General features: G+C 34.7%; 1 protein-coding gene across 4 annotated transcripts; it reads right to left on the bottom strand.

Annotated features, from left to right (window-relative positions):
• Positions 1 to 14189: 14189 nt before the first annotated feature.
• LOC115217823 lies at positions 14190 to 60192 on the bottom strand. 4 transcript variants are annotated; one of them, XM_029787516.2, is made up of 5 exons: positions 59706 to 60192; positions 36809 to 37065; positions 24602 to 24664; positions 19137 to 19249; positions 14190 to 18997 (listed from the first exon to the last, which is right to left on the bottom strand). In XM_029787516.2, the coding sequence occupies exons 2-5, from the start codon at positions 37054 to 37056 to the stop codon at positions 17088 to 17090; spliced, it is 2334 nt and encodes a 777-aa protein (XP_029643376.1). In that variant the 5' UTR covers positions 37057 to 37065; positions 59706 to 60192; the 3' UTR covers positions 14190 to 17087. The 4 variants fall into 4 exon arrangements, with proteins under 4 accessions (XP_029643376.1, XP_029643369.1, XP_029643383.1 ...); XM_029787509.2 differs by lacking the exon at positions 59706 to 60192 and adding an exon at positions 42851 to 42998; XM_029787523.2 differs by lacking the exons at positions 24602 to 24664; positions 59706 to 60192 and adding an exon at positions 42851 to 42998.
• Between the last annotated feature and the right edge of the window lie 5590 nt (positions 60193 to 65782).

Raw genomic sequence — 65782 nt, 5'->3', positions numbered from 1 at the left:
AGTAATGACTTAGTTGTTAATTCAAGAAAGAGCAAGCAAGTGAATTGTTGATTCATGAATGGCACCAAAGAAATGGAATGATATTTGAGAATGCCTTTGGATTTAACCATCTCTTAGAGGTTTTAAACACCTCTAACATATACCTATATATGTGTGTGTGTGTGTGTGTGTGTGTAGGCGCAGGAGTGGCTGTGTGGTAAGTAGCTTGAAACAAGTAAAAGAGTAATAAATATATATATAAGTTCAGTAAAAATTTAGATTCAGTTGAATATGGTACTTAAGTTGGAGGTACCAGAATTTGGTATAGTATTATCCATATAATTCAAAATGGGGTGATTATAATCAAAGTAAGCATTACCTTTGGATATCCTTGTTGCTTATTTTGATTATATATACATATATATGTATGTATATATATATATATATATATATATATATATATATATATATATATATATATATATATGAAAGACTGAACAAACAAACAGAAGTAGGACCTCAACACATAGTTTGAGTTGCATCTATTAACAGATTAACATAGTTCCTCATGTGACTTTAGTTATGTGGGCATGTGTACACATCCTTTTCTTCAGACATTTAGAAATGAAGTCAAGGAAAATTAAAATCTCTTCTATGTCACAGAGAGAGTTTGATCCCCATTCGTCATTTCTGATCATGCTGATATGATGGTAACTCAGCATCAGTAGGCAACAGGTGGGCATACTGTATGTGTTAAAGCAAGTGTGATATTAATATCACTTAGTCATCAAAGCATGATATTAAATACACCACTAGCGACATCAGTGCCTAAGTAACTAAGTAACATGAGGAACTAAGTGAACCTGTTAATCGATATACACACAAACATGATTGCAGCATGAAAGATACATATAGCCATAAGAAAGAACTTTTCACTTTTACACTTAAACAATTTCTGTCACCTCAGAAATATACATATATACGTGTGTGTGTGTGTACGTACATGTGTGTGCACATATATATATATATATATTAGAAAAAATGAGGTAATCAGATCGGATGGTTCATATTTGTAGATATTTATATATTACATTTTTTACATATATATCATATCATTCAGATCATATCATTCGGATTAGCGCTTTCTCCCAATCTAGTGGGGTTTTCAAATCAAATCAATTGTGGGGAATTTGAACATTTTATAGTTTCGTAGTAGTGCGAAATATATATATATATATATATATATATATATATATATATAATACATATATATTTATATATATATATATATATAATATATATTTATATATATATATATATATACATATATATTTATATATATATATATATAACATATATATTTATATATATATATATATATACATATATAATATATATATATATTATTATATACATATATATTTATATATATAATATATATATATAAATATATTTATATATATATATATATATATATATATATAATATATATATATTTTATTATATATAATAATAATATATTTATATATATAATAATAATATATGGGTGTTTTTAAAAAAATGTCCAGTTCCTTTGGTTTGTGTCTATGTTTTCGTTTCTCATTGTGTTCGACGTCCTTTTGGTGTCCTGTACTCATATATGCGTGTATATGTACATGTAGAGGTAGGTACGTACATATATGTTTATATATATGCATATGTTTTATTTTATTTATTAATATATATATATATATATATTATAATAATATAAAATATAGGGAATGAATCCAAAATTACAGGGAAAAATCAGATTTAGGGTTAAATCCAATTTTATAGTAAAATATTATATAATATATTCGAGACAAAACCACTATTTTAAAACCAAACAAGGAAAGACTTAATCAATACATTAAATTTTAATATAAAATTTTAATATAAATTAAATATAAATATATATATATATATATATACATATATATATATATATAATATATATAATCTATATATATATATGTATATATATATATGTATATATATATATATATATATATCTATATATATATATGTATATATATATATATGTATATATATATATATATATAATATATATATATATATATATATATAATATATATATACATACATACATACATGTGGAGGTGCAATGGCCCAGTGGTTAGGGCAGTGGACTCACGGTGTAGGATCGCGGTTTCGATTCCCAGACTGGGCGTCGTGAGTGTTTATTGAGCGAAAACACCTAAAGCTCCACGCGGCTCCGGCAGGGGATGGTGGCAACCCCTGCAGTACTTTTTCGCCACAACTTTCTCTCGCTCTTTCTTCTGTTGGTCTGCTCGCTTAGCCAGCAGAGTGGCATCATTTGAAGGCTAAAGCAATGCAAAGCGATGTGATAGCCTGGTTGGTCACGGTGATATATATACATACATACATATGTGGCTGGATCTACCTCAATGCCATAGCAATCGCTCTGTATAGAGCAGTCTTTACTCATGCACATCACATGTCCAAAAATTGCATTCTCTTCTACATGCCACATTTAACTCCTCTTATGCTCAACTTTCTCTCAATACAGTTGCACTTTGTCATTTGTGCACACTGATGTTGCACATCTAACAGAGCATACTACCTCCATCTTCTCCGGTCTATGCATGTTCTCCAAATTCAGAGCCTGTGTCTCACCACCACAGAGTATAGCCATATGTACACAAGCATCATTCAATCCACCTTTCACTCTGAGAGAGTCCTTTTGTTGCCAATAGAGGTAGTAGCCTCCATCCTATTCTTATTCTAGAAACAATACTTTCAAAGCATCCACCATCATTTGGTCACCTAAGTAGCGGAAACTATCGATTACCTCAAGAGAGCCTCCTGGACATTTGAGAGAGAGAGAGAGTCTAAGTCCGACGTGTTTTTATTGTTTCTGCCACACATGAAAACGACCTTATCTGTTAATCTGCCTGTGATTCCACTGCATTTCTTAAGTGTCTGTAACTTACACTGGAGATAGCAAGTAGAATTACTTCTCACTCTTTTCCTATGTATTGGGCAGGGCCATTTACCTGATGGAAAGAGTCTTATTTGCTTTCTTGTTTACAACTTCAGTCTTGCAAACAACTTGCACATGCAAGTGCTACCAGTTAAAAGCTCCGTATATCGGAAGCTAGCAAGTGTATGGGGTCATCAGGAGAGAATGCGCGCTATTTCGGGGCCTACCTCTCAACGGCATCAATACGCACCGGCCCCCCTCACTGATATGAGGCCCCGCTTGCTAGATCAGCTGGTTATGAAGAACTCAATATACTTCTAGCCATCGCTCATATTTGTTAGATTAACTTTAAGACCCTTTCATTCCAGGTTTTGCTTCCATATCTGGAACTTCTCCAGTTCTGTTTCAGAATCTGCAATAATAGTGAGGTCATCAGCATAAAGCAGTTCCCATGTACATCAGGTTTTGAATTCCATTGGTCTGGTTGGAACCTTGCATCAACCATAGATTTGGTCTGTAGCTCTCAGCTGGTTGTCCTATATAAACTTGCGGTTGTCCTCTAAGCTATGGGTTTTTACTAATTCTGCCTTTTCATTGAATATTTCAACTAGAACTTCTCTAAATTTCTGATTGTATAGTGGATCTTTAAATATCTATATCTTCCTTTCCAAACTGATTTGTTCCAATCTGTCTAACCCTAAATTTGAAGTTACTAACTACTAGGCTATGTTGGATTTTACATCCTTTACTGGGAAAGACAGCATTTACAACCATTAGTCTATCTTATTTCCTGGAGAGAATAAAGTCTATCTCGTTCATGTGTCCTCCAGATTTATAGGTTGTCGTCAGGTACCTATTTCCTGAAGATACTGTTGCAAATTATGAGGTGTGTTCATTAAAAATTTCCTCTCATCAACTTCTGGTTATTGCAGGAAATGGATCTTGTATAAGTATAATCATACTTGTTTCTACATGTCACATTGTAAATTGCAGCTTTTCACTAGCATTCGCTTGTATTTTATGGCTGCTGAAGTGGACTAAGATGCTATAATGGAGGTAGTTGAATGCAGATCAGTGATCAGGTTCTTTTACTTGAAAGGTCATACACCAAAAGAGACTTTCAATGAGATGAATGAAGTTTATTGTGACGATGCACCATCATACAACATAGTCAAGCACTGGCATCGCTAATTCAAATGTGGTCAGACATTGGTGGAATCTGCTCCTATTCCTGGACAATCACGTTCTGCCATTGATGACACCATCCATAAAGTAGAAACTGCCATTTGGAGTATTGCTACATAACTATTCAGCAACTAACCCAAGAAGTGAAGATACATGTAGGGTCTGTGGAAAAAAAATCATTCATGACACTTGCACTTGTGGAAGTTGTCTACACAATAGATTCCCTGGATGCTCATACCTTTTCAGAAGTAGGAATGAGTTAATTGCTCCCAGGCTCTTTTGGCAATGTGCCAAGAAAATGAGGACATTTTCGGCAGGCTTATCCCACAGGGGATGAAACATGGGTCCATCTCTATGATCCTGAGACTAGAGTCAAATCAAAACAATGAAAGTATAACTCATCACCTCTAAAGAAAGCTTATGTCCAACACTCTGCAGGCAAGGTGATGGTCACAGTTTTTTGGGGACCAGCATGGAGTAGTGATAATGGATTTTCTGGCAAAGGGCACCACAATTAATGGGGCATATTATGCTTCTCTGCTGCAGAAATTGCAGAACACCATCAAAGCAGAGAGGCATGGCATGTTGACCTAAGAAATTCGCCTCCTCCAAGACAACGCCCCAGTTCACAATGTACATGTCTTTTTGAAGGGTAAGCACTTTTTAGATGATGAACTTATTTCAAGCTAAAATCTTGGCTCCAGATGCAACCTACCGGCTTCTACAGACAAGATCTTCACAGCTGCATAAAGCAATGGGAGAAGTGTGTCGCCATTGGTGTTGGCAATGTAGAGGAGGACTAATAATAATGCCAAGTTTCATTTATTCCAGTCCTTGGGAAGTTGGTCTGGGGAAACCTTTAATGAACACTCTTTGTATTGAGTCAATTAACATCACAAAACTGGAGTAGTCTTGTTCCTTGAACCAAAGCCATAACCACCAAGCACATCATGGAATTCATCAGAATGCTGGCCAATATCAATATTTCTGAGTGTGCATATGTATGTGATTATCAATTAATATTATGACTGGTAGCAAAGCAGCAAGCCAACAGAGCTGTTAGCATGCCAAGCAAAAATGCTAAGCAGTACTTCACTGTCTTCATGTTCTGAGTTGAAATTCAACCAAGGTCAATTTTACCTTTCGTCCTTTGGGTCGATAAGTACCAGTTGAGGACTGGGGTCAATGTAATCAACCTACCCACTCGCCTGAAATTACTGGGCTTGTGCCAGGTCATTGCCAGTGCTGCTGGACTGGCTCCTGTGCAGATGCCACATAAAAAACACCACTTGGGTGTGGCCATTGCTAGTACCGCCTGACTGGCCCTCGTGCCAGTGGCATATAAAAGCACCCACTACACTTTCAGGGTGGTTGGCGTTAGGAAGGGCATCCAGCTGTAGAAACTCTGCTAGATCAGATTGGAGCCTGGTGCAGCCATCTAGTTCCCCAGTCCTCAGTCAAATCATCCAACCCATGCTAGCATGAAAAGCGGATGTTAAATGATGATTAAAACAATTTGAAAACAAGTGATGCTACCCCTGCTTTCACAATTGAATGTTTAACACTGGAAATTTGTTCAAATCTGGTCAAAGTCATTTATCCTTTCTGGGATAAAATACTAGGACATTCTAGATATGAATGGAATAATAAAAGTAGTAGAAAGGATATCCTAATGCAAAATTTTTTGATTCAATGTACATAGAAAATTACTTTGAAACCACCTTATTCATGCAAGCAAGGAAAAATAGATGCAAAGCAATGTGCAAGCACTTACATTCACTATATATGACACTTTTAAGTGCAAAACTTAAACACTGAGCAGTAGTAATTTATAATATCTATTTATAACTAGGTGGACTAACTTAATTTTGCTTATGAACTTACTGCAAGTTATCAATCTTTCAGCAGTCAACCTATCGTCTCAGGGCCAGCTGTTACTCTACATGTACACACACACTAAAAGATAGTAATTTATCTCATGAACTGAAGTGAAAGTCAATTGTATGACTGTACTCAAAACTGTTAAAAGGCAACCAATTGGTAGAGATAGACTGCACTGTAGTGATCATTTCAGCTCTTTGTCCTATGAGTTTAAATTCTGCTAAGGTCAGCTTTGCCTTTAACCTATTTTGAGTGGGGTCAATAAAGAAACAGTTAAATACTGAAGTTGATTCCTCTCTTTCTTTCCGCAAAGAAATTGGCTATGGTCAGACCTGGAGACAGATAGGCGGCGAGCTGGCAGAATTGTTAGCATGCCAGGCGAAATGCTTAGCAGTATTTCATCTGTCTTTACGTTCTGAGTTCAAATTCCGCCGGGGTCGACTTTGCCGTTCATCCTTTCAGGGTCGATTAAGTAAGTACCAGTTACGCACTGGGGTCGATATAATCGACTTAATCCCTTTGTCTGTCCCCTCTATGTTTAGCCCCTTATGGGCAATAAAGAAATAAGATAGGCTCTGCCAAGTGTAAAAGTGGCTCAAACATGGTTGTTTCATATATCAGTACCACTGAGACTTCATTGAGAATTTGAGGCCTAAGGCAAAGCAGAATTATGTATCAACATTTATTCAATCTTACAGAAAAGAGAAAGAGAAAAAAGTTATTTATTCCTAGCTGAAGAAAATGTAAAATGTTTCCAGCTAAGAAACAATGGCAAATCTGCAGAAGATTGTGTATCAAAGTTCAGTTATGTCACCACTGTTCTTTGTTCTCTAATAATGATTTCAAATTTTAGCACAAGGCCAACAATTTTGGGTGATGGGTGAGTCGATTACATTGACTCCAGTACTCAAATGGTACTTATTTTATCAACCCCCGGAAAGATGAAAGGTTGTTCCTTGATGGAATTTGAACTCAACATAAGGATGAACGGATGAAATGCTGCTAAACATTTCACTCAGTGTGTTAACAATTCTGCCAAATTTACTTATTTAAAAAATTTTTTTACTTGTTTCAGTCATTTGACTGCAGCCATACTGGAGCACCGCCTTTAGTTGAGCAAACCGACCCCAGGACTTATTCTATCGGTCTCTTTTGCCAAACCGCTAAGTTACAGGGAAGTAAACACACCACCATCAGTTGTTAACCGATGGGGGGGGGGGGACAAACACAGACACACAAGCATATATATATATTCATATATATGACAGGCTTCTTTCAGTTTCTGACTTAACTCACAAAGCTTTAGTAGAAGACATTGCCCAAGGTTCCACGCAGTGAGACTGAACCTGGAACCATGTGCTTGGTAAGCAAGCTACTTACCACACAGCCACTCCTGTGCCTCTTTTTGGCTAATAAGAACACATTTGATGTTTACCTCTAACAAAACACACAGGTATCATCTACATGAATTAAAGACATCCAACATTAGACTCATTAATTCTATGCACAAACACCTGGAAAACACCTTAAAATGACTACATTATATCTTAATTTGTGTCCCTTTAGGCTTTGTAACTTACCAGTTTTAGTAAAAGTGGCACTAAAATTAAAATATGAACCAGAGACAATATGATTGAATGAATCCTCAAAAGGGGATACCCCAGTATGGTAGCAGAGCAATAAGTGAAACCTGTTATAACAATACATGTCATCATCTAATAGCAACTTTTCCATGTTTGCATGGGTTACATGGAATCTGTTGAAGTGGATTTTCTATGGCTAGATGTCTTTCCCGTTGCCAGCTCTGACCTGTTTCCAGGAAAGGTAATATTTCTTATTTCTTTACTACCCACAAGGGGCTAAACACAGAGGAAAAACAAGGACAGACAAATGGATTAAGTTGATTATATTGACCCCAGTGCGTAACTGGTACTTATTTAATCGACCCCGAAAGGGTGAAAGGGCAAAGTCGACCTCAGCAGAATTTGAACTCAGAACGTAGTGGCAGATGAAATACTGCTAAGCATTTCACCCGGTGTGATAACGTTTCTGCCAGCTCACCGCCTCAGGTAGTATTTCTACCTGACCAATGTCTTGGAAAATTGTAAACGAAGAACACCACTGACTTGCTTACCAAGCATGCAATGTCAAGGCAAGGAGACAGTAATGCACACATGCATATATGCAACAGGTTTCTCTCAGTTTCCATCTACCAAATCCACTTATAAGGCTTTGGCCGGCCTGAGGCTACAGTAGAAGACATTTGGTCAATGTGTCACATATTGGAACTAAACCTGGTAACATGTGGTTGGGAAGCCACAACTGTGCATATATAATTAACGTTATGTTTCTGGAGCGTAACATAAATCATTGATTTTTCATCAGCATGAAAAGTTAATAATTTTTCAACAAGAATTCAAATCACAAATGGCATTGGTTTTCATTAGGCATGAAGCTGAGTTCCAAACAGAATTGATTATCTACCCTCCCAATGTCAAGTGCTCACTCATCCAGTTCATTATTAAATATGAGAGAAATAGAGACACATACACACATAAAATAGAAAAGTAGAAGGTAATTAAATCTGCATTTATTAATAGGAATAATAAATAGTCTGTTAGGGAAGAAAAAAAAACAAAGAAAATGAGGAATGTTTCAATATTCTAAAAATATTAAAAATTTCTTTTTATACATTTTGTGGTTGTTTTGCAACTAATATGAATTTTTTTTTCCTCTAAAAATATATGAAATATATTGAATTTACTGCTGAAAAAAATGTTGAGACTATCACTGAAAATATAATTCTGATAAAAATAACAGGAAACCAGAGTTTCAAGTAAATATTCTCTATATTATATCACCGATTAAGAGGAAGGAAAAAAAAAACAATATAAGTTTTATTGATGTCTACCACAATTGAACAGTGGAATTTTGGAAAGAATCAAGCACTTATATTTACATTTCATTTCTAACCATTTATTTATTTTAATATTTTCCCCTCCAGCAAAATTTCTAATAAAATATATCAACTTGATCAGCCGGCAATGTCAACAAACCATTGCTCTAAATCCATCTTTAATCCAACCATACCATATGAGTTTGCTCCATCAACAATTGTGACATTCATGGGAGTCGGGTTCGAGAGAGAATGAAGAAAAAGAACTGATTAAATAATAATGTTAGATCTCTCTGAAGAACAAATATGTAGCACTCCGGTATCAAAACAAGAGAGTTTTGGCACTTTATTCAAGTTCACACAGCAAAATAAAAAATAAATAAAAGCAAAAATGCTGTGCAATCGGTTCAATTTAGCTGAAAGATCTTATGAAAGAATGTGACTGCCTTTAAGGAAATGATAATAGACAAACAAGAACATTACTGTATAACAGGCTAGTCTTATTTATGTACATCAAACATCTTGCTTTCTTAAGATAAAGCATCATGATAAAGATATAAAACTAAGAGGGAAATTTTGTTTGTCACTAAATCTAAAGTAATTTTTTCTTTTACAGTGAAAAAAATGCAATTCTAAAAGTAATAATAGCAATACAATCATCCAGTGATCTCAGCAATCATTGAATTAAATATTTCTTTAATCCCACCATACCACATCTGTCTGCACTATCAACATATTTAATCTCCGTATTTCATTGATAAAAACAGTTGTATTTTAAACAAAGAAAAAAACATGCCATTAGGTTCTTTACTAAATGAAATCTGCAAAAGAAAACATGAGGAGAAACTGGCGCATCAGATATTCAAATAGATAGTACATCAAAAAGATGATCCCCATGTTATGTTCCTACAAGATTAATCTTTCTATGTCTAATCAGAACATAGTAAAATGTAACCAATACATGATAAATATTTTATAAATATTGTTATAAATTTCTTCAACTATAAACAATCTAAGCCAAGAATTAAATATAAATTGCAAAATTGGATAAATTTTACAAATTCAGTAAAGCTAAATTTCATTATAAGCATTGATCAAATGTTTGGTCATGTTATCAATCTTTACAATTTCAATTGAGGGTCTATAAATTGTCAACTGAAAGTTACAATGTGATTAGTTGGTCAAATAAAAAAATATAAACATGAAACAATATGAAAAAAAAATAAAATGATCAGCACATGTCTCCCTTTCGTTACCAACCCGGCCAAAACCGGCTCTGGCTCTGATTACAAATGTCTTGTTTTCATAAGTTCTGAATTAAAATCTTCCATCTTAGTCACAATTTATGTTCCTAACACTAGCTGAATGATAATTAAGTTATTTTACTAAATTCTTTGTTATATTTAAAGTAATTCAAAGAAACACAGAGCATCTCAAAATAAATACGGTAACGAAAGGGTTAATTAAATTAAAAATAAGTAATTGGAAAATTGAGGTTTCTTTTTATGTATAGTTATATATGGAAAAAAAAAACCCCTGAAAAAGCGGATGTACATTAATTGAAGACTCATTCAACCCCTTTTAGTAGAGGAAAAGGCTGACATGTACTTTCAAGTTTCAGCTCTGTTGCCTTTACCAGAGTCTAAAGAAGGTGAAACTTGAAAGTAAGTGTTATTTTATCCTTGTAAAAATCATACACACATATTTAATTTATGTGGTTTTAGACAGAGAAAGAAAAGGTAATTAAGCTGCTTCAGGTGAATGTATTGTCAATCAAATTACATTAATTACAAAGCAGGGATTCCTTCAAATTTTGTTTCCTTCTGAAATATGAAAAAAAAACATTATCTGCCATAAAATAAAAAGAAAGCAAACCTTCAACCAAATAACATAAATCAACTAACTTAGCTCAGATTTCTCCCTAAATTATTATGATTCTATTCACAGTAAACCTGCAGTTTCCATTTAGCTCTCTAAACCATCATCACCACCAATTCTTACGTGTTCTGCTATCAGACCAAATGTTTAATTCTTCACCACTAAACCGTCATAGTACATATAATAGGATATAATGTCATGGACACTAAGCTCACAGCTCAATACCTTTTTCTTTTCAGCTCTTTTATATAACAATGAAATTTCTTCTCTATTTTATATAACATGGAATTTGTAACTCTTTTATATAACAATGAAATTTCTTCTCTATTTTATATAACATGGAATTTGTAACTCTTTTATATAACAATGAAATTATTTCCCCATTTTCCACATTTCACAATGATGTTGACTCCTTGACATACATTTATTGAAATAAAAAATATAAAATAACACTGAAATAAATATGAATATATAACAGTTAAAATGCACCTTTGGTGACCCCTAGCATGCAAAATCTTGTTTGATTTCTGGTTGAACCTACTTCACATTTCAAGTTAATAATGCCATCAGAAAAGAGCATCATCAACATGACAATTTGCCATTTCTCTTATAAATAAATATTTAAGAAGAGAACCAGAATTCTTAAGGATGAGAAGTGTTCCAAGTGGATCTGTTAAAAGGAGGAATAGAAGTGAATTTCAGAAAACAAAATTTACCCTACAGTCAACTGACATCTAGACTGAACCTGGATGAACTTGACTCTAGGGCACTTTAACTGTTCAAGAGGGTTGCGATGCAGACAGTAATACAAAATATGATAGCAGAGGGGTATACAGGCTTCATAACCTGAACACAGTCCAGCCCCTTTAAAGTGTAATAAATTAAGGGCTGGGAGTGGGTTTCTTCTCTGAAGACTTTCTGCTGTTCAACTCCCCTTTAAGTTTCTTATTACCTAAGAAACAAATCTTTATTTTTAAAAAAATGAAAAATTAGTGAAAACTTATAGTTCTTCAAATTAAATATAACAACTAACCAGAATAGCAGGGAATAACATTTTTATCACCCTTAGTGTCTAAAATGATTGATAGACTCAATTGTATACATTGCCATCACGTTGTTGATCTCGAGTACTTTTAATGGAACCTCTTCTGTTACAAACATTTGAACCTGGTCTCTGGGCTGAAGGTCAATTCATGGTTCATAGTGTTTTTGTCCCTTTCTAATATCTATCAGAGATTGAAGTTAAAGAAATGTCATAGCCATTGCCCTTTCTTCTCTGACAAAGGCATAAAAATCTTTACAGATGATGTGGGTTCAAGTCCCAAAGGAAGCTTTGGTCTTTTAAGTCTAAGGGTTTTTTCAGACCCAATATTTACAAGCTATTATTTATAACTTTATACCATTCCAAAATATACATACATACCAACAAAATCTAAATACATCTGCAAAATTTTAATTATAGTTGAACCAGATTGAATGTTCCATCACTGCAATTGAAATTAAGGAATTTTCAAGAGTTTTGAATTGATATTGACCAGGTTTATTTTTCCTGACTCTGCTTAGAAATTCTGTGTGTATGGAATGGTGAATAGAAAGTACTTAACATGTTTAGATGTGTAATCTACCTATCTGTTTGTATGTGTGGTGGTGGGGGGGAGTAAACAGGTGGTAATAAAAGTACACAGAACATTTAAGAGTTTATTTATTCATTTGAAGCTGTTAATTTAATTCACTGTTATCATCTAGAGTTTAAATCATTAGTTAAGGTTACCTCTATAGATTTTCTACAGAATTCCATATCTGAGCATCCATTTTTGGTCTCACTGATTGTTTGTATCTGACATCTCAGATATGAAGTGCTGTAACAAAAATCAGTGCTGGCTATCATTTCTATAGAATCATCATCATCATCATTTAACGTCCGTTTTCCATGCTAGCATGGGTTGGATGGTTCAACTGGGGTCTGGGAAGTCAGGAAGCTGTACCAGGCTCCAGTCTGATCTGGCAGTGTTTCTACAGCTGGATGCCTTTCCTAATGCCAACCACTCCATGAGTGTAGTGAGGGCTTTTTACATGTCACCAGTACAGAAGCCAGTCAAGGCGGTGTTGGCATCAGCCACGTTCGGATGGTGCTTTTTTATGTGCCACCGGCACAGATATCACAACTACAATTTCCATTTGATTTTCAGTTTGATGTTGATATACTTGGCTCAATAGGTCTCCTCAAGCACAGCAGGTCACCCTACGATCCAAGGTACTTTTGAATGGGCTGGGGCTGGTTATGCGAAACTGGTGTAGGATACAGCCGTGAACTCACTTTATTTGCCGGGTCTTCACAGTCACAGTATATCTCCAGAGGTTTCAGTCTTTCGTCATTGCCTCTTTGAGGTCCAACATTCGAAGGTTATGCCTGACCAACCTCATCCCATGTCTTCCTGGGTCTGCCTCTACTCCAGATTCCTAAGCGCACTAACACAGTAGAATAAAATATTGACTTATAAAAATGTTTAATATACTTTACAGTATATTATGGCAGCACAATGAAATACTGCGTCCCTACAAGAGTTTAAAGTTACATGCAATCAATCCTTCAAGCAACAAAACAATGATTCATCTTACCAAATGAATGATCAACACATAAAGAGAAATTGATGGTTGTAACAAAATGAATCCTGAGCTTCAAACGAACTTGTGTGTGTATGTGTGTTATAAATTCCTGTATCACTTACATCACACACCACCTTTACTTTCCCATATTCATACCGTTTACATATTTCTTAGTTTTGGGGTTCAAATAACTTAAAGTAAAGAGCTGTTGATCCATATACTGAAAGTCAAACACTTGGCACAAATATTTATAGGGTGTGTGTCCATAGGCAAGACACACAACTCACAACTTTACTTGAATATAATGGAAAACAATTGGAATTTAACACTTTAGCATTTATATTGGCCATGTCTGGCCAAAATAAGTTTCCTGTTTTAAGTGCAAATTGATCAGATTCAGCCTCTCACCTACCAATGTCATTTTAAAAACAAACAATTACATCATTGCAATCTTGAAGCTATCACATAATGCATGATCAATTCAAAACAATGACTAAATAAGTATTACATTTGATAGAATAATCTGAATGCCAAGGTGTTAAGATGGGTATCTGGAATGAAACACAAACTAACAATTCTTAAAAGAACCTCTGCATGGTGACCTGACCTGCTAGAAGTAGCAATTAAATATCCTTCAAATCACACCTTACTGTTCTAAAAATATAGGATACATGAGATAATGTAGCCCAGGGGTGGCTACATGGGGAGAGTTTCGTGAAGATTGAAAAGAGTCAGACAAATTGCTACTTTTAATAAAATAGGGTGGGTTTCTGTTTTTTCTTTTTAAACTTTTCAAACTTGATCAAAGCCATGATGACGACAGAAGAATTGTATGGAGGTAAGCTATTTTATAATTTCATTAATAAGGTTTGGGGCAAAAACACCAGTAATAGTTTTGGAAGGAGGGAAGCCTAACATTTGTCAGTTTGAAAACCACTGACCTGATTATGTCTAGAATAAAAATAAACAGAAAGGTCATGTGTGGAACACCTTTGATCAAAAGTCTGCTCAATCAGGGCCAATCTAAGGATAAAACTACAACATTCTTGCAGAATGTCTCAATTTTTAGAATGATCAAATCCCTGCTAAAATGGGAATTAATACAAGAGATAAAATGTTGGAAAGTAGAGAGTATAACTCATTACAGTATAAAAGTCTTTAACGAAAAGTTTGTAGAAATTTAGGAATGGGGTTTATGTATGGAAATATTTTTTTTTAAAGAAACACTTTCTCTTTTTGGTTTCATTTTAAATTCATTTCTATGGATTTTCTAATGCAAACACTATTCTGTTTTTGCTGAAATAAAATTTAGGAAAAAAAAAAAAAAGGAAAAAAAAGTAAAAAGAAGAATGCTGCCAACTCATTTCAGAATTTTTTATGTTAAAAATTTCTGTTGGCAAAAGATAGCATAATTTTTAATGAATTCTTTTGACATCTCACCTGAAACCATCTCCGGTTTCATGATTGAAAAACCTCCTGGTTTAAAGTGTTCACATTTAAATTAAAACCTTCTGTCATAATTACGTCTAGGAATATTTTCAGTTATGTTCCAAACACCAGCTTAATAATGAAAAAAATCAATTATTTTACTTATATCCCTCAAAATTCTTGATTATTTCCAAAATTAAGTGAAATGCATCACCAAACAGTGTATTTCATTAGAAATATGATTGTGAAAGAGTTAAACCTGTAAACATCAACATTAGAAAATAATTTCTGGTTTGTTAATAATAAAAAACAGATTTAAACAAGTCATATTTCAATAAAAATTTGAAACAAAGGCAAAAACACATTGTCAGAAATAATTTTGTCTCTTTCTTTCAAGTTCACTCTGGAATCTGACATTATGTAAACCCAGTGTAAAAATAATTTATCATATAAACTGTAGAGTTATTATCATCAATATAATACAATTATATTGTTTAGTTCGCTTTTTTTTTTTACAAAGATCCAAAAATGCTTAAGGCACTATTTAATGGATATATAGCTATACCTTCCATCCAACAAAAACCAATTTGTTGTTATAATTACAAATATTAATATCAACATTTTGTTTCATTTAACATCTATTTCTCCATGCTAGCATGGTTTAGACAGGGCTGAATTTGACACAAGATTTTTATAGCTGGATGTACTTCCTCTCACCGAACCTCACCTGTTTTTCAAGTAAGGGATTTTTATTCTAGAGGAATCCAAAAGCACAGAGCTGGCAGATGGTTTGTTAACAAGAAACATCAACAACCTACACTAGTTGCAGTCCAAACACAAATGATGACTGCTCTTTGTAGCTAAACCGCAAACAGTACCATCAGCTCAGCATGGTTTTATAAACATTTATACACGCACAAACACATACACAATCACATGTGATGGACTCTTTCAGATTCCATCAACCAAATTCCCTCACAAGGCAATAGTTGGCCCAGGACTATAGAAGACACTTGCTCATGGTGTCATGCAGTGGAACTGAATCCAAAGCTATATTGTGGAGAAGTGAACTGTTTAATCATTCAGCCATACCTTATTATTATTATTATTATTATTATTACTGTTTTTGTTAAATACACAGCATAAACTTTAAAATGATTACAGAAGAGCATGGAAAGGATTAGAAGAAGAAAAAAATTGTTGAGACAATTCTTAAACTAAAAATTGATAACAAAACAGAAGCATATTTTAAAAATATTGGTGTATTGTAACATTTTTTTAAACTGCTATTTTAGATTAAAGCATATGAAATATGAAACAACTTATATTTCAACAGATGTATTATTTTCTTTGGATGGATGGATGGATTGATGGAGGGATGAATATGTATGCATGTTTGGTGTGAGTTGTCCTTAATTGCAATAGTTTACAATATTCAGTAAATTATTGACGTTCTATGATTTTGAAACACAAATTTCCCAAGTTAGACTTGGTTTTCTTTAGCCTGGTTACAAAACAGCTTTGGTCACAGATAATGAAATATAATGTTGTTTTATAATTGCATTTATAAATAAATTACTGGCACAGCGGAATAATTATAAAAAATGACTACAACTGATAAGCATTTTTTGTATATATATATGCATGGGTCTCTGACCCTTGTAAAAAAAAAAAAAATCATACACACATTTTTCTAACATCAAAACCAAAGAAATAATGAAAAAAAAAAAAAAGAAAAAGCAACTGAATATATTTTGGTAAATGATGGGCGAAATGACTCAACATTTCCTTTGGTAAAACACAATATTGAAGATGTCAGTAAAATAAATGGTGAAATTAAAAATATATTCAGGAACAGTAAGAACACTTAGAAGTGTACCGGTTATTTTCAGTTGTCTGAAACAGACTGAGAAATTAACAGCAATGATTGATCAGTCAATTTTGGTACCAAATGATTGGTGTATATGGGAACGGAAGGAAAATATGGAAACTATAGTTTTCCGTTTTGTGTGTTTTTTTTTCTGTTTTGGTTTTTAAAAACTTTTCACCTTAATAAGAAACAATTCATTCAAAATATTTGTAAGCCTAAGGGTTAAAAATTAGACTAAGGTATTTGTAAACGGTTATCAATATTTTGTGGTAGTCTTTTTTTTAAATATTTAAGAAACAAGTGTTTCCATATATTTGAAGGTTTAAAAAGGATAATTCAGTCAAATTGGGTTTTTGTTTGTTTGTAGTTACTTTTAATAATTAAGACATGTCACTGAATCCTGATGTTTGTTTGTCGAGCAGCTCAAGCTGCAATGTAACAAGGAAAAGATCGGCAATACTTTCATGCACAGAACTCGGGAGAGTGTAAGTCTCACCTAATTGTGATCGGATAAGTTTCAAATGTGGCCTCAATTTATCATGCCAGCTAACAGCTGGATCGTCACGACAGCGTTCAGCTAACTTATCTCTGAGAGACCAAAGTTTCGATACCAGAGATTTACTACTAGAATTATTATTTGCGTAAAGAGAATTAGAACCAGCAACAACCAGTCTAGAAGAGTTACTACGATTACTGGTCTTCACTGTAGGAACTTCTACACTACCTGTGTCCATTGCCATTGCTGACTGTGAACTAAAACGGGGTACAACACGAGAATTCCTAGGCTCCATAGGAGAACATTCCAGTTGTTCTGAGTTTCCTTGGTTACGACCGAATGAAGCTAAATCTAAAGAGATACGATTGCTGACTTTACCAAGTGGTGAACCAAAGCGATTGGGTGTTGCCATCGCAGATAAACTGGATGATACAGCAGTAACAGAGTGACCACTTCTTTCAATGGACGAAGTAATACTAACGCTAGAATCAGATAAAAACTGCTGTTGAAGATGGTTTGCAGCCCTTCTGTGATCATTAGAACTACTATTGTTGGTGCTCCAGATATTGTCAATGCTGGGGCCATTAGATGAGACAGGTGGGCTTTTCATTTGAGATTGGTTACCAGCAGCAAAATTATCTTCAGAATTAGTATCATCATCTATAGTAATAGCATCTTCAGTGGTTTCAGGGGCAGAAGGGGATGCTTGGGATACAACTGTTCTGTCGGAAGAATCGGGAGATTTCTTCTGGCTCGTTAATCTTCCATTTAAAATGCCAGAACTAAACAGTGATATTGTTGATTCTTTTAATGAATCCTTACCCAACAGCATGCTAGAACTTGTATTGGTAAAATCAATATTTTCACTGGCCCTTTCAACCAAACCTGATGTACTCGGAAGGTCACTGTCTAAAGATAAAGATGGCATTGTACCATGGGAACCATCAAGCATTGACGGTACTACAGATTCTTGAGAATTACTATTGCCACTTAAATGGTTTTGCAATAGCACATAAAGTTCTTGTTTAACATCAGGCCAAGTTGCAAAACCACCTTCCTCAGGACTTAAATGAAGCATCTTTTTAAAACGGAATGCCCAAGGTTCAGTGAGATCAAAAACTGTGGCAAGAGCAGAAGTTAATTGTCCTTCATCGCTGAAGAGATATTCTTGGTATTCTTTTTCAGTAACTGTGGTCAGTGGACGTTCAAAAGGGCTCAAGTTTCGTAACTGGTCCTCAGTATAACCGAGAAAGAAATCTTTCCGTCTTCTTCGCAGTAAAACATCAACTCTTTCTAAAATGCTGAGTTCCATCTGGTCAACAGATGGAAAAACAGGTGTGTTGTGAGAAGAGCTTACTTTGTTATTGTCAACAGACCAATTTGTCTCATTGCTGATGGTTGTTGAGGAGGATTCAAATTTTTCTTCCCGTTCTACTTTTATAAGAGGACTGATGTTCAGACTGGATGAACTTGGAAACTCGTTTAAGTGATGGTTGTTTGATTCGTCCATTGAAGCAAGGTGGAGGCTGAGTAGTTTGTCATCTTCACGTCTAAATGGAGGGATCAAGGAGTCTGGGCTGCCACTAAGGGGGAGAAGTGAGGCAGCTGAGCTACTGATTGCTGAGCCTGAACTGATATGAATAGCTTTTGTGTCACGAGAAGACCCATCAAGTGAATGATGCTTTTCAAGTGAAGCCCTTGAATTGCTGTTGCCAATGCGTGCACGATGGACATCATACAGCTCACTGTACTGACGCCACAACTGAGTAGCATACAGTTTAGCTTCACCCAAACCTGAAACAAAAACATATTTTGTGTTATTCTATCAATGGAAACAAAACATAAGAAAAACAAATGAACATGTAAAAAGAGGAAAGAAAAAGAATGAGAGTGAGAGAGAAAATGAGAAGAGTGAAAGAAAGGCAATGCTTACTTCGGAAACCTCCCTTTGAACTGTCAGTTCCCAAACGACGCCGGAATTCTTTAGCCCAGTCAGCATCAGATTCCAAACAATATTTAAGCTTCACAATTCGACAATATTCACTCCTGCAAGAGATTAAAAGTTATTTAAAAGGTAACATAATTTATCAAATATAGAGATATAAACTGTTATATGAGGAAGATTTACATTTCCCATATATATCTAAACAATGTTTTTAAAAGTTTTCTAATGAATATCAAATGATTAAAAGTAAAAATAATTTGTAAAGAGCAGAGACTAATGAAAAAGACAGACTGTCTTTTTCATTAACTTTAAAACTAAAATTAAAATGTCATATGTAATTTCTATTTTTAAAGTAAATATAGATAAAATAACTTAAACTCTACAAACTTTGATCACTAAAATATTTATTCTTAACTCACAAATTAAAAAAAAAATTAATTATAATTAAGATTATAATGGGAATTACTATTTAAATCTAAATAATTTCCAAGTACATTTGTTTGGTAGATGTATATAAATTTCAGAGAGCTTATATATCTTAAGTAAAGCCCAATTCTAAACTATAGTCCTAGTAAAATCTTTTGAATTATTACCCCTAGATGTAAGATCAATTAAACAAAATTCCCTACTTCTCAGAAGAAAAAATATCAAGAATTAGTAAACATAGACATTTAGAATGAAAATGTGAATGGGCAAACAATTTTTTTTTCTTTTTCGCATTGGTGGTGAAAAAAAGAACAAATAAATAAACAAGATAGATTTTTTTTTTAAAAATGTCTTGAAATCAATGGACTTTGATTAAGTGATCTAAATTTAACTGGATGCAATACATACTGGATGAGATGGAAGACACTAAAATATTGCTAATGATGGTTATGGTGTAAAGAATTATCTATAAATCCCATGGTAATTTAGGACAAAATGCATCACAAGCTATAAGTATAAACAATGCATTAAACTAGGACTAAACAACAGACTTTTAATGAAATTATTTTTTTCACACAGCAAACTAAATATTCACTACTATTATTTTCTCAAGACTAATCAACTGATAAGCTAAGGGTTATAATCCAACACATATAAGACAAGGGTAAATAAATGGTTAAACAATTCAAATTGAATCATGTTTTTTAACTGCTTCTTTTTTTTGAAGATCTTTGGTGATAGCCAAGATGGGAGTGTCAGACTAAATCATTGCAATATTTATTATCATTCATCTATTTTGCAAACTAAAATTCCAGTGTTCGATTTTACATTTCATCCCAGCAAACATCCAAATAAGCTGAGATATGTCATAAATACTTTTCTTTTTTTTTTTTTTTTGGTTTAAAAATAACAAGTTTTGGAATAAAATTCAAAATAGTAAGAAAAAAATACAATCTTTTGTGTCACAATGTCATGTATAAGGCTTGAATTAGCTGACATAATGAAAGAAAGACAACATGAAAAATGTATAAAACAAGAGTAATTTGAATAAGACAGGTTTTATAGCTTCAACGATAATCAGTTTGGTCATATGTGAACATGTAACATCTTTTAGTAAAAGAAATATCCATACCTTTCCATGCAACATTGAACAGAGAAATGAACTGAAATTTGTTCAGGAAAACAAAAAATTCAAAATATTCAGTATTATACTGTAATTCCTTGTGCATTGCCAAAATATTGCAGTGTTTACGCAAGGAATGAGAAGAACTGTATATTTTCTTGCAGCCAGCTTAAAAAATGTGTGTTCTGAAGAATATCTTTCATTAAATATGGCTTTTTAGGGATTAAGTAAATCCTTGTTTGTTATTTGAAAGCTTTCTTTTCTTTTTCTTTCTTTTTTTTTTTTTGTTGGTCTTCTTCACACATTGTTCTGCTGCTGCAACAACTCACACACATTCACTCAGTCTTAAGAAAGACGTGTAGGAGTTCAAATTCAGTCAATGACGTACAATAAGAGTTTTTGTATATATACAATACAAAATGCATTTTGAAATTCTAAAAACATTTCCACATAATATTTTATAATCAAGTAGAATAAAATTACTTGACTGAAGAGAGAGAGAGAGAGAGAGCCCAAAACATGGAAACTAAACTCTCTAGAGAAAGCATTTAATCACTGGCCGTACTGGGACATCAACAATAAATGAGATATAAACAACAAATGCAAATGATTTTGCTTTTGCATCCTGGAACAATTATTTTGCTTGATGAGAGACTTCAAACAATTTGGAGACAAATTTTCAGAACTCTTTGATGGAGAGAAGACTTCAAACAACTTGGAAACAAATTTTAAAAATTCTTCGATGAGAGATTTCAGATAACTTAGGCACAAATTTTAAGAATTCTTTGATGAGAGAAGATTTCAGACAATTTGGAAATAAGTTTTTAAAAATTTACTGTATATGCTGACAAGATTATACCACTGTGATTTGAGTGACCAAAATCACCAAACAGTGGAATTATTTAGTTTCAAATTGGAACAGTTGTCTCTGATTTAGGCAACCTCAATCAGTTGAATTATTCTTAGTTGAAAATAAAAAAAGAAAGGATTCATCTAAGTATCTTACTCAACACATACATATTACAAAGTAAACTGCTAAATAGGGAGTTTCAACATTGTCACATGAGCTGCTAGAAATAGCAACTAAAGCTCCTTTAAATCATACCCTACAATCTTTCAAAGGGAAAGAACACATTAGATAATGTAATCTTCAATACTTTTAAAGACAAGAAGGTCACAGCTGGAATATTTTTGATCACAGAACTGTTTGGTCAGGTCTGACTGGGGACTAAATAACAATAGTATACTTGTTTGTGCACATGTACATACATACATTACAAACACACATATGTAGGGTTGATTTAGAAGTTCCTTTAACATTTAAATAATATAAGAAATTAATATATGTTTTAAGGATTATCCATCCTTCCTACACTGTTGTGGTTGAGGGCTTGTACAATTCCAAAAACAATGTCAGCAAGAGCTTCACACTTCTGGTAAAGTTTTTTCAAGGTGACTAGATCAGATATAAAGATTCTGATAGACATAAACTTGCTTCATCTACCTGAACAAATAAAACATTAAGGCATTTTCTCAAATATTTATCCAGGTTACCTACAAGGATCTACCATAAGGTCCAATCCTTATGATGTGGTGGCTTGTGTGCCTCAGTGACCCTGAGTGCTATGCCAGCAGAACAGCAGAGTGGAAGCTCTTTGTAGGGCATTCCATGCTAGACGGGTCAAAAGATAGAGGCCAAAGAGTCACTGACCATCTCTTTCCAGAGATAAAAATGGGTTGGCAGAGGGCCAATACCCCTACCTAGAAAAAGGCTAAGTTACAGAAACATCACTGACAATTTATAACTAACAAGATCTGGGAGAGGAAGCCTTCCCTCAGTGAAGAGAGGAGACCCTAAAAACAGCTGAAAGCAGGGATCCATTTGGAGAGAAGCATAAAATACAGCCCAGAGTTAAGAACACAGGAGAAAAGCCATCAATGGCCTATGCTTCATATAAAGAAGAATCTACAAAATACAACTAGCATAACTGCAGATCAGCAGGTTCTCATAGCTTTTGATTTCAGAACCTTTATGTTCCAGAGTGAGTGACAGTCATGAATCTATTGCATTAACCCAGGAGATATAATCCAACTTGATATATTTATTTTTACCAATAACATTTGCTTTTCATGTGGCTTCTTTATGTTAATAAACCCATACATATCTAAAATCAGATGCCAGAGTATGAATTTACTACCGATACTAATGCCAACAATACAAAGACACACACAAACTCTCTTTCTCTCACTAAAATGGATATTTCTGACACTGCTAAAGTGGATCCTGTGCACAAGTCACTGACTGGCAAGCAATCAATAGATGTTTATAGAAACTCAGTGGCTGCTAAGATCTAAGAAAGAACGATTAGAAGCAGTAAACCTAACAATTCTTTAGGCATATTTCACAAATAGTCACATGCAAATATGCTTTAACAATTGAAGTTACTATTATTGAAACAACTTCGGTGGTTGCTAACCTTAACATTTACCCCCAAACAGCAGAGGTTCATAACAATATATGAACTGAGTATTTCTTTAAAAAACACAAACAAACAAACATTGTTTTGGTTGCTGCAAATTGGCAACAAACTTACAATTTTTTTTAAAAAATCAAGCAAGATGAAGCGATTGTGACATGATCAAATGTTCAATGTAGCAATCAGAGAATAATAACTTTTTAAAGAAATTCCTTTCAATAATGTTGCCTGCTATTAACATATTGTATTTTTCCATTCTACTATTTTAACAAAACAAGTGTTATGCAAAATATTTCCTCATAGGGATTGTTCTGCAATAACAACTGAAGCCAATGGTTTAAAAATAGTTTCTTCTTGAAGACTTCACTGCAGAAAATTCTCTCAAAATTCTTTTTGACAGAGAATAAATGCTTACAATGGTGTAAGAAAAATAAGAATTGGTGGATAATAGTTTGCGATGAAAATTAAGTCTTATATTTTATGCTTTACATCCAGCTGACAGTATGGATTCAATTAAGGTTAAGTTTAATCTCTCTGGAGTTTATTAGAAAAGCAGTAATATACTGGGGGGAAATATTTAGAAACTGATCAGGAATGTGACTAATAACCACATCTCCCAACAAAAACTTGATGAAAGAGAACATTTTTAGTTGCCCCCAGGTGCAGTAGTCTGTCTTCGCAATTAAGCTGACTGCCAAATAATGGACATCAAGTAAAACCCTACACAGGCATACTATATAGAATTTTAAAATTAGGTTGATAAAAAAATGTATAAACTATTTTAAAACTAATTTACAATTTAAATCTGCTACAAAATGTAACAATAATGGTTGTTTATTTTTTTCCCTTACATTTTATTTCTATTTAGAATAATTGCTAATTCCTAATTATCTTGTTATTTTATGATAAAAAGTGAGTTCATGTGTTAGTGACTAAAAAAAGCTGACAATAGAAAGTTAATAATGAAAGTGTAAAAAAAAAAAATATAAAAAGCAGGATGATCTGAGGAATAAACAATGATAAACGTATGGAGCAAAATCAAAAATCAACCATTTTTGAAAAAACTTTTTTATCTCAAGGATTATTTTTCTTCTTCAAATGATCTACCTTCCTTCTTGAAAATAATTATCTATGTTCCTTATAATATGAGTAATTTATATTCCTTATTCTTAAACTCAGAAAAATCTAATACCTAAATTTAAGAATTTTACTCTTCAAATCCTAAAATGAACTTGGGGATAAACTAGGCAAAAAATTTAACTTTAAATTATTTTGACAAAGCCAAGCTTTTTTTCCACGCAAAAACTGTACATAGAAGTATTGTTTTCTAAATATGTTAGATAGAGGGGGATAAAAATAAAATAAATTTGTCAGTGATTGGCAGATGATATGTGCAAATAACCTCTTACATAGGTTTTTGCAATTACCTCCATTTGCAATAGCTATGTGCTTGTGGGTTAAACAAAACATAATGGTTACATCTACAGCATCTGAAATGACAGAAATGGTCAATGGATTAACATACATCACAGCATTAACTTAGCCATACCATAACTTGGTTTTCAGAATACTGCATGGGGGGGCAAACTAAGACTGCAGCAACTGACAGAACGAAAATGTTTTGATAAACTAAAAAACATAATTCCAAAAAAAAAAAAAATATATATATATATATAATATCATTTGAAAAAAAATCACCACAAAAATATATCAATATAACAAACAAAAATACAAAGCAAAAGAAAAAAATTTATCACTGATGATCATAATTTAATAAAAAAAACTACAATTACAAATAAATCACTTGTCTCTGTCCTAACAACTACAAAAGTTAGTCAAGAAGTTATTTTGCATCATCATGGATATACCTACAATATAGAAACTTGCTAAGGCCTCTTACCTGCAGCATCTCATCTCTGGTCTAAAATTATTTCATGCTAAGTTTTTCCTTGGTCTACTTCTAACTCAGCTATCTTACATAGTGATATTTTTTCATCAAACATTTGACTTTTATGCTGTTATCAGTCACATATTTCTTTATAACTTACATACAATTCCTTTCTCTAATTGGTTAGTGAAAATGAAACAGTGATTGTTTGTTCATTTTAATTCTTTTTATTTTTATGGCTTAGGACATGACATTTTGCAAGGTCTCTGAGACTGGTAAGAGAGGAAGAAACCACATCTCATGGGCTATTACAATAGAAAGCAGCATGTTTAAACTACTGAGCTAACCTTAGACCAAAAGCTTGGTTTAAATTACTTATAATAGTGTGGACTCTGTTAAAGACAATCTAGAGCTGGGTGATGAATTGAATCTACAACTTTATATTGCTACTGATATAAAATATTTCAAATTAGACTTTAAAACACAGGTTTAAGTTTTCACTAATTTTTGTTTAAAGAATTTAGTTAATTAATACCAAAGAATTGATGCTGCACTAAAACTGTAGAACCAATATTTTGAAAAATGCCTAAAAGAGTCAACAACACAAAAAATTTGTAAATTTAGCAAGAAACAAAACAGAAGACTGCAAGTATTGTCTGTCACTTAAAAAAGCCCAGCTTATTTGTTTCGGTACATCTTGCAATATATTTATATACTAAGGTAGCGAGCTGGCAGAAATGTTAGCACACTGGGCGAAATGCTTAGCAGTATTTTGTCTGTCTTTACACTCTGAGTTCAAATTCCGCCAAGGTCGACTTTGCCTTTCACCCTTTTGGGGTCGATAAATTAAGTACCAGTTGCATACTGGGGATCGATCTAATTGACACTCCAAAAGTTTTGGGCCTTGTGCCTAGAGTAGAAAAGATTATATTTATATACAGCCTACACTGTCTTGCCAAAATTATTTTTATATATATCAAATTCAATTCATTTTTCACTAAAACAACTAACTCCAGATAAGAAAAAAAAAAAAAAAAAAGAAGCCCACTTATTGCAAAAATTCATTTCAAAATCATATTCTAAAGCTTTGCTGGCTTGCAAGATTGCAGTAATAAACTTGAACCTTATTAACTTATGAAATATGAAGTCTGTGCACATACACATGTAAACTTACAAGTATGTGTTTTGAGTAAATATGAATTTAGCTTCATTGTGAAAAGGTAAATGTCATGGTTAAATGATAGGTTTTTCTCTGTGGTTAGGAAAAGAAATCAATCTGACTGGTTTTGATTTAAATTAAAGCCTCATCAGAATTCATTTGTTCATTTTCACATCCATTTTTTGCATGCTAGCATGGGTGAGGCAAATACATGCCAAAGTAATGTTTTTATAACTGGATGTGTTACCTGTCACTAACTCATATCTACTTCACATTTACGATACATCTTATTCCACAGAAGTGAAAGGGTAAGAGATGAACCATTGATAGGGGAAATGACAGGAACATCACTGCCAAGAGCTGAGTGATTTTCAGAGAAAAGTAAATGTAAATGAACGTATAAACACATGCAAGCACAAACATTTATACATGTATTCATATATCTGGTCTTCTTTCAGTTTCTATCAAACCCACTCACAAGGCTTTGGTTGGCCCATGGCTAAAGTAAAAGACACTTATCTTTATTTATTCCTAATTACAGAGAGAATACCTATAAACTACTAGCTACTATTCCCCAGGACATAACTTTAAACAGCATCCAGTAGTGGGGCCCTTGTTCAGAAGTTACAGAGTTTAAGGTGTGTGGAACCACTTCTTACCCCATTGTTGTTCCCAGGTCTACTCTAACCTGGACTAGTAGCACCTGTCAGAGTTCCAGCTACGGATTAATAAGCATGTCACAGAATTGCCTCCTGAAGGTCACTCACAGACATCTCAATGGACCCAGGGTAAGATGAAGCCCTTCCACTCATCCAGGAGAAGGTAACTCCATACAAATCCTGATTGTGACACTAGACTATTACAAGTTCAAAAGACAAGAGTGTGGGATTGGTTCTGCCCAAACCATGAGCACTATAATAATAATAAACCCATGAGCATTTAAAGAAGATTAAAAGGTAAACCCCTACAGAAAATCCAGGAAGGACTGTAAGGCAGATATATAACAGTGTTTCTGGCTCTAAGGCCGGGTTGGAGGCCCAACCTTCTTTTACAGGGCTTAGAACTGACGGACCACTGCAATAAGTGTATGAATCTGAGAGGAGAATATGTTGAATAAAATCATAATTAACTCATCATTCTGTATTTTCTTTTACCCAAAACCAGGAACTTCAACACCCCCTTGTATATAACTTAACCAATATTTCATGTCTATATAGCTTCATGGATGCTGTGAATATAGGATCCAGGAGAGGAGAGGTGGTAAGTGTACACAGGACTAGGCACTTGCTTCTGGAAACCCAGGCACAGCAGAATTAGTTATTTCTTTATTGCCCACAAGGAGCTAAACATAGAGGGGGACAAACAAGGACAGACAAAGGGATGAAGTCAATTACATCGACCCCAGTGCGTAACTGGTACTTAATTTATCGACCCCGAAAGGACGAAAGGCAAAGCGGACCTCGGCAGAATTTGAACTCGGAACGTAAAGACAGACGAAATGCCACTAACGCTTCTGCCAGCTCACCACCTTATTAAGTTGCTGTCTCAGCAATGCTGTCAGCCAACAATGTAAAAGGTAAACCACTGCTTTCTCTGCGTACCTTATCACAGTTAGGTTCAATGTGTGTTGACTAAAAACACAGGTGCCTAAATATACCTAAAATTTCTACTTATCCCAATGTTGTGGAGTGCTTCTATTCATTACAATATCATCATCATCATCATTTATGTTTTTTGCTTGTTAGCATAAAACCAGCAGGGACATTATTTTATGCTAAGCAAATAAATAATGTTAAGAAACAAATGGAAAAACCTAAAGACATACACTTACACATCCATATAAATAACACACACACACATCATCATTTAACGTCCGTTTTCCATGCTAGCATGGGTTGGATGATTTGACTGAGGACTAGCGAACCAGATGGCTGCGCCAGGCTCCAATCTGATCTGGTAGAGTTTCTACAGCTGGATGCCTCTCCTAATACCAACCACTCCGAGAGTGTAGTGGGTGCTTTTACGGGCCACCGGCACGCGGGCCAATTTGGCGGTATATATATATATATATATATATATAACCATCATTTAACGTTTGTTTTCCATACTGGCATAAGATGGACAGTTTAACAGGATGACTGTGCCAAGCTTAATTGTCTGCTTTGGCATGGTTTTTACAGTTAGATACCCTTCCTAATGCCAACCACTACGAGTGTACTAAGTGCTTTTTTGTGGTACTGGCACCAGCTGGGTCACCAAGTATCTTGTAACACAAAAACTCCCCTTGACTGAAAGGAGCAGTAGTATTGAGGGAGGTGGCTTTGTGTCAGTTGATGACAGCATGAAAGGAATAGTGTTACAGAGATAGGTCTTGTGAGATACATGAATACCTCAGTTGGGAAAGGGGTGAAAGAGAGAGTGAAAGGGAGAGAGAGGGAGGGATAGAGAAAGAGAGAGTAAGACAAACTCTTAGAGAATTTCCATTTATCAAATTCACTCATAAAGCATTGGTCATCACAAGGCTATTTTAAGTTTATTCCTGCCAAGCATCTTCTACAAGGCAATTGTATAAGATACCTGCCACAGTACCACACGGCAGGAACAAACCCAAAATCACACGGCTTATTTTATTTGTATTTGAATACAGGTTCTACACTTGAATTAGGAATTTCAAGTTTCCAATAGCTTCTTTCAAGAGCCAGTACTGAAAAATGCATTATGCTATTCATATTTATTCAAAATTCTATAAAAACAAAACACAACCTACATAAATAAAGATAAAAAGATATATGAAAAGTCCATTCCAATAAGAGCAATAACCATCCTCAAGAAAGTAAAGTTAATCATGACAATCTAATCAAAAGAAATCTTGGGTTTCCTGTATGAGGTAATTATTTTATTACATACATATATTACTGATTTTCCTCCCTATAATTTAAAAATTTTTTTAATTCATTGTCTTTTTAAAATTTATTTATTGTTTTATGCTTGTAAAAAAATATATAATTTTTGGAGTTATTACTTTTCACAACAAATTTAATTACCGAATATCTGCAGAGTCAGGACTCAGATTTGAGTTAAGACAAATTTTAAATGAGGGTTTTTTTTTTTTGTACAATTATTGCCTATTAAAGTTGTGTTATCTACTTTTCAGTTTATATATAACCACTAATGTTTCTGTACAACCAATATTTACACCAAATATATTTAATCAAAAATAAATGTACTGGAAATGTTTATAAAATAAAGTGAAAATATATACAAATATTGGTATTAACATTAAAAATAATTAATGTTATTCCAAGCAAGGGATTGATATCACTAGATGATCAATCTTCAGCTGAATGATATCCCTGCTTTATTCATATCAATTATTTGGACATACATGCTCACTAGGCTGCATACATTTACAACCTATATATCAATATACATATTTACATACATACCTTCAAACTTTCCCATCATACAGAAATACAAACACAGACCACACACACTCACATACAGGTTTTGTAATTTCCATCAACCAAACTGACTCACAAAGCATTGGCCTATCTGAAGTTACCATAGACATTTGCCCACAGTTAAGACAGAACACAAAGCTATATGGTTACAATGCAAACTTCTTAACCACAGTCATATGTACTTAAACACAGCTGATAGTGTATGTAAGTCATCATCATCGTTTAACGTCTGCTTTCCATGCTAGCATGGGTTGGACAATTTGACTGAAGACTGGCGAACCAGATGGCTGCACCAGACTCCAATCTTGATCTGGCAGAGTTTCTACAGCTTGATACCCTTCCTAACGCCAACCACTCCTAGAGTATATATATATATATATATATACACACACACAAAACATTCCTGTTCATGTCTCACACACCTATAAACACTTTATTTCTTCTACCTATTATATGAACACATACATATGTATACATGTATAGCTCTCTCACACAGATATTTTATATAACGATCATGTGAATTTAATAGACCACATAACTGTCAGACAAGGAAAGACCTGTGATCATTAGATGTGCAAACTAAAACAGCTTCTAACAAAGGGCTGTAGAGCCAGTTCCACTATATATCTTATCTTTTGTTTCAATCATTAGACAACGGCCATGCTGGAGCACTGTCTTGAAGAAGTCTTAGTTGAATGAATTGACACCAGTACTTATTTTTTAAAGCCTGGTACTTACTCTATCAGTCTCTTTTGCTGAGCCGCTAAGTTATGAAGACATAAACACACCAACACCAGTTGTCAAGCAGTGGTGGGAGATAAAGACAAAGACACACACACTTATATATATACAACAGGCTTCTTTTAGTTTTCCATCTACCAAATCCACTCACAGGGCTTTGGTCGGCCTGAGGCTGGAGTAGAAAAGAAAAAAATATGGTGAACAAAGAGGCAAAAATAAAAACAGATAGGAGATAATGAGAGAAAAAAAAAACAGAAAGATAAATGATGTTAGACGTAGAGAGAAAGAAAAGAAGGTTAGAGAGGAAGAAACAAAATGCACACAAGATGTGATAGAAGGCCATACTCTGATACCAAGATCAAGCAGCAAGAAATAACTGGAGTAGATGAAATGATAGTAGCACTCCCCAGCTTTTATAGCAGTCTACGCCATTACAGAGGATGGACACCCTCTCATGCAAGCATGGAGCAAATATTCAGATTTTGTGTTCAGATATAGCCCAGGAATGAGAGAGTTCTTTCATATTAGACTCTTTTTTGCTTCTATATTGAAGTATGTCTTGTATTGTTCCAATAATCTCCATGTAATACATACGCATACATTATTTATATGTATGTGTGTATTAGGTTGCATATCTTAATAATCATTCCAGTGTTTAGTTTCTCGGCCCTAGGCTGCATTCTTGACAAGTCACTATATTATTTTCAAAAATTTCCTAAACATACATAACAGTAGGGTTATATGTGATATCTACCAAATATTATCAGAACAATATTTTACATACACAAAAGTAATCAAAATGTTGCATTGTGTCAGTCAAAAATTCATATACAAAGTTTTGTATAGAATAGATGTCTATATTTGGAACATATGCAGCAATCTGTTAAACTGAATCCTTTCTCAGAAATATTCAAAACATTCTTAATTTTCATTGTTACTTAATTCTACAGTTACATATATATGAAGATATTCAAAATTTGAGATTTTATGTAATACAAAAGATATCTTGGTAATTATTATAGTATTGATAATTATTAGCTTATATGGAATACTTAAGTTTTTTTCTCGATTAGAATGCATTCTGAACAATAGTTATTGTTTTTGTAATTTTCTTCTTTTCATTATTTATCTTTATGGTGGCTGTGTTGTGCTTTTACTGAATTTGTTTTTACAAAATTTTGCAAAAATCTGACTCCTGAATGATGTTTTGTAGAAACCTTAAGTCCTTGATTCAAGCATAGACTGTATATTCAATTAAACATTTATTTGTTGCTTTGAATCCATTTTTCCTTGCTAGCATGGGTGGGATATTTTTCCATATTGCTGAAAACTTTTGCGTATTTATTTCACTACATTTTTCTACTACCAACCTCACAACTGTTAAAAAATGAAAATCTGTCAACTGTTGAAAAATCAGGCAAACTAAACTAAAGATGGGCAATGCCTATAACTAAATATTGTATCAATTTGCCATACTTTAAAATAGCCTAATTCCGAAAATACAGATAAGACCAGTAGTAGGAAAGATAAGTATCCAACAGTGAAAACAACTGGTGTAAAAAGATTTTCTAAATGAAAATAAAAAAAGTTTTTATCTTCCAGTGGATTTTATTTAAACTGAAATTAGTCAGTACTTTTGAAATCACTACTAATGATTTTGCAAGTAGTTCACATTTATCAATTTATAATATATATATATTAGACTGTTACAAGTGGTGGGATGTAATAAATTATAGAGGATCATTAAAAACAATAGCACAAGAAAAGGAAACCAACAGCCAAAAACACCCCAGAGCAGTATTTCTGAACCAGAGGGAAGGTGGGATACAAGTGATTACTGTGTGGTATACAAGTACTTACCATATTTGGAAAAGAAAAAGAACAGTCAGATTATTTTTGCAGCATGTACCATGAAGACATTATAAAAAAAAAAAAGCAACAGAAGAGCAAGAAAGAAAAATTGATTGGGGAAAGAGCAAAGAAATATGCGCAAATGAAAACAAGTATAAAAAGGGATAGACATTTAAGAGTCATTTTCAGAAGACTGTACCATTCTCATGCAAAAGACATCTTTACAAGCATCTGATGTAAGAGGCAAGTAATCTTTAAACATATATATATAAATATATATATATATGTATATATATATATACACACATATAAACTGTAAAGAAAAACTATTTTATTAACATCAAGTAGGATCAAAAAGATATGGATTCCTTCTTTAAAACCCATATAAAATTCAATAAACGTTGCAAGAATTATTCCAAAAGAAAACTGATCAGTATGAATCTAACATCCTATTCCCCACTACATATACAATATGTTGGCAATTACATGTCTTCATACTTCCAATATTACTACCAACATTAGTATTTTGAAATATACGTTCTCAATATAACATTCACTAGTTAGATGGTACTATTCAGTTTTTAACGCTCTAATCACTCATTAAATTTCCTAACGCAAACTTAACTATTATTTTTCATGCAGATGGTGTCCTATTTATTTTGTAAACAACTGTATTTACCTATACCAATAAATGTACAAGCTTATATATTACTTATTTAGCAATTCTTTCATCACTACTTTGGTGTGTACAGTGAAGGCTATGGAGGTTATAACAAGATCAAAATATATTTGAAATCATCTCCCATATTTGCTGAATAAAATGAAAAGAATATCAGTCATCAACTAAATTGTTTCCTCCTCATTAGATAATTATTTTCAATTAGCTTTTTAATACTTCTTACATGAAATACATAAACATTGAGTTAGCTATTAAGTCACTATAACATTAATTCAATGGTACAACTTAACAACCTCATCAAAGTCTTTATTTGATAACTGTTGTTATTGCTAGGCCTAACTCATCGTAAAGTCAATACCACCATGACCGATATCCAATCTACAGTGAAGAAGGCTAGCCACAGGATTTGGTTAAAAAGAGACGATGAGCGATGGCTAGAAGGATATTGAGCTTAATTTGATAACCAGCTGATCTAGCAAGCGGGGCCTCATATCAGTGAGGGGGGCTGGTGCGCATTGATGCCGTCGAGAGGTAGGCCCTGAAATGGCACGCATTCTCTCCTGATGACCCCATACACTTGCTGGCTTCCGGTATACGAAGCTTTTGACTGGTAGCACTTGCATGTGCAAGTCGTTTGCAAGACATCTAACCCTTCACTAGATAATTTACATCACTTAGGAACATAGTCAATATCTTTAAAATTGAGATAATTTATTTGTTCAATCATTTATGCCTTTTTTCCCATCTTAACTTGGGTTACATGAATATATATTTTCTGAGGCACTGTTTTACAGCTGGGTGTCCTTCTTGTCATTAACCCATACAGTTTTTCATACAGTGCAAGTGGACAATTTTTTGATAACGAAATGACAACAAACTTCACTGCTTGTAGCTCAGTTGATATTTCATGAGAATCACACAGTATGTAAAAATTCACACACACACACACTATGAACTTTGTACAATTTCAGTCTCTTAAATTTACTCACAAGACATTAGTCAGCCCAGCGCTACAGAAGATACTTGCATAAGGCGCCGTGCAGTGGGACCTAATCTGAAACCATATGGTTGAGAAGCAACTTCTTAACCACATAGCCATGCCTGTTCCTATAAGATATTAGTGACAAAAAAAATCATCTGCAGAGAATAATACAAAAATTCAATATTTTATTTTTCTTGTAATAAATTGTGATCATAAGAGGGCAAGGAAATGGGGAAAGAAAGTCACACTTAAAAATTAACTGGAAGCAAATGTAAAAAAATACATTTTTCTAAATTATTTGAAATGTTTAGTGAATTATACAAGAGTGAGTTAAAAAGTAATGCCATTTTGTTTAGGACAGGTATAATTACCAACATAGGAACATGTATCATACATCAAAATGAAGCTGATCATCTGTGGATCACATCTCTACTTCAACAGTCACCATTTCTCTCAATAGCAATGTTCCACCTTTGAATGAGAGCATCTATCCCTGCCCCGTAAAATTCTGTTGATTGTTCTTTGAGCCACTTATTCACTACAGCTTTCACTTCCGCGTCACTGGAATAAGGTTTGCCTCTCAAACCCTCTTTTATGGGGCCAAAGAGATGATAGTCCAGTGACAAGGAAGTGTAAACTGTAGTGAAGAAGTGGATCAAAGAACAGTAAACAGAATTTTACTGGGCAGGAATACATGCTCTCATTCAAAGGTGGAACATTGCTATTGAGAGAAACAGTGACTATGTTGAGAAGTAGGGATGTGATCCACAGAGGACCAGCTTCATTTTGATGTATGATACATGTTCCTGTGTTGGTAACTATACCTGTCCTATACTTTTTGACTCACCCTCATAAGCCTGAGACAAATTAGTGTTAAATAATTCTTTAACTATTAATTTTATTTTTCAACTTTTGTTCCGTGTCCTGTACTGTGTGTTTTAATTGGTTTACTTTCTTAACAGATTTTTCTATCCATCACAGAGATTGTCACACTGAAATCTTGAGTTGAGAAAGCTATAAAATTCTCCCAAGTTCAAACCCAGCTCAGTGGTACGTTTTTATATAGCAGTACGAAAAACTAAAAATTATTTGGAGAATGAACTAGTAAGTGAAAAATAAGGTTACAGTAGAATACCAAAACCAGTTTCAATTTATTTTAAATCAATATTAATAGCTTTTTCCCCCTCTAATAAGAAAACTTCAATAACATTTCCTACTAATAAACAGATAGAATTTGGCAAAAGCTGAAAGCAAAGCTTATTCTTAGCATGGACTGCTAGGACTGGTTTTCTGTCTTTTTTGTATTTTATTTTCAAAAAACATAAACTAATTTGAAAGCAACATAATTCAGATTTGCTGTAGTTGTTGTTCCTTAACCATGAAGCAGTTTCAAAGAGGCCAACCTATAATCAAAGGCTTATCAGTCATGACTATTCCATCTATTCCAGAGCTTAATGTACCTTGGTCAATCTTATGTAATGTATCCTTAAAAGTACACAGATGTAAGTGAGGGTGATATGGAATTGGTTCAAGTCACAAATGGTGCTTGGTATTTCACCCCAGGGCATTCCTGATACAGCAAATGTTTGATCAAAGGAATTTCAATCATGACCTTCCTCTCTTTTAAAGAGTATCTAGGACATTGTTAAATATATTCCATCTTTATTTAAGATGACGGTGTGACTTGAGGGAGATTCAATTACTATTTCTACCAGATTGAGTAACCATGTAGAGGCTTCTTTGTTGCTCAAAATGGTATTATGTTGGACCACATAAATACCATACAGTATTGAAATTTAATTAAGTCTTCTAAGTTCTAAATGAACATCTTAAGAAGACCTACGCACCAAAATAGAATCGAGATCCTAAAACCAATGTGTCACGTAAAAAGTATTGGTGCGGATGCTGGTGTCCTGTAAAAAGCACCTAGTAAGTGGTTGGCATTAGGAAGAACATCCAGCCACAGAAACCAAGCCAAAACAGACTATGGAATCTGGTATGGCCCCTGGCCTTGCCAGTTTCTGCCAAGCCGTCCAACACATGCCAGCATGGAAAATGGATATTAAGTGTTGATGATGATGATCTTAAGGGTTCAACTTTGTTATATAACAAGATCTTCCAGCTGTGACTACCTTGTTTTTTTTCTGACATATTGTGTCTCAGGCTTTCTAAGATGGTAGAACATAACATGAAGGAACTTTGGTTGCTATTTCCAGCAGGCCAAGTGACCTCATAAAAGTCTGCTACCAGAAGTATACTAAGATTTATGTATATTGTAAAATAAGAGTTCTCTTTTTTTCTGACATAATGTGTCTCAGGCTTTCTAAGATGGTAGAACATGAAGGAACTTTGGTTGCTATTTCCAGCAGGCAAAGTGACCACATAAAAGTCTGCTACCAGAAGTATGCTAAGATTTATGTATATTTTAATATAAGAGTTCTAAAACATGATAGAGTCGATTATATTTTTAACGGCTATATACTCAACTATATTTTACATTCCGTATTTTTTCCTAAAACTTTCTGTCAACGAATTTAATTAGAATCTAAAGAATTTAAAACGATATTGAAATTCCAGCAAAAGAATAAACATTCCAAAGTTGTCATTCAATTTCAATTTGTAGTTTTTCTTGTTAAAATGCAGGACGAAACAAAAAGAATATATATATATATATATATATATATATATATATATATATATATAAGCATATATATATATATATATATGCTTAAAATAAATCCTACAATATAATAATAATAATAATAATAATAACCATGAGACATAAATGCAAGGAATACATGTAGAAAATATAAAATCAAAACATCATTAATAAGACTGAAATTACCCCTAAGTAATCAGTGGCTACTACTAACCTATTCATGTGGCGCTTGTACAATTCTGGTGTAATAATGGTCAGTGGCCTGACAATGGGGTCAAGACTTTGAAGCTGTTCTTGAGTCCATCCCATAAAATAGTTGTTGTTATGCCTTTTTACCCAGATTTTGGCTTTCTCCAAGTTACTCATGCTGATGGGCATTTCAGGAAAGAATGCCCGTAAACCAACATTTTTCTTTATTGGTTTCTTGTACATCTTCCCGGCAGGCAGATTGTTAGCCATCATTTAAAATTTCTAAAATAGAAGAAAAGAAAAGAAAAAAAAAAAAATTTTGTTTTAAACATTCATTTCTACAATTTTGAAAGTAAAAAAAATATTAAAAATTCTCAAGAATCTGAATAAAAAGTGGAACTTGGTCATTCATAAAAATACAAGTTTTTAGTTGAAAAAAAAAAAAAGAAAATGAAGGGATACAGATTTCTTTAAGATGGCTACAGCCAGAAACACAAGTTATTATTTTTTATCAGTTTGAGTTGCTGGACTGTGCCCATGCTGAGGCACGACCTTGAAAGATTTTAGTTGAATAAATCAACCTCATAGTACTATTTTTCTTTTCTTTTCAAGACTGGTACTTTATTGGTCTCTTTTGCCAAAGCACTGAGTTACAGGCATATAAGCAAACCAAATCTGATTGTCAAATGGTGGTAGGAAGGGTGACAAACAGACACCCAGATATATATATATGTAGATACATGACAGTTTCCATCTATCAAATTCACTCAAGGTATTGTTTGCATTGGGGTTAGAAGAAGACACTTGCCAAGATGATATGCAGTGGGACTGAACTTGAAACCAGATGGTTGCAAAGTGAGCTTCTTAACCACACAGCCATGCCTGCACCTAATGAAAGCTGGTAATTTTTGGTTATCCAAAGACATTAACTAAACTTGAATCATCAATAATTTATTGGTGGGGTTAGTTTATCATAATGAAGATTTTTATTTCAATCTATTAATAAGTAAGAGACGTACAGATGAGTGGATGCCGAAAAGTTCCTGGCTTTGAGTAAAAGAAAAATATATGAGGATCAGTTAACTATGATTTTATTCAATATATTCCCTGTTCAGATTCACACACTTATTGCAGCAACCCTTAGTTTCCCTAAGCCTTGTAAAAGAAGTCGGAAAGTTGGGCTTCCAACCAGGTCTTTCGCAATACTCCTAAAGTTGTGGCACATGAACAAAACATTTGAGTGAGGTCGTTGCCAGTGGTGCTGGACTGACTCCTGTGTAGGTGGCATGTAAAAACCACCATTTGAGCGTGGCCATTGCCAGTGCCTATTTCTTTATTACCCACAAGGGACTAAACACAGAGGGGACAAACAAAGACAGACATAGGTATTAAGTCGATTACATCGACCCCAGTGCGTAACTGGTACTTAATTTATCGACCCCGAAAGGATGAAAGGCAAAGTCGACCTCGGCGGAATTTGATCTCACAACGTAACGCAGACGAAATACCGCTAAGCATTTCTCCCGGCATTGCCAGACTGGCCCTCGTGCCGGTGGCATATAAAAGCACCCACTACACTTTCGGGGTGGTTGGCGTTAGGAAGGGCATCCAACTGTAGAAACTCTGCCAGATCAAGATTGGAGCCTGGTGCAGCCATCTGGTTCGCCAGTCCTCAGTCAAATCGTCCAACCCATGCTAGCATGGAAAGCGGGCGTTAAACGATGATGATGTAATTGAACCCAAGACTTCATGATTACACAGTGAACTTCTTAATCATTCAACCATTCTATCTATAAATTGTAACCCATTTGTAATTAATCTTTGAGATATAAACCCTTCTGGATTTGTAGCTGGCTACCAAACTAGTAATCAGTGATAATGATTTAGCTAAATGATTTAGTCTAAATCTATTTGGCACAGCACTTTAGCAGGTTCAGTGACATTTTATCAAGCTTTTATCTAGTTCAACTTGTTTATTATTGTTCTCTCAAATTACCTAGTTGATGTTTTGATTGAAAATGAGTATATACATAAACCTCATAGATAATGCATTATCAATTATTGCCATCCACATTATTTTCTGAACACAAATTACTGACATCACAAAATTTAACTTCAGAGTTAAAGAATAAAGTTAAACTCTCTTTTACTTGTTTCAGTCATTTGACTGTGGCCATGCCAGAGCACCACCTTTAGTCGAGCAAATCGACCCCTGGACTTATTCTTTGTAAGCCTAGTACTTATTCTATCAGTCTCTTTTGCCGAACCACTAAGTTACGGGGATGTAAACACACCAGCATCAGTTGTCAAGCGATATTGGTGGGGACAAACAAAAACACATACATATATACGAGGGGCTTCTTTCATTTTCTGTCTACCAAATCCACTCACAAGGCTTTGGTCAGCCCGAGACTATAGTAGAAGACACTTGCCCAAGGTGCCATGCAGTGGGAATGAACCCGGAACCATGTGGTTGGTAAGCAAGCTACTTACCACAGTGATTAAAATGGAATTTCATCATAGTGAGAAACAGGGGTTATCTTAACAATAGTAGCAAAAACCAAATGGAAATATTTTGCTGAATGTCTCAAGTGTGTGTTATCAATAAAATTAATTTCATAATCAGGTGAATAACCTTGATACAGAAGTACATTAAACCTGATGGTAGAGCAAAAGAGTAAAATATAGAGGATTTTCTGGCAAGCTTTATCGCTGTTTATCTCTCTGCCAGACATAGTGAGTCTATGATTTACTATGTCTGGGAAAATAATAGAATGGTAACAACCAGAATGTGTTTTAACTATAGGCTGACCTAGGGCCAAACAAATCCAACAAAGTTTACAAAAAAAAAAAAAAAATGAAATCCTCTGTGATTTACTCTGATGTGAAATAATGCATTGCCATCAGTTTTAAAAAAATAATTCACTTATCAAGGTTATTGACGTTATTTACCAGATTATGAAATCCAATTTGATAACACACTTTGGAGACAGCAAAATATTTTTGTGTCTTTTCTATTGTTACAACCTGTTTCTCAATGTGACCAAATTCCATTTCAATCAGTTTAAAGTCAATCTGTTACACTTGTTAACCAAATGCTACCATAACAGGCGCAGCAGTGGCTGTGTGGTAAGTAGCTTCCTTACCAACTACATGGTTCCAGGTTCAGTCCCATTGCATGGCACCTTGGGCAAGTGTCTTCTACTATAGCCTCGGGCCAACCAAAACCTTGTGTGTGGATTTGGTAGACGGAAAATGAAAGAAGCCCATTATATATATGAGAGGTATTAGTATCCAGAAGATCCAAGGAGGCAGATAACACTATGTAAATGCTATGGAAGGACTGTAATTAAACTCTTGGCTCGATAATGATATGAGTGAGGAGTCTAATGCATGTCTTATGTGAGCATGTATATGTTAAATGAGACAACAAAACCAAGGCAGTGTGGAATTTTCAGGACATTTATAAAGAGAAAGTTAGTTTTTACAGCTGTTTCTTTATTGCCCACAGGGGGCTAAACATAGAGGGGACAAACAAGGACAGACAAAGGGATTAAGTTGATTACATCGCCCCCCCCCATCCCAGTGCGTAACTGGTACTTAATTTATCGACCCCGAAAGGATGAAAGGCAAAATTGACCTCGGCGGAATTTGAACTCTGAACATATAGACAGACGAATTACCTATTTCCTTACTACCCACGAGAGGCTAAACACAGAAGACAAACGGATTAAGTCAATTATATCGACCCCAGTGCGTAACTGGTACTTATTAAGTTGATTATATCGACCTAATACCGCTAAGCATTTCGCCTGGCGTGCTAATATTTCTGCCAGCTCACTGGCAGTTTACAGCTGTTTCTGGGATATTAGGGATATCCTTTCATCAGAGTCAATGCGAGATGGTTAAATAGAGGGAAATATTAAAGTTTAGTATGCAGAGTTAATCTGGAAAAGGAAACAAATAAGTATATAGGGAAATAGGAGAATGAATGCAAAAATAAAAATGTATAAAGATGTTATAGTTGCAGTTCCATTATCCAAGGAAAGTGGTGTGTAGAAGAGATAGAAATGCTTCCTGTCTGTGGTATGTAAATTCCAATAGGGGTTCATATTTTGTCATTGCGAATGGAAAGTGTGGAGATGTAAATTCCAGTTCCAAATACATTTCTCTAATATCAATGGGAGGCCTCTACAGAGATGATGTCTTGCTAGTCACCAAGAGCTTAAATGAATCCTCTTTAGAACGAACTAGGAAAGATCTACACAAATTATTCTCTAGCCTCAATCTATCTATACTACTTTTGAAAATTCCCACAAAACCACTAATTTTCTAGACATAACTTTAAACTTAGAAACCTCCCAATGCTCCCCATATCACAAACCTAACCAATATCTTAAGTACTTAAACATCAATTCCAATCACCACAATCACCTTTGTGTAAAAGAATAACAGACACCTCCAATCTCACCCACTTTCGTTCAAAACTGATCTTTTTCACAAATTCGCTGATAGCTAATATAGGCACAAGGCCCTCAACATAAGAGTAGTCTGTCTCCACATTACCACAAGTAGTGGATACTGGATGACAGCAACAAATACCAAGAGTGAACAAAAAAGGGGATAGAGAATAATAATAATAATAAAAACTGAATGCATGTGAGTGAAATTTTGGGTTAGCAATAAAGCACTGAATTCAGGAGAGAAAGATCCAGAAATATTGGTTGCAATCTTCCAGACCAAATCAGTTCATGTAGGTGAACTGGATTGATCAGGAAGATAGACATATCAATAACATTATACATACATATATTCACACACAAATTATTAAAATCATTTTATGTTGATGATTCTTACATACACCTGAGGAATTTGAAATCATCGTTTGCCTTCCCTCTCACCTTTCAAAATGTCTAAGATTGTGCTATTTGGGATCTTTTCGGTTTGAACGGCAGTTTTTTCTAGCGTTGTCATATGAAATTGTCACCCATAATTATGACCATAGTATCGATCTATTGCATTTCAATCTGTTTTAGGGTTAGGGTTAGTTGGGGTTAGGATTAGGGGTGGGGGAAAGGGTATCTTTTTTCCTTCAGAAATGTAAATAAACCCAATCTGTTTCTTAAACGAGGGACATATTCATACGGCACAGAATGTTTTCATCTCAATAGACGTCATTGATTGGCTGAAATTGAAGAAAAACAACAAATATCTTACAAACTATAGAATTTTCTCAATAAAGCCAAGAGAAAAAGATGTTTTATAAACACATTCTACCAGTATACGAAGTTTAAAAGTGTTTAGTTACGTGGAAATTATTTTTAAAAAACTGCGGTTCAAACCGAAAAGATCCGACACATCATAGCCTCTAAAAGTTGGCACCTTTATCTCATGATAGAATCGAGTCTTAACACAAACATAAATGGATAAGCTTTAGTGTTAACATATGTAATAATGCTTGGAACATTGGAGAGCTAACTAGAAATTCACATGCAGTTTGATATAATGACGTTTTATTTTTCAACTTGAAAGGTTATTAACCGAAAAAGATACACGTAGCGTAACAAAACGGGTGCCATATGATCTCCAAACCACACAGCTAACAACGGAGTACAAAAATTAAAGTATGGTATAACAAACATGTAGAATTACGGTTAAGGGTTCCCGTTCAAAGTTAGCAAAATGGTATCAGAATACTCACACCAGTGTTATTAGGAAAGAATCAATGTTACTATGTACCCTACCCCACTGACTACAATACAAATCAAACGCAAGAAACATTAATTTACGTTGTTTTATGACAAAAAAAAAGGATGTCAAAAGGTTAAGACAATCCTCTCAAAACTATTTCATAACACGCATAAACACAACGTTCAAATTATCAACAGCAGGAATATCATTAAAGCAAATGCGTTTAACTGGAAACTTAAAAACAAGAAAAACCACTTAAATGGAAATACTTCACAAAATAAACACATACTAAGAGATCTTTTTTTTTTTTTTTCAAATTAAAATAATCGCAAGTGTCTTTTTAATAAACAAACGTTAATTTCACGAAAGGTCTTACTTTCAAAAGCTTGTTGGATCACTGGCTTTTAAGTTATAAACACAATACCAAAATACTGCAGATATGTAAACAGTTCCGTTTGAACGGATTTTCGGACATACTAATGGAATTTCTCAACTTTGTTAGTTTCGTATTTCTTGCGTAACCAATTACTAGCAATTATTAACATGATGGATCATTGAAATGGAGACTAAAATTATATATATTATTAAAGCTTGGTTAATTAATTCGATTTAATAAATAAATAAAAATAAATATTAAAGTACGTGCAATATAACAATTTTAGATAAATGCGAAAATACACGTTAATGAAAACACTCGTACGAAGAAATGGCTGCCGTTCTGATATAAAATATAACTCCTAAATCAGAACCGTCGATTCTTTAATTTGCTGCCACTTTTTCTCGCCAATAAATTCTAGAATAAAGAAGCTTTTAAAAAAAAAAAGCTTCTTTATAAAGTAGTGACTATCGATGACCACTACTATCCAGCTGCACATCGGGCTACAGGCCACGTACTGGAAAAGGAATTCATTATGAGTTTCGTAGTTCTCCATAGCGTCTTCACGAAAAGTTAAGAAAATGTGTCCTGTTTTGGCTAAAGAGGCCTTTGAAGATAAAAATAAAAAAAATTTCTCCAAAGAATGTCTCTGTACGACTACATCACCTAAAATATAATTTCCTTAAAGATGGCTATATGTGATTTGACAGGGATGTAGCTGTTATTTGTAGCAGCTTAAATGACCATGAAGAGGCTCCATCTATTTCCATGATGCACAGTCAACCTGCTAGAAATAGCAGTCAAGACTCTCTCAAATGGCAACCTAATATAAGAAAACAGCACACATTGAACACAAATTTTACGAATTTCATATTTTAACAACTCGCGCATTTTACGAATTTCATATTTTAACAACTCGCGCATTTTCTCTCGTGTCGTTTCATTATTCGGTAGGGACGACATATGTGAAAAAAGTTTGGTTTTTCTTTTTACACAGATTTATAGATTTTCTATGTACAACAAATTACCAATTGACTGAAGTGAAAAAGAGGAAAAAAAAAATTCAATCTGTACAGGTGTCAAAATAACATTAATAAAGATTTCATTATTTAAACCAATCGTGCGTTATAAAACAGTAATGACGCCTCATTAAATAATACAGTATAGCAGTAACGAATACCACACCCTCACATGTACTTACGTGGGAGCTAACTATCATACTTAAATTATATTATAATTTAAATTACACTAATAGTAAAAAAAATATTATTAACGTTTAGAATGATTAAAAACAAGGGAGAAAATTCGAATTTATTAAAAAGTTGAAGGGTTCTTCGGTTAGTAGTGTGTAGACACCTGTCGTGTTTGAGTTATATTTCTCAACAATCAGCGACCCAATCAAAGTTTGGAAAGATCACAGGATAGATTCAAGTGATGAAGTCACTGGTCATCTCAGTGGCTCTGTACAGCTGTGTAACAGAGATGATAATTACAGAGCAACAGTACTAAGTTGGCAGGGTCATGTCGTCCTGGTAGCAGCATATGTTACATTGTTGCAGATCCTGTGGATGGCACACAAGGCTGGTGCTTACATCCCAGACAAGCTGGCAATTCTCCCAACCTGCTAAAGACTGTGTGCAAGTAACACACTGACTGTATATCGTGCTGACTATTCAACAATTTCAAGTAAATTACCATACTTGGCACAATCTTAGAGGCAAGTGTCAATGTGGAAGATCACATCAGCTGTGGGCTAAATATACAAAGCAGTGGATGGACAACCAATTTAAACATCACCAACTGAGAAATGCATAAAACTAATCAGTAGCAAAAAGCTTGTCAAAGAAGGTAATCCATAGCTACTTGACCTAATGACAGAAAAGGGATGAGTGAAAAATATTCTGATTAGGCAAACTAATATAGTGGTGAGAAATATATACTGAAATAAAGCAAATGTATGTTTTTCATGCAAAAGTCAATCGCTAGAAATTTTGCCATGTCATTAACCCTTTCGTTACTGTATTTATTTTGACATGCTCTGTGCTTCTTTCAGTTACTTTAAATATAACAAAGAATTTAGTAAAATATCTTGTTATCGAGCTAGTGTTAGGAACATAAATTGTGACTAAGAAGATTTTAGTTTAAAACTTTTGAAAACAAGACATTTGTACTCAGAGCCAGAGCCGGTTTCAGCAGGGTTGGTAACGAAAGGGTTTAAATGCATAAAAATATTTTAAAATTATTTTTGTCCCCCAACCAAACTTTCTTCTGGTTGTAGAGCACACATGCCGAATGAACTGATCTCATCATATACTTATATGCAATTACTTGATATGCTAGAAATATCAACCAAATATCTCTCAAATCAGACCATATTGTCATTATTTTTTATTAAAAAAAAAACAGGTAACAGAAAGTTGTCATTCAAACTAAAATAAAAAAGGAACTACATCTCTCTTCAATAATACACGTATTATTTGCAATAAAAGCAAAGTACATTTTGAATTATGAAACAGACAGTAATTAGGAGAATGCTGCTTAAATACAAGTGTGTATGTACCTGCCTGTCCAATAAATTACTATTTACAAAATAGTCAATGATGTGTGTTATGGTTGTTTAACCCTGGTGGAGTAAATGAATGATCAAATGCTTCACAGAGGTGGCTATCCCTTCCTTTTAGGGATATGTAAGACTACATCACCTAAAATATCATTTCCTTAAATATGGCTATATGTGATTTGACAGGGGTGTAGCTGTTATTTATAGCAGCTTAAATGACCATGAAGAGGCTCCATCTATTTCCATGATGCACAGTCAACCTGCTAGAAACAGCAGCCAAGACTCTCTCAAATGACAACCTAATTTAAGAAAAAAAGCACACATTGAACAATTTAATCTTAGATATATAAAAAGATGGAGTAGTATTGATTAGAATATACAGGTCTGCTCAATCAGAGCCCATGCTACACTTAAAAAATAACAGTGAAAGTTAATAGCAATGTTTTCAAGACAAAAATAAATCCCACTCTTTTGCATTCATGTGTCAGTGCAGCTGACATATATGCAAATATATGGGAAACTACCACCTGTGTCATCTCTTGTGAAAGGTAAGAGAATCCAGTTTGCTGGACATTGTTGTAGAGCTGAAAAAGAGGTAATTTCTACTCTTCTCCTCTGGAAGCCATCTACTCGCAATACCAGAGGGCACACACTCTCCTACCCAGATGTAATCTCCAGGGATACAGGCATCCAGCAACAGGACCTCCATAATGCCATGATGGACCGTGAAGTCTGGCGTAGCATGGTAAATTCCATTGTCTTGACCACGGTCGAACAATGATGATGATGATGATGATGCAGCTGTTCTTGAGGAGAAACTTGGTCTTCAAGAGAAAATTCTAAAAAAAACATCTCTTCATCATCCAGCATCAAAATTGAGAGAAATTGTTTTGTTCTTTGAGTTTTCCTCTCCAAAGACCCAAACTCATTTAACAAACCACCTCTGATTGGCATCTCTCTCTTTCCCATATCATCTTCAAGATATTTTACTGGCATTTGGGGACCCCTGGAGAGTGCTGGCACACTAAGCAGGATACACCATTGGAATATGGAATGATCAAATTCTTTGCAGAGATGATCATCCTTTCATTTTAGATGTATTTATGACTACATGATACAATATGTCCTTTCCTTAAAGATAGTTGGATGTTTATTTGACAGGGATGTGGCTGTTATTTATAGCAGGTCAAATGACCAAGAGACAACAGCCAAAGCTCTCTCAGATAACAGATTAACTTTAAAAAAAAGACACATTTGACAATGTAATCCTAGATATATATAAAAATCTGAGTGAGCTGTCATGACTCCAAAAACCTTCAGATTTGGTTCTTTCATGCTGAACTCTGTTGTTGGGTGCAAAGTAGTTTTCTGGTATTAGATCATTCAGAATATCATGGAGGAGTCAGTGGTCTATATCAGTTGGTCACAGGTAGTCACTGTACCTGTCCCCTAGTAATCATTTTGCAAAATGAAAGGGTTTGGCAACAAGCACAGCTCACCTCCTGGCTCTCTCTCTTCCTATTACAAAGGGTCATGAGATTTTTCTTTTGGATGTTCTGCTGGTCAACTAAAGTGATCAGCACTTTTGTATACAACTGTCTACATCCATACACATCACATGACCAAACCAGCGCAGTCTTCTCGCTTGTACACTGCATCTAATTCCTCTTATGCCCAAATTTTCTGTATGATACAATTTGCTACTGTTGAACTAGTCTGCCAAGGCTAGGAGACTGTGATGTTTGGAAGGACTGAGCTCTGTAGGGTGCCTCCTGGCCAGGTTACACCTGTGTCTCACCAGGCTCAAGGCTTGCGCACTGTATCTCATTCTCCTGATCCATGTATTTCATTCTGGCCTGATGAAAGTATTATAAGATCTCGTTTCTTGTCAGATACTGGATGGAATATGAACTTGGAACATCTTAAACAACAGGATTTAATTACAACATGGATACACACACACTCTCTCTCTTACAGTTACCTGTCAGCAAGTTTGATTAGTAGATTTAATAATCTTAAATAAATAAGCTGATGTCAAAGTAGTAATTTAAAACCTTTCACAAATAAGATAAGACATACTTTTAATAAAACAGATGAAACAGTGTAGGCTCCAGAAAAAAACAGAACTAATTTGAATAAGCTGGCATATGTATGTATATGTATGTGTGTGTGTATGACATGAGATAATCATGATTACCCATCCTGCTCTAACCAGTTTTCTAGCAATCAAATTTAGGTTCTTAACTATTGTTTCATACACATGTATGGATATACATACAGTGTGAGAAGGAGGGAGTACTGTAAGACATATGATAGTCTGCTTACTTGTTGACTGAATGTAGATTGCTTTGCTCACCACATTGAGATAAACTTAATTTATAATTTGAACCCTAGCTAGGGTAAATACTTCCTCAATTCTAGAGCCAGTAGGAAAAGGTCCAGTGAGCTAGAGCAGTGTTTCTCAGAGGTGGGTCTGTGAGGATTAGAAAGGAACAGATAAATTACCATGTTTGACCCTTTTGTTACCGTATTTCTGTTAAATACACTACATCATCATCATCCTTTAATGTCCGCTTTCCATGCTAGCATGGGTTGATGATTTGACTGAGAGCTGGCAAACCAGATGGCTGCACCAGGTTCCAATCTGATCTGGCAGAGTTTCTACAGGTGGATGCTCTTCCTAACGCCAACCACTCCGAGAGTAAACCAGAAAGTTTGTATCATATAACCAAGGGCAGCATCAAGAGGGTTGGTATCAAAAGGATTAATAAAATCAAAGCACCATGTCAAAGAAAGAAGTCTTATATCAGATGCAAACTGTATTGTTTTCTTGTTAACAAAGAGGAAGAAGCAAAATAATTTCACAATACCATATTTTGTGATATGTGAAACGTAGTCAGTTTTGAAGGTTCAGCTTAAAGCAAACTTTATTGTGTATGTTGTGAGGCACAGGCAGGGCAGAGTGGTTAAGAAGTTGGATTCCCAGCCACATGACTCTAGGCCCACTCCCACTTTATGACATCTTGTACACATTTTCTGCCATAGCTTTGGTCCGACCAAAGCCTTGTAAGTGAATTAGGTAGAAAGAAACTGAAAGAAGTGCAGAGTGTGTGTATGAGAGAGAGAGAGAGAGAGATGTTTTGACATCATATGATAATTGTAAATGAGCATAACCATTGCATAAGCAGAGTCATTCATTTTCATTCTTTTGTATAAACATGTTCAGCCATGGGGAAATATTACTTTCATGGAAACAGGTCAGGGTTGGCAACAGGAAAGGCATCCAGCTGTAGAAAATCTGCTTCATCAGATTCTGTCTCGCCCATGCAAGCATGGAAAACTAAACATTAAAACAATGATGATGATGATAATGTAAGCATAAACATATACAATGAATTATATTCTAACCTGAAACTTTACAAATTATGACAAAGTTTCGTATTCTATTGATCCTTGAGAGAATCAATAGGCGTAGGAGTGACTGTGTGATAAGTAGCTTGCTAACCAACCACATGGTTCTGTGTTCAGTCCCACTGCGTGGCACCTTGGGCAAGTGTCTTCTACTATAGCCTCGGGCCAACCAAAGCCTTGTAAGTGGATTTGGTAGATTGAAACTGAAAGAAGCCCGTCATATATATGTATATATGTGTGTTTATGTGTCTGTGTTTGTTTCCCCAACATCGCTTGACAACCGATGCTGGTGTGTTTACGTCCCCGTAACGTAGCAGTTTGGCAAAAGAGACCGATAGAATAAGTACTAGGCTTACAAAGAATAAGTCCTGGGGTCAATTTGCTCGACTAAAGGCAGTGCTCCATCATGGCCACAGTGAAATGACTGAAACAAGTAAAAGAGTAAAAGAGATAAAAGAAATTAATCAAATGATCTCATATTGTCATATACAATAAATAAAAGCCCTTGAATATACATGCTAAAAGAATGAAAACTAAAAATTTGATTTGGTTAAACTAAGTGATACAAGGTTGTTTCACATTCATCTGTTAAGTATTTTGAAATATTTCAATAAAAAAAAAATCCCCCTTTATAGTGACAAAAGCATTCAATATGAGATGTATGAAACAAAAGAAAAATTTTTTCAATAAATTTGGACCATCTGTCAGTATAGTATTGGGCTGTCTAGGCATTTTAAAATAATCTAGCAAATATTTTGATTTGTGGTGACAAAAAGATATTAGCTTTCAATAGATGTTTAACATAGTATTTCTATGGCACAAGATATTGAGTTACTCTGAAATACAAATATCATGGTCATCATTGATTATAAGGTTTCAGATGTTCTCATAACTTCTAAATAATTTTATAGTTTTTCATACTATTATTTGTCAAAAGCCAAACATATTTCGACTTGTGCCCAAAGATCTTTCAGGATTTCTGCAAGTATGATGTTGACTGATTCTTAAAAGGATTCTCAGTCAATGTGATATAATGATTAGAGTCTGAATTCAATGAGAAAGATTTTCTGTCAGCAACCCTCACATGTTTCCTATTTCATTATTGCCCACAAGGGGCTAAACATAGAGGGGACAAACAAAGGGATTTAAGTCGATTACATTGACCCCAGTGCATAACTGGTACTTAATTTATCGACCCCGAAAGGATGAAAGGCAAAGTTGACCTCGGCGGAAACATAGCGACGGGCGAAATACCTATTTCTTTATGACCCACAAGGGGCTAAACACAGAGGACAAACAAGGACAGACAGATGGATTAAGTCGATTATATCAACCCCAGTGCATAACTGGTACTTATTTAATCGACCCCGAAAGGATGAAAGGCAAAGTTGACCTCAGTGGAATTTGAACTCAGAACGTAACGGCAGACGAAATACTGCTAAGCATTTTGCCTGGCGTGCTAACATTTCTGCCAGCTCGCCACTTTTTGCTGTTGCTCAGTGATGTTGTCGATCAAGAGATCTCCCTTGAGAGACTTTTTCACCAGCGAGGGTAATTACATCAGCCCCAGTACTCAACAGGTACTTATTTTATCGACCTTGAAAGGATGAAAGGTAAAGCCAACCTCAGCAGAATTTGAACTCAGAACATAAAGATGGATGAAATGCTACTAAGTATTTCAGCCAGTATGCTAACGATACTGCCAGCTCACCACCTTAGAGAATGATAACCATCTGCAACTCTCCACCTGTTTGTATCTTTACTGCAAGTATCATCTGGCAACAGTTTAAGGAGAATATTAATATATACTCTGTAAAGTGGTCGGCGTTAGAAAGGCCATCCAGCTGTAGAAACCATGCCAAAAGGGACAACGGAGCTTGTTGTAGTTCTCTAGCCTGTTGGATCATGCCAAACCATCCAACCCATGCTAGCTTAGAATACAAACTCTAGATGATGATGATGATGATTAATATTGGTGTCAATGGCCTAGTATGTCCTGAAAAGGCCAAGGGCACTTCTCTCTTCCACCAGACACAGAAAGTGAAAGACAAAAAAACAACCAAAAAAATCATTATGTGAATCCAATTTCAAAATTGCCAATCAACAAATCTCGATCCACCACATATATACACACACAAACAAGCCCAAGCATACAGAGAAAACAAGAATTCACTTGGGAAATTCAATAAAGGAATGATATAATCTCTTTATTTTTGCTTTATCATTTTATTTGGGATATTGAATATGTCAGATAAATAGATAAACAGTGATACCGATTTTCTTCTTTTTCCACATAGATGTAATGCCATTATATAAATTGAGTTGGCATTTTGTACAAGTTACCATATATCTTACCATTGATCAATGCTACACAAGAAAGGCAACAGCTGTGGAAGGATAGTAATATACAATCCATCACACCTGTGAGTATGTGTGTGAGAGAGAGAGTTGGGGTAGGAGAAAGCTCATGCACAGGCAATTAACTATTTATAGAAACTCTGCAGTACTTACTATATATTCTTTCAGCCACACCCCATCCCCACTCCAAACATCTCTCATTTCACAGTGTTATATTAGTTATGAAACTGAGACAGTGAGCTGGTAGAATTGTTACTGAGCAAGACAAAAATATACTTAACAGTATTTCTTCTTGCTCTTTACATTTGTTCTGAGTTCAAATGTTACCAAGGTCAACTTCGCCTTTCAGGGTCAATAAAAATAAGTGCCAGATGAATACTAGGGTTGATGTAAAATGATTACCCTTCCCCTCAAAATTGCTGGCTTTGTGCCAAATTTAGAGTTATGTTAGGATCTTTTCAGTTTGGACGGCAGTTTTTAACATAATTTCTAGGTAACTAAAAAATTTTAAACTTTGTATACTGGTAGAATGTGTTTATAAAACATCTTTTTCTCTTGGCTTTATTGAGAAAATTCTATAGTTTGTAAGATATTTGTTGTTTTTTTACTTTAATTTCTGCAATTTCAACCAATCAGTGACGTCTATTTAGTTAAAAAGCATTCTGTGCCGTATGAATATGACCCTCGTTTAAGAAACAGATTGGGTTTATTTACATTTGTGAAGAAAAAAGATACCCTTCCCCTAACCCTAACCCTAAAAGAGATTGAAATGCAATAGATCGAATCTGGGGTCATAATTATGGGTGACAATTTCATATGACACCGCTAGAAAAAACTGCCATTCAAACCGAAAAGATCCTTATATTACTTATGAAACTAAGCTAAAGCTTGTAGATATGTGGGTTGCTTTCCTATTATAGAAGTTTGAGGAAACGAAAGTGAAAATTTTAAGAAGTATAGTAATAAATGGGAACTAGAACGAAAATAATTAAATATAGTCAGTTTCTATAGATCAGACAGCTACAAGGATATATTTTACTTTTTAAAATGTTATATGCATTTGAATAGCCATCTATAATAGGAAATAACACACATATTTCATCTGTATTGTGCCTAACCCTTTAGCATTTAACCCTTTAGTGTTTAAACCAGCCATATCTGGCCCAAATATTCTACATGTTTTATATTTGAACTAGCCATATCTAGCCTCTCACACCTAACCTACATTGACATTCTAAAAAATAAATAGTCACATCATTGAAACCTCAAAGCTATGAGATAATGTGTGATTAATTCAAAACAATTTGAGTGAAAAAGTATTATATTTAACAGAGTAATCTGAACATTAAAGGGTTAAACCAGCCATATCAGGTTCAGATATTCAACCTGTGTAATGTTCCAACAAGTGAAGGCACATGGCTTAGTGGTTAGGGTGTTCAGCTCACAATCGCAAGGTCATGAGTCCAATTCCTGGCAATGCATTACTTCAGTCCACTCAGCTGGCAAAAATGAGTAGTACTTGTTATTCAAAGGGCCAGTCTTATCACATTCTGTGTCATGTTGCATCATCATCATCATCGTTAAATGTCCGCTTTCCATGCTAGCATGGGTTGGACAATTTGACAGAGGTCCGGCAAACCAGATGGCTGCACCAGGCTCCAATCTTATCTGGCAGAGTTTCTACAGCTGGATGCCCTTCCTAATGCCAACCACTCAGAGAGTGTAGTGGGTGCTTTTACGAGCCACCAGCACAATGGCCAGTCAGGCGGTACTGGCAACGGCCACGCTCAAATGGTGTTTTTACGTGCCACCTGCACAGGAGCTAGTCCAGCAGCACTAGCAACAACCTCGCTCAAACGTTTTTTTGCGTGCCACCGGCACAAGTGACAGTAAGGCAACACTAGTAACGATCACGCTCGAATGGTGCTTTTTACGTGCCACCGGTACGGAAGCCAGTTAGCTTCTCTGTCAACGATCACACTCAGATGGTGCTCTTAGTGCTCCACTAGCACGGATGCCAGTGATAACTACATTTAGGGTACATGCGTTTGTGGAGTGCTCATCCACTTGTCTGTTAATTTCACAAGGAGGTTGTTCTGTTGATCGAATCAACTGAAACTCTCACTGTTGTAACCGACAAAGTGCTAGTCAGTCATGTTCAAACCAGCCTGATCCACCTTCTCACACCTATTCTACAATGTCATTCTAAAAATAAACAACCACATCATCAAAGTCTCAAAGCTACAATATAATGCATGATTAGTTGAAAACCAAGTAATTAAATAAGCACTACATTTGATAAAGTAATCTGAATGCTAAAGGGTTAATATAGATCATAATCCTCATCATTTAACATCCACACTGGTATGGATTGGATGGCTTGACAGGATCCAATGTGTCCAAGGACTGCATTGTGCTCCAATGCCTGCTTTAGTATGGTTTCTATGGCTGGATGCCCTTCATAACATCAATCACTTTACAGCATGGGCTGAGTGATTTTTGTGTGTTGGCCACTAGTACTATAGAGATTGCCATGCAGTTTGCAAAACTATGAACCTCAAGGGAAAGAGGGATCAGTTTTATGCTGGGGATTGAGGGATTAAAGTATGGGGGTGGGGTGCAGAACAGGTCCTTGTACTAAAGTTGCGAAGAGATAGACAGCAGAGATGAGGTTAATGTTTCAATATCTGCCTTTCCATGTTTGCATGGGTCAGACAGAATTCACTGAGGATTTTCACCAGCTGGATACTCTTTGCCAACTCTCACCCACTCCCAAATAAGACAGTGTTTCTCAACATTTTTTTTTCTTTGCATAACCCTTAAAATAAATTACATGTCTCAAGGAACCCCTGCACAAAAAAAAAAAAAAATTATACACGATATCTTTCTCATAATTTTTGCATTGTAGTTCACATGGTAAATGACCACACTTGAATGGTGCTTTTTAGTTGCCTCAGGCATGGGACCATACATATATATATATATAGAGAGAGATATATCCGATTATCAGTAAAGATAGTCACCCAAGCATAACTACAAAATTTTCAATATTGAGCGAAAATTTTGGAATCATTTCCATTATTAAATTTTGATAATATAAATTCACAACCCCTCAATGTATAAATAGTTTGATAAGTGTTAACACACAAAACTCTCAGCCATTGAGGTACTTTGTTGCTTCTGCTAAATATATATATATACTCATGTTTTGAGTTCTTTTTTCTTCCTGTTTACATAATGAAACCTATTATTATATTTATTAACTTACTTGTCACAACATTGGTTTGTCAAATGACACACTTTAAACAAGCTTAACTGTGGAACAAAATTGAAGAAATGACCGAATTTTTTAACATGATGAAACAATGTTACGATGATGTATAAATTTATGCATAAAATACAAGAACATTTATTAAATGGAAGATATCCAAGGATCATGCTAGTAATAACTACATAGAATTTAGTTTAAATCAGTGGTTTTCAACTGGGGCACATATATTTTTGGGAATCTATATAAGATTTTGTTATGTACAATAAATTGGGGTTTGCTTCTACAGGGTGGCCCAAAAATCACAGAGGAGTCTAAAAGCTGAATAAATTCATTTTAATTATATATTTTTTATTTGTAATTCACAAATTGTTACTTTTCACTTCTAATGTACATATATTTCTTGTAAGCATGTATATATATATATATATATATATATATATATAATGTAAATATAATATAAATATATATATTAAAAATGGGGAAGACCAGTTTATGGGATTACCTTAGGTTTCCCGTCCATAAAGGGTTTAGCTTTATGGCATATTGTCAGATCCCAAAAACCTATTTTTAAGAGGTCATGGACCAACAGGTTTTTGGGAACTGATAATACTTCATAAAGCTAAACCTTTTATGGACGGAAACCTAAGGTAATCTCATAAACTGCCTTTCTCCATTTTTAATATATACTGCTCTACATCATACAGTGTGCTTCTGCTTTCAGATTTATGTTTTTTTAAAACGATATATATATCTGTTTAGGAGCAACCCTAACCCAAAACACCGGGTGTATGTATTCTTTACCTTCGCATATATATATATGCTGTATGTGGTGCTAAGTTTTCGTAAATTTTAAACAACATAAATGAATTAACACCTTTGTAACTTTTGGGCCACCCTCAACAATATACAAAATGTTTTAACTATCTTTATACAATTCCTAATAATATTTAATTATAAAAATAAACTAGGATCTTTTAAACGTCGAGTGGTTATGAAGGTGCATCCGAGTAAAATAGAAATCAAAGGGGTCTGCCCATAGGGTAAAAGAATGGTTGAGAAACATTGGTTTAAATCATGCATGGGCAACCTGCGGCCCTCAACGAGTTCCTAGGATACTAATTTCATACTAAGACAAAATTAAGAAGAACTGTGAAAAATTCAGTGTAACATGGGCAAGTAATATTTCATGCATGTTTTATCATGCGGCCCTCTCCCACTCGGAAATGGTACAATGCGGCCCCCAGCTGACAAAAAGTTGTCCCTCCCTGGTTTAAACGAACATTCCAATAAACTGGAGTACTTAAGTTTCGTTAAGGAGGAATAAGTTTTCTTTAATTTTGTTTCTGCTCTTATAAGAGAGTAAAGAATTTTAAAAGTTACTAGCACTATGACCCGGCAACGCCAGGTCATAGCGCTTGTGCATGCATATACAGCTGCGTGCGTGCACACATACACGCGAGTACTGTCCAAATCTCCGACCAATCACATACAGCTAGCTGGCATTCAATTGGCGTATCAAGTTTCAGGCATTTTGATTGGATTTTGGATAGAAAATTCACAAAAAAGTCACTTCTATTGATTTTTTAATGGCTTTGCGGGGTGACTGGGGAAATGTAAAGATGTGCACGACCACCTTTGGACGGTTTTGAATGACCATAGAAAGTGCGAGCCCTCTAACTGAAAAATTGTGGATTTGTATAAAGGATACACACACACACACACACATACACACAGACATTTTGCCGTTTATGTATATAGAGATAAGAGAAAAGTACTTAAAAGTTGTCAAATGCATGGGTCACCAACACTGAGCTACTAAAAGTCACTCTACGCCAGAGGGTGAGGGAGAATAACAAATGTAAGAACCTGTGGCTGGTACATCTGTGCTGAGAAATACAAGGTGTGCATGCTACCTTAAGAAATAACATTATTAAAAACCTGGTTAATTTATGCCATTGATTAACCCAGAATACTTTTTATGGCGTGTTGAAAGCAAATGTTTTTGAAATATTTGTATTTTTTTAAATGGGTTTTTAGGGTACTTCGTGAGCTGGCGGTATTGTGATATCTTATTTAAATGGGGACAGCATTTTAAGGTTCCCAATCCCTGCTATATATGCATGCTGGACCTACTAAAAATAGGGGCCAAATCTCCGTCAAACTACATCATGCCAGCTAAAAAGGAAAGGAAACATTAGAGAATGTAAGTTCTCGGTAGCCCTTAAATAGAAGTTTTAGAATGCCTTTCATCATATCTACCGATCAAAATTAATAAGGGAACAAGATAATAACAATCACGAATGACACGTAATCGATGTGTGTCAGTACTGTTCGGCAATTCTTTACGTCCTGAGTTCAGTCCTGCTGAGGTCAATATAGCTTTTCCATCCTATACCGGTGAGGTAGGATCGATAAAATAAAACATTAGTCCAGTACTGATGTCGATGTAATCGACTATACTTCTGTCCCCGCTATATATTTTTATACTGATATTATGAGGTCAACGTTGAAGAAAAATGTTTTCAGGTTTCCAGACACCTGTTGATTTCGACAAAGTATCCAGTAGGAGTTACTTCTCTTTGTGGAAAATGGATTCAAGACCAGAGAAAATATTAAGACGATCGTTCATGCAGTTCTTTAAATGTAATTAGTATTAAATTGGACATTTCACTTCTAACCGTTGCATTTCAACTGCAAGAATAATAAATCTGTAACGAAATATATATTTCTGTAACCAACAAGGTTATGAATACAGTAGATTTAGATCCCTTGTCCATTCGGATGTTTTCAGTTAAAGTTTTAGGATATATTTTTTCTTCTTCCTTTTCAAAATTTCAGTATAGATCTTTGGACAATACTTTCGAAAACTGAAAAGTGGGGGAGTTCAAAAGATTAAATAGTTCGTATAACTAAGTAGCAACAACCGCTCTACAACGTTAAACATGCCGTATAGATGGCAAACAAAACACTTTATTGTAAAAAAAAAAAAAAAAAAAAGAGTCCCCAAAATAAAGAGAAACTCATCCCGGGTCCTATATGCGAAGTTGGGACTACATTACATACTTTGATACGTAAAAGTTCCCCCCCACCTCTAGATATGCATTAATGAAATTAAGTTGCATCTAGTATGCTTGTGCGTATGTTATGCCATCAAATACGATATAAACAAATATTTCTATTATATGATGTTTATTCCCAAATATGTACTGAGTTCTGTAAATACAAATACTGAGCCAACGAGAGAGCATCTACATGGTTATTCGATCATCTAGAAATAGCGACCAAATCCCCACTTTCATCACTTAACTCACGTTCTACTGTCTTAAATATAAAGGATAGATTGGTTTATGTTGTACCTGATGTAGAAAAAAAGTGGGATAGTCTCAAGGCTTGAAGGAATGTTTTTAATCATACATTCGCTCACTTAGAGCCAAAGAATAAATATTATTCTGAGTAAATGCAATGAGAGTGTAAGAATTGATATATAGTCAGTAAAACAAAAAAGCAGAACTCTAATTTTTTCTTTTCCAGGCAGGAGTTTAAATTAATATCACCACCTTGTATGTTCTGAACTCAAATTCCGTCAGGGTTGGAGTGTCTTACGTACCATACAAAAACAAAAGTAGCTGACATGTAGCAAAAGTACAGATTGGTGCCACATGTAATCGGGGTCAACTCAAGCGCGACTTCACTCCTACAAATTTGCATAGCCATCTCTCAGTGTAAAATAAAAATGACCTCGGCCTTCGTAGTTTAACAAGTTAAACATTTTGGAAGAGTTTTGAAATAGCTGCCCTTCGAATTCCCATACCTCATAGGTAAAGAAAAAGTAGCTTTATTTCTTCAATTTTTTTTCTTTCTTATTACGATATCCCCGCTGTTTAATACTACCCTCCATTTCTGTAACCTTTTCTTTTCCAATGATGTCTGGGACTTCGAGGGACAACTATTCCAAAACTAACGAAAGAAAATATACACAAGAATGCAGAAACAACTTGGATCCAACAAATTCCTCGTTTGTTTGTACGGGTTGTGTAGTCTAAGCCAGCCTTGATTGTGAAAATCTATGACGAAAGAAATTCCAACATGACTATGCAACCTTATTTTCAGGTAAAATGCCACCTTAGATCGCATTATTAAATAACTTTCTGTTCAAGATGGTATTATGTGATTTCAGGGAGACGTGGTCGCTATTTATAGGTCAACCTACGACATAAAAATTTGCTCACTGGCCCGTATATGGTTATTTGTTTTCGCCAAAGTTCAGCACAGTAAACGTTAAAAAAATTCTCATAACTTTATATATATATATAGTGGCTAAGCAATAATATTTGAAGTGTATAGATTGGATAAAATTAATTCGCTAAATTATTGGAGTATTAAAATAGGAGAAAACAGAATATTTCGCGATATTTTTTTTTTTTATCTTTCTCAAGGATGTCAGCGACTTAAGAGAACTGAAATGGCTATATTTCATAATAGGAACAGCTGAAATGAATAATTTCTTGAACTGAAACAATACCTGTTTCAGGTTTAAAGAGGGGAAGGTGAATCCAATCTGTGATGTTCATGCTTTTTTGAAAGATGTGACCGGCCAACGAGGAGCCTTTACCGTGGTCGTAACCAAATATATATTTCTTTACTGCCCACAAAGGGCTAAACATAGAGGGGACAAACAAGGACAGACAAAGGGATTAAGTCGATTACATCGACCCCAGTGTGTAACTGGTACTTTATTTATCGACCCCGAAAGGATGAAAGGCAAAGTCGACCTCGGCGGAATTTGAACTCAGAACGTAACCGCAGACGAACAAATATAACATCAGATCACTCTGTCAAATCAAATAAAGAAAGACACACTGGAATAATGATATTAAAAAGACAAGATGGTCATGGCTGGAATGCCTTTGATCGCATGTCTGCTCAATCAGGGTTGGCCTGAGAGCTAAACATCAGCATTAAGATAGCCAGAAATTAATAAACAAAACAACAAGGCCAAAGACTCGACAGATCTACATATAGGGAAGAAAAATCGCGATAGTGATGCCTTTCTCTAAGGGCATACATAGATTACTCAATTACAGCGAAATAAAATAATTTTACAAGTCTTGGGACTAATATTACACATTCGTGTCTTGGGGCTGATATTAACACATTCGTGTCTTAAATGCCTTTTCGCCAAAGCACATTATTAGCAACGTCACTGAAATAAAATATTCACAAATGAATATGAAAATCAAAAGACATGAACTTACATTGGAAAATATCGTGGAAGAGGTTCTCTAGAGACCCCTGTTTCTTACAAAAGAACAGACATTATTATTATTATAATTATAGATAAATATATATATATATATATATATATATAATCCAGTCGTTGGTTTGGTTGCGTTTAAACGAGACAAGACCAACTCGAAGCAGTTTAAGCCAGGAATGTTGTTTGTCTTTTCCTACGTAGAACAAAGGTCAGTGAGTCCGTGTCATTCATTAGCCGATTTAGTTTCAATTGATAACAAAAGAAAACGTAATTTTTCGTTTTAGATAAATAATTAGTTAACTAGATAAAAAAAAAAAAAGCGGATTCCCGATAAAGATTTTGCGGGAAATAATAAGCACGGTGGAGGCAGACCAACCAACAAGTCTTCTTCGCTAACTTTGGTTGTAACGTGTCGATAGAGAAAAATTTATAGCTTTGCATTCATATTTATGATATTGAGGCAGGTTAGGATGACAGAAAATAAAAATAGATAATCATTAAATTCATACTAAACCAAAGAATAAAACCCACATCTATGAGTTGTTTACTTAATTATAATAAACAAATTCGTGTCGATAAAAGAAGTGAAGAGTTTTTGTAAGTTTCATTTTAGTCCAATTTAAGAACATTAGTTTACTTAAAATCAAGATATATTGTAGTATGTATTTATTACTAATGCCAGTAGTTATTTTATCTATCTATCTAGCTATCTATCATACGAATGTAAATATAAGTTCTTCGAGTGGGCGAGCGATTCTGATAGATTTCTGAGAGTTAAAAATAAAAGCAGCTTTTAGGAAATATAACAAAAGGGAAAGGCAAATTTACTAATGTTAAAACAACAAAAATTGTGTCATGGCATATTTTTAGTAATCGAAAACATTTGAGAATATTAATTATATTTTCGGAATGCATCATTAAATTCTCCAGATGCTGTACATTTCAACGTGTTGTAATCACAGCTGATGACTACACCATATGGGAGGATTAAAGTACGAAAGTTTACGCAGGCAACAACTATAAATAAAAACAGAATGTTTCCTATCGGGTCAGTTTTGATTGAGTAGATCTTTGACTAGTCAAAACTGCCGATTCCTTATCTAATTTGTTTATTCTTTATTTAAGAAAGAAGTGTATGGTTTGAGAGAGATTTGGCTGTTATTTCTAGCAAGTTGAACGACAATTTAGAAGCTACTTCGTTAACCCGACAAAAACAGTTGCTTAACGAATTAGTTCTTAAAAAATTGTTTACGGTATCAAAATTGGATAAGACAACAATTGTAATTATAGTTTTTTTTTTAATTAGTGGATTTAAGTTGTAATTTAATTATCTCCACTTATTTGTACATACATATAACGATGAATATGGGAGAAAAAAGAAAGACAGAATGAGAGTGTAATGATGGATGAGATAGGGAGAACATATAACATATAACTATTCTGCTATTTGCGAGGTCAAGCTGACCAAAAATACTGATTTCTAACAGCGACACTAAGTCCTAACTTTTGGAGTCAATTATATCGACTCAACTCCTTATACATATTTTATCGAGCCTAGGATGTTGAAAGTAAGGTTGATTTTAGCAGGATTTGAGCTCAGACGGTAAAAAGTTTATTGTCCAACGCTCTGACGGGTTGCCAATCCATCTCTCTAATGCTAATCTCTAATAATCTAGAAAGCATAATAATAATCATGCACAAAGACAGCAAAACATTTCACGTTCCTTGCCAAATACTTATTGGCTAAGTCTATGGGTTTGTAGAAGGAATGTCTAAGAGGTGGGTCTTGTCAATTAAGTCAGACTCATAATTTATAAAGCAATTGCTTTTGGTGAGATGAAAGGTAAAATCAACAATAGGATTTTAACTGCAAACCTACATGGGAGCTTTCACGTGGTTGCTTGGCATGCTAAAAACAGCAGTCAAGCCCTCCCTTGAATCACTGTACTGTTTTAAAGAAGGAAGGACACATTAAATGATGTAGTCCTTAATATATTTTATTCGTTTTACGTCCATACGCTGTGTTTGAAAAGGAAAAAAATAGACGATGTGGTCACGGATGAAACACTTTTGAATATATGTTTCTTTATTAGCCACACGGCTGCATACAGACAGGACAAATTACAAGGTAGAGCTTTTCTTTTGGGGGTAAAAAAAGGCGGTTTGGTTTTCCATCAAAAGGGATTGTAAAAGGAAAAAAGAGGACAAAAGGGGGGGGGTAAAAAAAAAAAAAAAAAGTCCTGCTTGATCAGAGCTGACTTGGATTAAACAACAACCGAACTCAGAAACTTCATGACAGGATGTTCCATTGAAGTGAAAGATAATGGAAATTTGCTCTGTGTCAGTAAGATGTCTAGCTACCGAATACACAACTCTTTTTCTCTAAATAACCAACCTATGTAGTGACCTAATATGGTTGGTTACCTCTGACCACATTATCTCCAAAATTCAGATTACGCAATTCTACAATGCTCATTTGTATTCTGAGCACAATCACGTATAATTTTGATGGTCATATCTTAATAAACTTGACCTTGTCTTATTAACACAGTCATGATGACACGAAAATCTCAAGAAAATAAATCCACACATTTGTACACTTTTACGTATGAACAATTCATTTAAAACATACACAAATGCTAGCGATTCCTCTACACTAGAAAAGCTTGGGGTTCCTTTACAGCACTGAATAGCTTCTAATTATACGAACTGCAGATATGCCCTACCACACTTGGAATATTGTAGACACGATATATATTTATACACATAGTTACTCTGAGCCAACAAAGAAGCGTTGACGCAGTCGCTCGACTTGTTAGAAATCGCAACCAAATGTCCCTTAAATTACACTCTACGTCTTTAAAAAGAAAGTACACATTGGAGAATGTAGTCTTAAGTACACAAATACGATGTCATGGCTGGAATACACTTGATCATAAACCTGATACCCTAGGACTGAATAAGAGCTAACAAACAACGTCTCTTACCACATATAATAAGGTCATTATTGTTATATTTGGAGATGGTCATATTTTTGGCAATTAACAACACTCACTGTATACTTGTTTTTCACAGCTTTATTATTATTCTTCTTTTAGCGTTCTTTGTCTGAAATTTTTCGTCACACGTCCTGTGACCTCTTCAACAACTGTCCCTCTCACATGTCACCTCTGTTTAGTACATTCTGTTTTTCTGTGGTGTGTATTCTTATCTGCGCATACGTGTGTATGTGTGTGTTCTTTCGCTTGTCTGTGTTTAGTATGTGTGTTTTATGTAATTGTATTTGTGTTTGCTTACACTGTTTGTACCTGTGTCTTTTATTCAATTTTTTATTCGTTTATTTTTTTTTATTTTTCTCATTCCGTCTTAACTATGTATATGTGTGTCTTGTGTGTGTGTATGGATTTATGTATTATACTGTTTGTATCTGCGTCTTTTTTTCTTTTTCCCAAAGAAAAAAGAAAAAAAAGAAGACATATACAATCAGTATAATACATAAACCCATATACACACAGGAGTTATACATACACGTACTAAAGACGGAATGAGAATAAATAAATAAACAAAAAACTAAATAAAAGACAAGTACTGTGTAGTAAGCAAGCCCATATACATACACACATAGACATGTGTACACATGCGCAAGCACACAGATACAGACACAAACATATATGCAGATAAGGATATACACAACAGAAAGACAGAATTGACTAAACAGACCAGGAGGAGACATGTGGGATGGAAAGTTGCTGAAGAGGTCACAGGACGTGTGATGAAAGATTTCAGACAAAGGACAATAAAACAAGAATAATAATAAAGCTGAAGTGAATAAGAAGTATACAGTGTGTGTTGTTAATTGGCAAAAGATATGAACATCCCCGAATTTAACAATATCTATTTCTGCACAGTTTCACATAATCGAAAATTAGGTTATCTAATTGATAAACCTGTCCTCACTTTCATCAGACATCTGTACTGCAGTCTCTCACTACTTGTATTACCAAAGTTGTATTGCCAAACTGCAACAATTTAAACCAAATAATAACCATATTAATACTCAAGTAGTAAGTAGCCAAATAAGAAGAGACTGGCAAAAATATATCGGGTAGAAACAAACAACAGTACATAAGTCAATGTAATTTTACTGTAAGGTGGTGAACTGGCAGAATCATTAGCATGCCAGGGAAAATGCTTAGTGGTATTTCGTCTGTCTTTGTTTTGAGTTCAAATCTAATCAACTGGCTCCCTCCCACAAAATTTCGGGCTTTGTGCCTAGAGTAGAAAAGATTATTTAAGGTAGCAAACTGGCAGAAATGAGGGTACTTCTTATGGAGTTTCTACCTATGCCTTTTCTACAGATTGAGCAGAGCCATCTACATGAAAGGAGTTGTGATTTGTCTGCCTTCCGACTTATTAAGACTTTGGTTTTTGCTAGATTGACTCTAAGGCCCTTCGATTGTAGACCTTGCTTCCACACCTGAAACATCTCTAGTTCTGGTAGTGACTCAGCTATTAGAGCATAGTCATCAGCACAGAGAAACTCCCAGGGGTATCCTGTCTTGAATTCCTCTGTTATTGTCTGGATGACTATGATGAATAAGAGGGGGCTAAGGACTGATCCTTAGTGGACCCCTACACCTACCTGGAATTCTTCACTATATATGTTGCCAACCCTCATCTTACTGACAGCATCCCTGTACATGGCTTATACAGCTCTCACTAACCACTCAACTATCCCTTGTTTCCACGTTGACGACCAGATAAGTGATTGAGGGACCCTGTCTAAGGCTTTCTCTATGTCAATGAAAGCCAAATACAGAGGTTTATCTTTGGCTAGGAATTTCTCCTGTAGCTGTCTTACCAGAAATACAGCATCGGTGGTGCTTCTCCCTGACACAAACCCAAACTACATCTCGTCTAAACTAATTCTCTCCCTAATTAGTTGGGCTATGACCCTCTCCATGACTTTCATCACCTGATCCAACAATTTGATACCTCTGTAATTATTCCTATCTAATGCGTCACCTTTACCTTTGTAGCAGTTGACTATGGTGCTACACCAGTCATTAGGTATGACTCCTTCATGTATCACCTGGTTGACTATATGGGTGACTAGACTATAACCTACACCGCCAGATAATTTAAGCATTTCTGCTGTGATTCCTGATGGGCCAGGACTTTTCCTTGTCTTCATACCCTTAATTGTTTTATCAACCAAGGTACTGTCAACTTGGATAGCTGGTCCCTCTGTTGAGTCGACATTTGGCAGGCTCTCTTTTACCCATTCATTCTCTTCATTTAGCAACCTTTCATAGTGGTGTCTCCAAGTCTCTCTCTTTGCAGCCTCATTAAAATGCAAATGAGCCAACATCCATGCAGACATATTTCTCTCCTATGGCATTATGATTCTCTCTCACACACTGTCTTGCAACATGAAACTTATCAACCACATGGTTCTGGGTTCAGTCCCACTGTGTGGCACCTTGGACAAGTGTCTACTACAGCCTTGTGAGTGGATTTGGTAGACGGGAACTGAAAGAACCCTGTCGTATATATATATATATATATATATATATGTATGTATTTGTGTGTCTGTGTTTGTCCCCCAACATTGCTTGACAACTGATGCTGGTGTTTACATCCCCATCACCTAGTGGTTCGGCAAGAGAGACTGATAAAATAAGTACTAGGCTTACAAAGAATAAGTCCTGGGGTCGATTTGCTCGACTGAAGGCTGTGCTGCAGCATGGCCACAGTCAAATGGCTGAAATGAGTAAAAGAGAGTATATATGGCGGTGCTCCAGCGTGGCCACATTCAAATGACTGAAGCGAGCAAAATAATGCAAGTACACATATGCAACAGATTTCCAGACAGTTACTGTCTAACGAAATTCCCTCACAAGGCATTGTTTAGCCTGGGGTTATATTAGAAAACATTTTGCCCAAGGTGCCGCACAGTGGGACTGAACCTGGAACCACATAGTTGCAAAATGAGTTTCTTTACGACACTACCATGCCAGCACCATAAAAAAGCATGAAGTCTGACCTCATATAACATTTACATGTAAATTTATA

The sequence above is a fragment of the Octopus sinensis genome, linkage group LG1 (assembly GCF_006345805.1).
Source record: "Octopus sinensis linkage group LG1, ASM634580v1, whole genome shotgun sequence".
NCBI lineage: Eukaryota > Metazoa > Mollusca > Cephalopoda > Octopoda > Octopodidae > Octopus > Octopus sinensis.
Note: the sequence above shows the minus strand (reverse complement) of the source record. Positions and strands in the feature narration are given on the sequence as shown.

What these genes read in the sequence shown, in the direction of transcription:
- LOC115217823 (XM_029787516.2), bottom strand. Translation starts at nt 37,056, where the DNA reads ATGATGGCTAACAATCTGCCTGCCGGGAAGATGTACAAGAAACCAATA. An exon ending in CATAGCTATTGCAAATGGAG is followed by an intron (nt 19,250 to 24,601) that starts GTAATTGCAAAA and finishes AATCTCTTGCAG; the next exon opens with GAGTGAATATTGTCGAATTG. An exon ending in TTCAAAGGGAGGTTTCCGAA is followed by an intron (nt 18,998 to 19,136) that starts GTAAGCATTGCC and finishes TTTTTGTTTCAG; the next exon opens with GTTTGGGTGAAGCTAAACTG.